This window comes from Humulus lupulus, chromosome 3 (genome assembly GCF_963169125.1).
Source record: "Humulus lupulus chromosome 3, drHumLupu1.1, whole genome shotgun sequence".
NCBI lineage: Eukaryota > Viridiplantae > Streptophyta > Magnoliopsida > Rosales > Cannabaceae > Humulus > Humulus lupulus.
This window is the reverse complement of record NC_084795.1, coordinates 45,423,887-45,495,975: the sequence shown is the minus strand read 5'-3', so window position 1 is coordinate 45,495,975 and position 72,089 is coordinate 45,423,887. Positions and strand designations below refer to the sequence as shown.

At 41.4% G+C, this 72,089-nt stretch overlaps 2 protein-coding genes and 2 non-coding genes across 4 annotated transcripts; 2 read left to right on the top strand and 2 right to left on the bottom strand.

Moving 5' to 3' along the window:
- Positions 1 to 6,263: 6,263 nt before the first annotated feature.
- Positions 6,264 to 6,370, bottom strand: LOC133828173 (small nucleolar RNA R71). Its single transcript, XR_009890809.1, has one exon. It is a non-coding gene; the product is annotated as a small nucleolar RNA R71 (small nucleolar RNA).
- A 22,477-nt stretch (positions 6,371 to 28,847) lies between these two features.
- Positions 28,848 to 30,519, top strand: LOC133821092 (uncharacterized). The gene is made up of 5 exons (XM_062253592.1): positions 28,848 to 29,491; positions 29,591 to 29,725; positions 29,836 to 29,918; positions 30,047 to 30,152; positions 30,285 to 30,519. Exons 1-5 carry the CDS (start codon positions 28,943 to 28,945, stop codon positions 30,375 to 30,377), a joined length of 966 nt encoding a protein of 321 aa, XP_062109576.1. The 5' UTR covers positions 28,848 to 28,942; the 3' UTR covers positions 30,378 to 30,519.
- A 5,894-nt stretch (positions 30,520 to 36,413) lies between these two features.
- LOC133824054 (uncharacterized) lies at positions 36,414 to 36,902 on the bottom strand. The gene has a single exon (XM_062256916.1). The coding sequence runs from the start codon at positions 36,900 to 36,902 to the stop codon at positions 36,414 to 36,416; it is 489 nt and encodes a 162-aa protein (XP_062112900.1).
- A 14,747-nt stretch (positions 36,903 to 51,649) lies between these two features.
- LOC133827674 (small nucleolar RNA R71) lies at positions 51,650 to 51,756 on the top strand. Its single transcript, XR_009890325.1, has one exon. It is a non-coding gene; the product is annotated as a small nucleolar RNA R71 (small nucleolar RNA).
- Positions 51,757 to 72,089: the final 20,333 nt, after the last annotated feature.

The following is a 72,089-nucleotide window of genomic DNA, read 5'->3' as shown; positions in this document are numbered from 1 at the left end:
ATTTTTAAAATGACCACACTGCCCAAAATAATAATAATGAATTATGAAGTGTCGTAATTAATCCGAGTATACTGTATGGATAATTAACAGTATGGGCTAAGCATAACTAGACTATATAGTGGAGGGTGAAATACTGCTGAGAGCAAAGGACTCCAAGTAAGTCAACTTCTATTGTGTGGTTACAACATGAAATGACTATTGTATTGTATGTTAGTATAGAGACACATGCACATATATACACTGTCGTAGAAAGTTTGCATAGGGATGTTGGTCTAGTGGGTGCTCATTCAGAAAATATGATCGTTAGATATTCGTCATATTCTAGACAGCTGATCCCCGTCACACTGCTTGATTTTATTATGTCTAATTCACTACCACGACGAGTGCCCAAGAGAGGATTGCTAGTTTAAACCTAGGGGCGCCAAAATGAATGGGACCTAGGGGCCATCATGCTTACTTAATCAGTGAACAGTTAGAACCCGAGCAAGTACTCTGATAAGTTATTCTTGGATAGTAACTGTGAATATTGGCCATCCAATGAGAGTGCCTAGATATACTAGGGGTTGCCAAGTTTGAGTGAGGCTCAACACCCTAGGGGCAACTGCTCACCAGCATTACTGATTAACATAGAAGTCTTTGTAAACTCGTGTTACTTCGATTACACTCTTGAATAGTAGCAATGCCCTAGGTAACTTGATGGTTACCCTTGTGAGGGATTTACTCTTGGATAAGTAGCGATGCCCTAGGTAACTTGATAGTTACCCTTGATGGGGATATTTATTGGCTAGATCTTAGTGTTGAGACTCGGTTCTCTCTTACAGATTAGCAATTGTGCTGGAGGCGTGATACGCCTGAATTGTTGGAAATTGTCGATCGTTGGTCTCGAATTATATTGTGATATATTATATATGCTTGCTCTGAGATTTTCTGAGTGTAGGGATTTATCTATTTATATGAAATAGTTTGCCATTGGTTATCAGGCATAACCATAAGTTTTCCAGGATGCTTTTGCGTTCTTGAATTGATTGCGTAGGGTTCGGATGGATCCGGAACCCTAATTTTTGGGAGCTATAGTTATCAATGGACAGTAACTTGGTCAGTCACCACCTGTCTTCTATGCATGCTTTTGTTTTAAAGTTTAACTTACTAAGTATTTTCGCTTACCTAGTTGTTTCCTATTGTAGGTAAGAACAAGGGCAAAGCAGAGCAGTGAACGCTGGAGTCTACTTTGTGGACGTACATGTGGACCAACCTTTTGGGAAGTCGTTTTGTTTTGTTTTTTTTTTTGAAATGTTGTATTATTTTCATAAGCTAGGCTTACTCTACTCTTCATAAACTATGTTTGTATTAAATGTTAAGTATGACCATACGACTTTTAAAAAGTTTTTTTTATACGGGTTTTTGAGACATTTTATTACTTGAAAACGTTTATATTTTTGCATTATCGAGTCTTGAAAATCCGGGACAATACAATCTATCTTTTTTATTTTTCAAAACAATAATCAAGCCTTATTCTGAAAGTCACGTACTATCAGACTTATAAAGATATTTAATCTAATTAAATAATCTCTATTTAGTTAAAATATAATTGAAATTAAAACTGATTAGATATTTTCACTAAATTATTTATTTAAATCATATTTAAAAAGGATAATTGAATAACTGATTAAACAAAATTATTTGAAATTCAAAATTCAAATCATAGGGATTAAATCCCTAATGCTAGGCGCCACACACTGTACAATACAGTGTGTGTCGCCCAAGCCTGTATCAGGTTTCCTTAATTTTCTCATTTGTTTGTTTAATTAATCTCAAGACAATATATTTATCCCAACATAAATATCAATTAATTCAAAATTAGCTTTATCTTAAAATATTAGTTTTAAATTAAATAAATAAATATCATATTATAAATAAGATTTTTATTATTCTCTCTCTTTATATTAATCCAAACAAGATTAATATTAATTTTAACCTATACTTTTTCAAAATAAAAACTATATAGTTAAATAATTAATTAATTAACAATTTATCAATTACCCATAATTATCACATAATTATTTCCTTGCTCTGCAAAATTAATTCCGTTGCAATTTAGTCATTTCTCTTTACAAATCTTTCTTTTTGACATCCTTACCCTTGACAGTGTAGGATAGAGGTGATCTGTGGACCATGGACCTATAATACGAAGCTCCAATAAACCAGATTATTAATTAAACTCTTTAATCTAATAATCTTATTTATTAATTCCATGATTACTCCACTATAAATATGAAATTGCACTCTAAGTATTTATATAATTATATTTACAGAGTTTTATCTAGTAGTCCATTGATATAATCAATATATGTAGTTTTGTCCTCCATTATTGGTTCGCTAATTAGAGCTGGTCAAAATTACTGTTTTACCATTCTAATTACATCTTGATCCTTAAGTACCATTAATTCACTAGCGAATAATTAATCTATAATCTAATTATAGATTTGAGCTTAATAACTATTCAGTTCCAGAATCAACCCTTGAGGGAACCAATATTCGATCTGTTATAAAAGCTTGGATTCCATTATTGTAATTCATGTTCTGAGCCATCCATGATATTGAATCTACAAACACAAAAGTCATCAACCTCATTATTCTAAGAGACCTTAACGAGTGAATCAAAAATCCAATAAACATAAACAGTAGTTCATGAATACTCAGGAATTAGACGGATCTACAAATGATCATCTATTACGACAAGAATTAAATCTTTACGTCAAACGACAAGTTTATAAAGATAATTAATTTTCATCGGTCCTGTCATATATAATCTCTATTATATACAACACATTTACTAAGATGTCTATCCACATCAATAATCCGAATCTAGATTACTTGCTTCCCGTATGCTTAGCAAACCGTACTAGTAATAATTCATTAAATATTCCTTACTTTAATATGTCACTACAAGAAAAACCACTTTCAGGGGCGACACATTGTCGCCCCGTCGCCTCTAATATTGGAAAACAATATTAGGGGGGCGACATGTATAATAATGTCACCCCCGATATTTGATGAATTTAACCAATGCTACGAGGGAAATATTCGCGGTCTTAGTTTGGGGAAAATTTTCAAAACACTGCATTTTGAGTATTAGGGGCGACGCGATGCCCCTAATAATTACACATGTCGCCCCTGAAAAGTTTATATACCCCATCCCTAATTTCCTTTCTCTTTCTCTCCCTTCTCAGTTTCTCTCTATCCCTCTCTCTCAAATCCTTTTTTTTTTCTCTCTCTCTCTCTCTATCCCCATTTCCCTCTTCTTCTCCATCTCTCTCACCATTTCTTCTTCTTCATCTCCCTCACCATTTCTTCTTCTCCTCTGCCAACACCGATGACCACGCCTCCACCATCACGCCGTCAATCCTGTGGCTCCACCACCACGCTGACGACCCTGCGGCTCCACCACCACGCAACGTCCGATCAGAGGTAAGTACATATGTATACATATATATATTTTAGTTTATATATATTTATTATTTATATATATATAATATCTATTATATATATTTGTGGTGGTGTGTAGAAATTGAAGGAGAGAAATATAACATTGAAGGACAATAGGAAAATTGCAGCAAGATATGTCTTTTATTTGATTATGTTGTTTTAATTAGTTTAATTAAGTTGATAAAAAAATATATTTATATTTGAAATGTTTGAAATATTAGAATTATTATTGTTAATATGTGTTTATGTTTAGGTAATATTAGTGTTATTAATATTCATTTAGAAAAAAATAAATTGTGAATGTTTATTAATATGTGTTTAGAAAAGTGTATTGTGAATGTATGTAAAAAATAATATGTGTTTACTGTTTTTAATATATTTGTAGAAAATTATATTGTGAATATGTGTAGAAAAATGTATAATATATTGTCAATGTTCTGGGAATTTTCTGAATGTCAATTGCAGGCTTTTAAAATTTTGGGTTAACTTAGAATATAGTCGTTATGTTGCTGAAATTTCGGTAGAGTTATGAGAATTAAATAATACACAAAACTTTGAATAATTTGAATTAGCCCTGGCTCTGAGTAACTAGTCCTAGACTAGTCAAGCGCTTATAATTTTCATCAACCTTAGGGTCGGTCCAGCATTAATGCTTCTAGAGTCATTCAACACTGATATCGATTAGATCTAATCTTTTATCGGCCCTGTGTTCATGACGCTTATGTCGTTTCTGACTCTCAGGTCAGTAATATGCGACTAATGCCGACCCTGACTAGTCAGTGCCATACAAAAATAAGCAGGAGTTGCTAAGAATTTAATATGCAATCAATGTCCACATTTATCAAACAACATGCCTCTGTAACAATCACACATGTCATATACACAGGGTGGAGTTTTCTTACCTCTGATTCAAGCGAGAGTTTATATAAGAACGACCCTTGAGAACGATCAACCTTTAAGTTCCTGAGCGGTCACCTAGTCATAACCAAATATGGGATACCATCAATACATTGAATAACAAGGGTTCCCAAACCAAGATCTAGCCTCCGGGACATCGAATCCCACTAATCCGTGTAGTAGGAGCGATCCTGAGGCCTAAAACTGAGTTCCCATGATCAAAACACCCAATTGGCCTCAAAACCACTCACGAGTCGCGGCCCTAGAACCTTGAGCCACGGCCCCCAGCCACACTAAGAGCAAGCGCTGCGACGCCCACTACTCAGTGCCATGGCGCCCAGCACACACAAAACCTCACCTCCTGCTTCTTCATGCTTGGGCCGCGGCGCCCAAGAACAGGGCCACGACCCCCACCTGGGAACCTGCCATAACCTCGTTTTTCTCCATTTTAAACCTTCCAAAAACATACCTAAACACTTCCAAATCCAAAAATCAAAGTTCCCAAACATCCCAATGATCCAAAATCATCAAATCCCGAGGCTCAAACAAATCAAAAACTCATCGATACACAAAATCCAATTAAGGGCTTAGAAACTCTAAAAGCTCAAAACTTAAAGCTTAGATTACCTTTGATTGGGTTGTTTCTCGTTAAATCCTTTGGTCAAGAAGCTTCTAATCTTTCCTAGGATCGCTATGCCTCGATCCTCGCTTGATTCCGACTCCTAGAACTCAAGATTTCTTCAAAATTGCCACAAACGTCACAAAGGTTACGGGAGAGAGAGAAAGTGTTTTTTTAATGTACGGTTCTATCTGACGAACTACTTCAGGCTTAAGTAACCTCAAATAAAACCTAATTCTCTGGGTCCCAAAAACACCCTCGGGGATATAATAGTCAAAACTCCCATAATTTCCTCTTGATCTCAATAACTCCCAATTTATCATCAAATAATCACTCTCATTATCCAATATCCCAATAATTGACACCGTTATGAAAAAACCGCTAATTTGCAATATAAGACCGTCTCATGCCAAATATTTCAAATATATCCCCATAATAATGGGATCTCATCCATAAATCACAATATGCACCAAAATACACAAATATGCCCTCAATAGGCCAAATTACCAAAATAACCTAACAATCATATGTGGACCCACATGCATGCATTTAACACCATATTATAATATAATTCACATAAACATGCATATAATCATTTAATGGCATAATTAAATAATTATGGCCCTCCCGACCTACTAATCCAGCTATTAAACCGCATTAGGGATTTCAGGGCATTACAATTTGGATCAAGGTTCTATTTTGTTTCAGGACTGGTTGGTATATGCGAAGCAATCGACAAAAGGAGATTATACCAATAGATCTGGAAATTGAAAGAACGTGCAGACAGAATCAGAAAACAAAGAGGAGATTGGATTTTACCATGGCTGATAATTTGGGTAACAGTGTTAATAACGGTCAAGGGGGTGCAGAAGTTCCAAGGGAACAAGGCCCAAGAACTTTGAGAGATTATGTACTTCCTACTATTACAGGAGTGCATTCATGCATTAGACCTCCAACCACTGCCGCAAACAATTTTGAGATTAAGCGTGCAATAATTCTTCAAATGGTTCAATCAACTGTTCAGTTTGGAGGTATGCCAACGGAGGATCCCAATTTACACTTAGCTAATTTTCTGGAGTTATGTGCAAAGTTTAAGATGAATGGGGTGAGTGATGATGCTATAAGACTGAGGTTATTCCCATTTTCACTAAGGGATAGGGCGAAGAGTTGGCTGATATCTTTACAGGTGAATTCTATCACTACATGGGAGGAGTTAGCTTAGAAGTTCCTTGCCAAGTTCTTTCCTCCAGCGAAGGCTACAAAATTGAGGGGAGAAATTAATAATTTTTATCAGATGGATGGAGAGTCATTGTATGATTCTTGGGAGCGCTTTAAGGAGTTGTTAAGGAAGTGTCCACACCATGGAATATAAAAGTGGATACTGGTGCATAATTTTTATAATGGGTTGAATGGAACAACTAGAATAATTATAGATGTTGCAGTGGGAGGTGCCTTTATGAGTAAGAGTGCTAAAGAGGCATATGAGCTATTATAGGAGATGGCGATGAATAATTATCAATGGCCAACTGAAAGGGGACAATCAAAGAAGGTGGCTGGAATGATGGAATTGGATGCCATATCAATGCTTACTGCATAAGTAGCAGCCTTGACAAAGGAATTACAAAAGACTACACTCCCATCTCAAGCTATGCAAGTTCAAAACCTTTGTGAAGTGTGTGGTACAACCCATTAACCAAACAAATGTCTTGCTTTAGATATGAATAACATGCCCATGGAAGAAGTACAAGCTATAGGAATTTACCAAAGACAACCCGATAACCCCAATTCCATGTCCTACAACCCAGGTTGGAAGAACAATCCTAATTTTTCCTAGTCCAATAATCAAAATTCTCTACAACCTTATCCTCAACCTCAGCTACAATATCAACTTGCCCAATATAAACCACCATATCCACAACAATATGCACCCTCCACCTGGATATTATCAACCACAAAATAGACCTCACCCAATGCCAATGAAACCAGCTGAACCCCAACCTGATGTACTTAACCAATTTATGACTGAAACTAAGGCGTCTATAAGGAGTTTAGAGACTCAAATAGGGCAGTTGGCTACTTTAATGTCTAATAGAGCTCAAGGAAATTTGCCTAGCACTACAAAATTTAATCCTAAAGAGCAGTGTAATGCTATATCCTTGAGGAGTGGGACTAAGTATGAGGGGCCTACAATAGACAACAAGGGCAAGGAGATAGAGGATCAACATGCCACTAGTCCAGCACAAGAGGAGGTTACTGAAGACCTTCCAAAGAAAGAGATGTCTAATGAAGATAAGGTTACTGAAGACCTTAACAAGAAAAAAGTGGTCCCACCAGTGAGCATTGACCATCATGTTAGAATCCCATATCCACAAAGGCTTTGCAAGCATAATTTGGACAAGCAGTTTGCAAAGTTTTTAGAGGTGTTCAAGAAGCTACATATCAATATACCATTCGCAGAAGCATTAGAGCAGATGCCCAGCTATGTGAAGTTTATGAAAGAAATTTTGTCAAAGAAAAAGAAGCTAGAGGATTATGAAATAGTTGCATTAACTAAATAGTGTAGCGCAATACTACAGAAGAAACTTCCTCCAAAGCTTAAGGATTCGGGTAGTTTCAATATCCCATGTTCTATAGGGGATTTAGTAGGAACAAAGGCATTATGTGATTTAGGGGCTAGTGTTAATTTGATGCCTCTATCAATCTTTCAGAAGTTGAATTTGGGAGAAGCTCGGCCGACTACGGTATCTTTGCAGATGGTAGATAGGTCAGTTAAGCATCCTCTTGGAGTGATTGAGGATGTATTGGTAAAAGTTGGTAAATTCATCTTTCCTGCGGACTTCATTATTTTAGATATGGAGGAAGATGAAAATATTCCAATAATACTTGGAAGGCCATTCTTAGCGACTGGTAGGGCGTTAATTGATGTACAAAAAGGTGAATTAAAGCTGCGAGTACAAAATGAGGAAGTTATATTTAAAGTTTTTGCAGCAATAGAAATTCCAACTTGTTATAGAGTTGAAGTGGTGAACCAAGGAGAGAACAAGATGGAAGCCTCTAAGAAAAGCTCCATAGTTAAAACTGGAATGAGAAAGGGGTGTAACCGGTTAAAAAATTACTTTAATGAAAGGAGTCGAAAGCTATATGAGCGAGGGAAAGTTCTGATAATTTCTAATCATAGGAAGCAAGGACCAACTCATGCTACTGTGGCTCTAAAGATGTGAGGGGAGGACTTGATCCGAGTTGAGTTTAGAAGAAGGAGGCACGCATCCGGTTAAATGACGTTAACGACAACGCATTTGAGAGGCATCTCAATATTTTTAATTTTCATTTGTTTTAAGTTTTAAAGTTTATGAACAATTTTAGTTTTGGTTTGGCATTTTATTTTCTTTTAGTTTTTATTTTTTTAGTATTTTTTAATGTAATGAACCGTGGAAATCGTGAAAACTATTGAAAAAATAAATATGTTGAAGAAGGAGGAGAGGGCTGCGGCGCATGGAGCAAGGGCCGCGACCTTGACAAAACCAGAAAGGTTGCAGTGGCTCGGTAAGGATCAAGCGTCATGGCGCATGGGTGAAGGGCCGCAGCGCTTCATCAGGTTCTTAGAAAAAAAATTAAAAAAAAATAATCATAAATTTTTAAAGACACGGGCCGCGACGCTTATGGGAACCGGGGGGTAAAAGGGGGCTACCTTCTTCTATTTTTGTCACTTCTACCATTTTGAAATTTTTTTCAAGATTTCTCTCTAACTTTTCTCTCCTTCAACTCAGAAATTATCTCTCCAATCCCCTATTACACCTTGAATCCTTATATATTATCCTCCAAACATATCTTTTTCACTCAAATTCCCTATTTTCCTATACAAATCCCTAATTCCCAAAACTTTCAAACCCTTGTTTTTCAAATTCTATCCATTGGAGTTCAAATTGAGATTTATTGGTTACTTGGTGCATTTGAAAGGTTCAAGAGGAGTCTATCACAGTCAAGTAAGTTTTTCTACAAGTATTTGAATTCTTTTTGGGTGATTTCCTTATATTGAAAACATTGTTGAAGGGATTATAGTTTTGAGATTATTGTATGGATTGAGAAGCATTGTGGTGTGATTTTGAACTGTTTGGGATTATTATTAGTATATTGTAAAGTTTGGGGAATATTGAAAATATAGGGGAGGTGCTGTCAAATTTTTAGTAGGATATTATGGGACCTAAAAGAAATCCTTCTAGAGCATCATCCTCTAGGAATTTCAATAGACCATCTTCTTCTAAGGAACTTGAAAAATCCCCAGAATATGATGCTACAAAATTTGTGAGTAAGGCAGCTTTTGATTGGTATAAAAGGATACGTAATTTAAAGGTGATAAGTGAGAGAGGTTTTGAGTATACTGAAGAACCATGTGAAATTGCTACTTATGAAGAGATTCGTGCAGAAATTCAATGAAGGGGTTGGGCTATGTTTGCTGCGGAGGATGTAAGTCACGCTAATTTTTCAGTGGTTTTATAATTTCATGCGAATTATGTTGAGATGAAAAATACGGAAGTGTTTGTGAGAGGTTTCCAAGTTCCTGTAGGTATAGATACTATTGTTGTTTTATACAACATGCCGACATATGAACAAGAGGATGATGAGTATCATCAATGGGCTCATGGGGATGACATTAATTGGATTGAGGTGGCTGAAACTTTGAGTATACCAGGGGCTCATTTTACTATTGTTGGTGGTGTTCCAAAGTATCTTTGGCATTATCAGTTGAATCATGTGGCTCGTGCTTGGATGCATTTTGTGAGCACACGATTGATGCCGACTACTCACATGTCGGATAGTAACAAGGAGAGGTTGTTATTGGTGTATGCAATTATGACTGGGATGACTATTGATGTGGGCCGAATTATTAGAAAAAATATGAAAGATATTAGTATGTTGACTACTACGGCAGGATTAGGACATGGCTCATTCATCACTGATTTATGTCGTACGTATGGAGTTGTTATGAGTGGAAGTGACGTAGTTAGGAAGCCTATGTCTGCAATTTCTAAAAATAGGGTGCTTAATTATGAACCACCTTCCTTAGAAGCACAACCGCTTCGACATCGTGCCATTGATAAGAGACAAATGATTAATGATGTAGAAGATGAGGATAATGAAGCTGAATTAGAGGGTGATCTTCCTGAGGAGCCTAGGCATGAGGTACCAGTTGCAAAGCCACATGTTCAGCCTGAAGCTAGTACTTTTGATCCATATATGAAGATGATGCAGAACCAATTCGACTATTTGGTTCAACAGAACAATTATTAGATTGCTCAAAATCAGCATATGCAGTAGTATCTGGCGCAACAAAGTGAGTACCAAATCGCTCACGTGAACCAACTCAATGTGTTGGTGAATCGGTGGTCTCTCCGAAACAATGAAGATGTAGCTCCGTTCCAACCACCATCTCAGTTTTTTCCTTATCAACCGTCGCCGCCTCCACCATTTTGAATGTTTATGGTAAGTTTCTTTTCCTTTACTTTTATTTTATTGTGTTTTTTTTAAACATTAGGGACAATGTTTAGATTAAGTTTGGGGGAAGAGATTTATTGTTGTTTGTTTTGTCTGTGTTGTCTTGTTTTGTGTTGATTATGTCTATTTTGTGTTAATTTGTGTTTTGTTTAGGGTGTCAGTTGAATCAAGCTGACAATGATTAGCTAATGATAATATGATTGAATGATGAGCTGTATAAATTGAATGGGAATAAAACTGTAAAAATCTGTGTGCTTGGTTGAATATTTTGTTCTATTTTTACTTAAACATTTAAATAATGGAGAGCTTAATCATGATTTTGATAAATTTTATGTGATTGAATAAAATTTATGCCTGCTGAATTTAAAATAAGAAGGGAAGATTGAAATTGATTTATCTTAGAACTTGTTTACTTGCTTTTTGAGGCGAAATCCTAGATGATACATGCTTAGAAAAATGATTTAGGCATTTCTTTGGACTATTTGAGCCTTTCAAGCTAACCTTTATTTGTTGGAATCCTTAGTTACCCATTTTTGAGCCTAAATTGATTCTTTTATTGATTGACATTTGCTTTGAGCTTATAACTTGGGAACCTAACTATTATTTTTCTTTCCCTTTAATGTACCATGAGCATAGGAACGATAATTGGGAGTAATTGGAATTGATTTGTAATAGGGGGGTTATGCATGACAATTTGTGTCAACAATGAAGAAAATATATTTTGAGAGAAAGAAGAGAAAAGTAGAAACAGAAAAAAAAATACAATGTTGAGAAATCATTACACTCCAAATTGTAATATCAAGGAATAAGTTTGGGGGAGTGTAATGTCATATAAAAAAAAATTCAATGATTATGCAATTTCTCTCAAAATGATAAGATATTGGGAACTTTGGGATTTGTTTTGTGATTTGTATTAAGGGTTGAAATGGTTGGTTGGTTAAAGTTCATGGTACATTTTGAGCTTAAATAATTTTCTTATCCACCTTTACCTAAGCCATTCAATTATAAGCTTGAAAAGACCTATTGATTTTTTAGCATGTTTTGTCTACATTAGTGGAGATTAGCAAGTGTAGCAAGTCTATATGGTATTGTTTGGTTGTTGGATTGAAGTGGAAATTTAGTGAGCATAAATTAATTCAATTACATGTTATTTGTTATTTATGATTTTGAGAGCTGTTATTTTTGTTGTTTAAGTGTGTTGACGCGGTTCTTCGCCAACAGGTAATTAAGAGAATGAGAGAAAAGGATTAGTGCTAAATGTGAACCGAAAATAGATATATGATCTTAGCAAATGAAAAGGTGACTCAAGACACGGTTTTTAAGTGGTTCAAAGGTTAAAATCCTTCTACTCCACTAGTCAGTATTATTGCTGTATACTGGATATAAAGTATTTCTTACAAGAGATTATTTTTCCAACCCCTATCAACTCCCAGGGTCTCCATATTTATAGGAGAAGGCACCTGGAAGTTGGTAGGGAGGTCATCCCGTGACCTTCTTACTTGTCGTATCAATTCTGTGACATTCATGATTAATTCCTAAACCTGACACATAAGTGTGGTCAAATCAATAGGTAAGGAAGTAATGGGCCGCACGGCCCAACCCCACCGTGGGTGTCTGAACACGCACGTTCCTGCTGCGTGTCCAAGAAGTCAGGGGGATATCAGACACGTGATGCCTGATATATGCACGTTTACCTTGCGTGTGTTTACTTCTCAAGGGGTCACACCCCCATATCCAGCTCGTACCACGAGCTTCATGCTGGACTTGACCTTCGGCCTTCAGGGGACCTGCTCCAGTCTTGGACAATGGAGGGGAGCCCTTTGGGCTTCCTCGAGCTAACGACAGAAGCTCCGGTCTTAGGGGAGTTCATGAGATAACTACGATTAGTCAGCAGCTCGGGCTTGCTAATCAGCCCGTGGGAAAACCAGGGCATACATCTGCCCCCCAAGCTCCTGCTCGTGGTATACCACATCGTATATAAGACCACAGTAGGGGCTTTTGGACTTCCCCATGAACTCTTTGCATTCCACCTTTTATGCAGGCGTCTGATACGTGGAACATCGTGGGTGGTGACGGTACGTCTTACGAGAACTGCATTTAATGGCCTAGCCCATGCCCAGCCGTCGTTTCGTATTTCGAGTGGAGGGCCTCGGATCCCCCATCAGGGCCTTCCAACGGCCCTCTATACGTGATCCTTTACGCATATAAAAAGGGGTGGCCACCCTACGCATGGGCCACCCTTTCATTTGAAAATTTTCAAGCTTCAAGCTCTTCTTCTTCTTCTCTCTATATCTCCAGAAGAACAAAACCCTCGATCCCGCTACTGCTACTTTCAGTGTTCAAGAAGCTTAGGCGCACGGACTTCTCCGAAGCTTTGGAAGCCATTACACCGATGAAGCTCTTACCAACGCAACACCTTCGTCTACCTCCCAGCCACACACTGTAAGTATCATGACCCTGTGTGTTTTGAAAATATGCTATTGTAGCTTAGGTAAAAAAATTTACTGTAGCCGCATGCAAGAGTTTGCTGGGTTTTGTGGATATGGAGGATGACAGCCCTTTTAGGTTAGGGCACATTTATTGTAGGAAATCGCTTTAGAGTATGGGTTTCAGGATGCTTTTTCTGGGGAAAATTTCTGGGTAGGAGTTTTGGGAATTTTGGGTGCAAAACCGGGTAGCTTAGGGAACACACCTCACAAGCAGTTTTTCAATTTCCTGCCTACTGAACCTTTCCCCCCAAGGCAAATTCTATCCTGACCCTCTTGACACACGAATCCCGAGTAATCGGGGATCGGTTGGGAGCACAGGCACGTGTTCATCGAACCGCATGGTCCCACTCTCCACAGGCTGAGCTTACCTCAGCTCGTGTAAATAATAATTGCTTTTTCCTCATGCTTGGGTCGCCTTTTCTGAAATGTTTTCTTTTGATCGTTAGGCGACCAGATGGCTCCAAAGAGAAATCTCCCTCAGAAGAACGCCAGCAGCTCGGCCTCCCAGCAGGACAAAGGGAAGGCGGCGATGCCTAGCTCCCCGATCCCCCGCTTCGGGCCGACAGTGGAGAAGGAGGTCGAGGTGGCCCCTGATGCCTTCTTTGAGGCGGAAATGATCGTCTCGAAGATAACCGACCAGGCGAAGATTAACAAAATCTTCCTTTCCCACAACATCGCCTTGGGGAAAGCGTCCGTAGTGGCTCAACCTGCTTCAGAGGGCGAGCGGAGCTGTGCGCCACTCGACGAGTCGTTCGCAGCCTGGAGTGGTGAACATTTTAAGGCAGGGGCCTTCCTTCCACTGGATCAGTACTTTGCTGATTTCCTTAACTATGTGTGGTTGGCCCCATTTCAGCTCCCCCCTAATTCCTACCGTCTGCTGGCAGGGCTGAGGTATTTGTTCTAGAAGCACGAGTGGGAGGTCCCCACTCCTGCAGACATTCTATATTTCTTCTGCCTCAAAGCCAGCCCAGACCAGCGGGGGCGAGGCGACGGGTTCTACTAATTAACCCGGTTTCCCAATACGGCGGCGGTCATCGAGCTGCCCAGCCACCCCAATGACTTTAAGGACCAGTTTTTCATGTCAACTAGTTTCCGGAACTGCGAGCATCATTATTTCAATCATCCTCGTAAGTTTCTCCCATCCTTAGCTCGCCTTTTAAGTGTTATTTTAGCTCCTCCCGTACCAGATTCTGACTTAAACTAACCTTGCAACCATCTTCGCGAGGACAAAGAAGTCTGTGACCCTCGGGGGCCAATATGAAACGCTGGCGGGCTTGCCCCCCAATGAGAAGGATTATCGCGTGCTCGTGACGGACGAGACGATGGTGTTCTGCAAGCTGATTTTTCCAAATCAGACCCTGAACCTAAAGAGGCCCCGGGGGCCGCCCCCAGCTCGGGACACCAGACCCATCATCGTGGAGGAGGTCGCGGGAGATGAAGACGAGGAGGACGAGGGAGACGAAGTTCCACTTATGAGGAGCAGGAAGAGGACCTTGGAGGTCGCCCAGAGGATGGGCGAGGAGAGGATCCAATCCGGAGCAGCTGCGGGTCCTTCTGGCCAAGGTAACCCTTACTTGCTTAGGAGTCTAGATAGGGCCACCGCAGACCCCCGGCTGGCTAGGTTCAATCCTAGGCAGCTCGTCCATCGTCACCGAAGCGATCCGGACCTGAACATACTCCTGCTCCATTGTGTCGACCGGCTCATGCTGGATCACCAAGAGAGCCGGCCTAGGGGTACAGTAGTAGTAGATAACACCCTAGCCTTTAGGTCAATCCTATTCGAGGAGTATGGGACCAACTTACGCACATGGCCATCACTCCAGAGGGGTATCTATGCTCCGGGGCTTAGGCAGTATGTAGAAGAATCTAGCCCTGAGTCAGAACCGGACCCAGAACTTGCGCCAGTTCGGGAAATAATCGTCTTAGGTTCTTCCAGCTCGGGGGGTAGGGCTCCCTTAGTATTCGCACCCTTTTTATATTTAACCCTTTGTCCTTGTCTGTAAGGTTGCTAACTTGTACTAACAATGTTTTTGTTTCGACAGAAGAGATGTCTCAGTCCGAGGACAACTTGCGAGGCGCAATCTTCGGGGGTAACCCCTCGGCCAGACCAAGACTAAAAAGGCTCCGGGGGTCCAGGAGCGCCGCTGGGACCTCCACCAAGTCTCCGGCAAAGGAGAAGGAGAAAACCCCGGCTACCTAGGACACGGGAGCAATTCTTCCTGCCGCAGGAGCAGGCCAAATGCCTCCCCCACCTCCGCGAGCTCCAGCCGCCACTCAGGACGGAGGAACGGAGCTCGGGACCCCGGTCATGGTGGTCTCCGATGTGCGCATCCCAGTCAACCCTCATGACCTGGAGAAGATCCCAGAGGCCTTCCGGGGGACGGTGTATGAGTCGGCGAACTACGTCGTCAGCCATACATAAAAGTTCATCGAGAAGGAGCTCCGGGCCATCGAGACCATGAGCCCAGTGGACGTGCTGGAATCTTCAATGAGCATGGCCATGACAGTAAGCCAACCTAGACTTGTGTTGTTTTTTTTTATTCTTTGCTCTGCTTGTTCCTAAGGAAATTGTCTCTTTGTCTTTGCAGAGCGTTGTTGCCCTACACCGGAGCATTATCAGGACCAAAACTCAGCTCGAGGATATGAGGACAGAGCACCAGGCCTCCCTTCGGGAGGCTAAGGCGACTAAAGATGCCTTGGCGACCTCGAAGGCCGAGTTGGGGAAAGCACTCTCGAAGGTCCAGGAGCTTGAAGCCTCCCTTGCCACCTCGCGGACTGACCTCGAGGCTGCGAAGGCTGAGATCCAGGCCGCCCAAGTCGCCCTAGAGGCCGAACGGGCCACTTCGGAGCAGTCTATGCAAGACTTGTTCTATCACTGTTGGGCTTACAATCCGGAGGCTGACTTCTCCTTCATGGAACTGAGCCTTTGGGCGCGCTTGCTGGTGAAGTTCCAAGCTCACCTTGAGAAAGAGGCGCCACCTTCGAAGACTGGAGAAGCCTCGGGCGCGGCGGAGCAGGGTGAGACAGCGACCTCCAAGGGGCCATCTGACGGAGCTTAGGGCGTTCCTTCCCTGTTGCCTTTGAACATTTTTAAGTATATATTTTTTTGTAACCTTTGCATAAGGTGTTTTCACCTCGAGACAATTTGCTTTAACGTTTTTAATTTACGCTCTTTCATGCTTTTAAGCCTTTCGGCTATAATTTATTGAAGAACCTAGTTCGCGTTAACTTTAACCCATATTTCGAGCTCTTTAAGAAGAACAACGATCAACACATTTAAATTAACTTCTAAGTTTTATGACCTGGTTAAAACCAGGAACTTAATTTGAAAACTTAGTTCGCGTTAACTTTTATCCATATCTCGAGCTCTTTAAGAAGAACAACGATCAGCAGATTTAAATCAACTTCTAAGTTTTATGACCTGGTTAAAACCAGGAACTTAATTTGAAAACTTAGTTCGCGTTAAATTTTATCCATATCTCGAGCTCTTTAAGAAGAACAACAATCAATAGATTTAAATCAACTTCTAAGTTTTATGACCTGGTTAAAACCAGGAACTTAATTTGAAAACTTAGTTCGTGTTAACTTTTATCCATATCTCGAGCTCTTTAAGAAGAACAACGATCAATAGATTTAAATCAACTTCTAAGTTTTATGACCTGGTTAAAACCAGGAACTTAATTTGAAAACTTAGTTCGTGTTAACTTTTATCTATGTCTCGAGCTCCTTAAGAAGAACAACGATCAATAGATTTAAATCAACTTCTAAGTTTTATGACCTGGTTAAAACCAGGAACTTAATTTGAAAACTTAGTTTGTGTAACTTTTATCCATATCTCGAGCTCTTTAAGAAGAACAACGATCAATAGATTTAAATCAACTTCTAAGTTTTACGACCCGGTTAAAACCAGGATAGGACTTAGTTAGTGTTAACCCTTATCGATATCTCACGTTTTTAAGAAAACAACGGTCAATCGATAAGAATCAACATCTAAGTCGTTAAGGAGACCTGGTTATATCCAGGTACCATATGCCCCCCAAGTAACTGGGAAAGGGTCTTTCGTGGTTACTTTAAGATTACACTTGCAAATATGCATAAAAATTTGATTTTCATTAATACATAAGAAGTGGCCTTCCAGGCCTTACAAGTGGATCATTGATAATATCTCTTTAAGTGGACGGCGTTCCAAGTTCGCGGGACTGCCCCTCCATCAAGTCGAGCTAGCTTATAAGTTCCCTCCTTGATGACTTCGATGACCTGGTATGGTCCTTCCCAGTTTGGTCCCAAAACTCCGTCTTTGGGATCTTTTCCGGTGAGGAAAACTCTCCTCAGAACCAGGTCGCCTACGCTAAAGGTGCATTTTTTAACCTTGGTGTTGAAGTAGCGGGCGATTCTCTGCTGATAATGGGCGAGCTAGAGTTGTGAATCCTCTCGCCTTTCCCCGACCAGATCGAGGGAATGGCACAGGAGCTCATGGTTTCGATCCTGGTCATAAGACTGGACTCTATGCGAAATAACCTTTATCTCCACGGGGAGGACTGCCTCACTCCCAAAGGTTAGGGAAAAGGGAGTATGACCCGTAGGAGTCCGATGCGAGGTCCGGTATGCCCATAGGACCTGGGGGAGCTGTTCTGGCCAGACCCCCTTCGCTTCATCTAATCTTTTCTTGAGGCTCGCCTTTAAAGTCTTGTTGACAGCCTCGACCTGGCCATTAGCCTGAGGATAGGCCACGGAGGAGAAACTTTTCACAATCCCATGTCTGTCACAGAACTCGGTGAACAGGTCACTGTCGAACTGAGTGTCGTTATCGGAGACGATCTTCTTGGGCAGGCTGAAGCGACAGATGATGCTTTTAACTACGAAGTCAAGCACCTTTTTAGACGTGATTGTTGCCAACGGCTCTGCCTCAGCCCACTTGGTAAAGTAGTCGATGGCTACCACAGCGTAACGGACCTCGCCCTTTCCAGTGGGCAGGGCGCCTACTAAGTCTATTCCCCAAACGGCAAACGGCCAAGGGGCCGAGATCATTTTCAGCTCGACTGGAGGAGCTCGGGCAACTGCAGCGAATCACTGGCACTTGTCGCACTTCTTCACGTATGAGATCGAGTCTTTGGACAGGGTCGGCCAGTAATATCCTTGCCTGAGAACCTTTAAGGCCAGGCTCTGCCCCCCAGTGTGGTCTCCGCAGAATCCTTCATGGACTTCCAGTAGGATCGCCTTTGCTTCACTTGGATGAACGCACCAGAGGAGAGGTAGGGAATGCCCACGTCGGTACAACACTCCATCGACCAGCGTATATCTCGGAGCTTGATACAAGATTCATCGTGCGTCGTTACGTCCTTCGGGCAGCTTGCCCTCGACGAGATACTCCAGAATGGGGGTCATCCAGGTTGGCCTAGCGTCAATCATTTCGACCTCGGCCCGTCCTTCTTCTATACTTGGTTGTTCCAAGAATTCTATCGGCACCAACCCCAAGGTCTCCGTCTCTCCCGAGGTGGCGAGCTTGGCAAGAGCATCTGCATTAGTGTTCTGCTCCCGAGGTATCTGTTCGATCGATCCTCGCTCAAATGCGGATAACTCAGCTTTTACCTTTGCCAGATAGGCGGCCATCTTGGGTCCCCGCGCCTGATATTCGCCCAGGACCTGGTTTACCACGAGCTAGGAGTCACTGAAGCACTGGACGGAGCTCGCCTTTAACTCCCTGGCTATCCTCAGGTCGGCTAGCAAAGCTTCGTACTCCGCCTCGTTGTTGGAGGCCTTGAACCCGAACCTTAGTGCCGAGTGGAATCTATGTCCCTCGAGGGATATCAGAATGATTCCGGCCCCGGAGCCGTTCTCGTTGGATGGACCGTCTACAAAGATCTTCCACAACGATTGGGGTGAGGTGAGCTGAGATGAGCCCTCTGCTGGATTCTCCTGGAATCCCGTGCATTCTGCCACGAAATCGGCGAGGGCCTGACTTTTTATAGCAGTTCGTGGAGTGTATAAAATCTCAAACTGGCTGAGTTCGACCGCCCATTTTAACAAACGTCCCGATGCTTCAGGTTTTTGCAAAACCTGCCTTAGAGGTTGATCGATCATGACGTGTACTGAGTGGGATTGGAAGTACGGCCTGAGCTTTCGCGAGGCCGTGATTAGGTAGAATGCCAATTTTTCCATCAGTGGGTACCGGGATTCTGCCCCGAGAAGTCTCTTGCTGATGTAGTAGACTGGCTTCTGAGCTTGGTCCTCTTCTCGTACCAGTACGGCACTAGCTGCATCCTCAGTGACAGCTAGGTAGAGAAAAAGAGGCTCGCCTGCCTTGGGCTTGGATAGCACGGGTGGTTCAGCCAGATGCGTCTTCAGGTCGAGGAATGCGCTTTCGCACTCTACTGTCCATTCAAACTTCTTGTTTCCTCGGAGCAGGTTGTAGAAGGGCAAACACTTATCGGTTGACTTGGAAATAAACCGATTTAGAGCCGCCACTCTTCCTGTTAAGCACTGGACTTCTTTCCGCGACCTAGGTGAAGGAATCTCGAGCAGTGACCTGATCTTGTCGGGGTTTGCCTCGATTCCCTGGGTATTGACTATGAACCCCAGGAATTTTCCTGACGCGACTCCAAAAGTGCATTTCTGGGTATTGAGCCTCATGTCTTATTCTCGTAATATTTTAAAACATTCTTCCCGGTCGGAAACATGGTTGTCGACAGTCTTTGACTTGACTAGCATGTCATCAACGTACACTTCCATGTTTTTCCGATCTGGTCCGCGAACATTCTGTTTACCAATCTTTGGTAGGTAGCTCCAGCGTTCTTCAGACCGAAAGGCATGACCTTGTAGCAATAGACATTAGTCGGGGTCATGAAGCTGGTGTGTTCCTGGTTCGCCGGATTCATCGCGATCTGATTGTAGCCTGAGTACGCGTCCATAAAAGACATGAGCTCGTGCCCCGCCGTGGCATCCACCAGCTGATCGATCCTTGGTAATGGAAAACAATCCTTGGGGCAGGCTTTATTCAGGTCGGAGAAGTCAATGCAGGTTCGCCACTTTTCGTTGGGCTTTGGAACTAGCACGGGGTTGGCGACCCAAATTGGAAATTTGGCTTCACGGATAAAACCACATTTTTTGAGCTGGGCTACTTCTTCTTCTAGGGCTTCAGCTCGAGTTGTTCCTAAGCGTCTTTGCTTCTGAGACTTGGCAGGAACGCTTTTATCCAGATGGAGCGTGTGCATGATGACACTCGGGCTAATTCCCACCATGTCCTCGTGGGACCAGGCAAATACATCTAAGTTAGCCCGCAGAAACGTAATCAGCTCCGTCTTCCTCTTGCTACAGAGGTTTTTCCCGAGCTTGACCATCCGTGATGGATTTTGTGGATCAAGGTTCACCTCCTCGAGCTCCTCAATAGCCTGGAGCTCGGATCTTTCTTCGCCTACTCGGGGGTCAATGTCCTCACTCAAGGCGACATTTTCCCCTTTGGCGTTTTGAGGTTTTTCAATCTCAGGAGTCGCCAAGGGTTCCTGGGATTCCTCTTCACTCAGAATGGCCATGGCCAGCTGCCCGGGTTTAGATTTTCCCTTCATGGAAATGCTGTAGCATTCCCTGGCAGCGAGCTGATCACCCTGGATCGTGCAGATTCCCGTCGAGGTGGGGAACTTCATGGTGAGGTGTCGGATGGAGGTGACAGCCTCGAAATTTATGAGAGTAGGTCGGCCCAAAATGGAGTTGTAAGCAGCGGAGTAGTCTATGACCACGAACTCGAGTAGTTTGGATACTATTCGAGATTCTTCTCCTAGGGTGATCACCAGCTTGATCGTCCCTATCGCTGCTGATCCTTCTCCCGAAAAACCATACAGCATCATGGAGGTTGCCTTTAGATCGGCGACAGTCAGACCCATCTTCTCTAAAGTGGATCGGAATAGAAGGTTTACCAAACTCCCGTTGTCTATTAGTACCCTTCTCACCCTCCTGTTGGCGAGCTGGACTGCTACAACCAGAGGATCATTGTGAGGGAACTGGACATGGCCTGCATCTTCCTCCGTAAATATGATTGGTTGTCTTTCCAATCGCTGCTGTTTTGACTGACGCTGCTCCGGGACGAACTCCACTCCGTTATGAGCCTTTAGTTCATTCACGTATCTCTTATGGGCGCCTCTGCTTGTGCCAGCCATGTGTGGACCTCCCGAGATGGTGGATATCTCTCCTCCGACAACGGGAGGAGGGACGTCCTGATCTACCCGGAACCCGGACTGACTGGCTGGGACCTCTGGAGTAGGTCGACTCGCTGGGACCCTGTTCTGCGAGTATTGAGCCAAGGGACCGGCTCGGATGAGAGTCTCGATCTCATCTTTTAGGTGCCTGCAATCGTCGGTATTGTGGCCGACGTCGTTATGAAAACGGCAAAACTTAGAAGTATCTCTTTTTCCCTTGTGGTGCTTCAATGGCTCCGGCCTCTTCCAGGGGACTCGAGTAGAGTTGGCTAGGAAGATATTTTCCCTGGACTGGGTGAGCTCGGTATATGTCGTGAAAAAGGGCTTAAACTTATGTACGGACTTATTCTTCTTTTGGTCGTGTTGACTGTTTTCGCCATTGCCCTTTCTCTTGCCTCCATCGGGCTGGTTGCTCTGCGCGACGTTCGGGATCGTCGCCACAACCTCCGCCCCTATTCCCGCAGGCTGATCGGGAACCTGGTTGGTTCCCGCATCTGAGGCCTCGGCTTCTTCCAAGTTTATCCACTCTTGGGCCCTGTTAAGGAATTCGTTGACCGAGCTGACTCCCTTCCTCTGTATATCCTTCCATAGGTCTCCTCCGACAAGGATTCTGGTTCTCATGGCCATGAGCTTGGAGCTATCATCCGCGTCTCTAGCCCGAGCAGCAACGTTCGTGAATCTGCTCAGGTAGGCCTTCAGAGTCTCATCGGGCTGCTGTCTCACGTTGGCCTGAACACGGGCGGCCTGAGAGGCTCGGAATGCCCTTTTGAAGTCGGCTGAGAAGGCCTTCCAGGAGCTGATTGACTGTCTTTTACTTTGCTTGAACCACTGTCTGGCGGGTCCAGTCAGCGTGGAGGGGAAGATCAAGCATCTCAGCTCCGGGCCAATGTTATGGGCCATCATTAGGGTGTTGAACATCCCTAAATGGTCTGAGGGGTCTCCGTCCCCGTTGAACTTTGACAGGTGAGGCATACGGAAACCAGACGGGTATGCCGTCGCTGCTATGTTGGGGGCGAAGAGTTCCATCTCGTCCCCTGAATCATATTCGTCTTTTCTTTTTCTGATAGAAGTTTCCTCATCAGCTCCTCCATCTGGGTCAGGCGATTGAGGGTTTGATCCTGATGTCCTTGGTTATTCCAGGGCTGTTCAACAGCTCCGGATCCATTGTACACATTTTGTGGGTTATTTCCCCTCCTATCTTGAGATAGGTTATTTGGGACATTCCCCCCGTTGCGTACTTCGGACAGGGCCCCCCCTGAGTGAACCTGGCCATCACCTCCTGCTCTGTCCCCTCTATGGGAGTTGAGGCGATCTCGCAGGTCACCTCCCTGGGTGGTCTGGTGACTCTGTGCCGAACTTAAACGCTGATGAAGGTCTCCCCCGGAGAGATCACTCCGGCGACTGCCGGTCCAGTGGCTCCTGCTGGATAGACTTGGAGTCCGCCTTTGGTGGTGACGACCTGAGTTTTCCCCTGGCGCCCTGCTACGCCGGGAAGGTCCAGCTGATGGCGGGTTTCTCCTACTTCCATAGGCTGGGATGTCTCGGACGGGCTGAGGAGGAGATGGATATCTGATCGGAGATGGAGGATGCCTGACTGGGGAGGCGATCCTAGTTCCGTCTGGATGGATCAAGTTTGGTAGGGCCCTTTCGGCCCTGCCAACCTGCTGGTCCCGCGCCGGGCGATCTGGACGAGGCGTAGGACGGTCGTCGGGGACGGGCTGACGTCGCGAGCCTTCCCCGGATCTCCTTCGGGAATTTCCTCGAGCTCCCCTGGGCGCTCTCGAGGATGGTTGGGAGCTAGGAGTTGACGTCCTGACCGAACAGCTGTATTGCTATTGTCCGGTCCTAGGCACTTCCTCGAAGTTTGCCTCTTGACGGTGTGATGAAGGGGTGGAGTTGGCTGCCGGAAACCTATCTGAACGGCAACGCCTGGACCGGTTATCCCGGCGAGACTTATGAGCCTCGCCTTGCCTCTCTCTGACGTTAACGCCGGTTGTGAGAGGGGGTAATCTGGCCAGGATATCCTTGATTTGCTGGCTGGCTGTTGCTAACTGGCTCCTCAGTTGAGCGTTCTCCATCTCCACCGCAGTATAATAACACGGGTTCGGATTAGGCGACCGAGGCGCCGAACTACCGGTATCATCTTGGCCCACCGGTTGTTTTCCTGGCCGCTGCTGGACTTCAGGAACTTGTTCATCAGGGATGGGAGTATGATGAGCCTCTTGCCCATCATGCTGTTCTGTCTCGTTATCATGCCTGGACCGAGTAGTCACCATAGTTGGATGTTTGCAGCAGCACTAATCGAAAAAAGCTCTCAATGAAAGCACCAAACTGTTGACGCGGTTCTTCGCCAACAGGTAATTAAGAGAATGAGAGAAAAGGATTAGTGCTAAATGTGAACCGAAAATAGATATATGCTCTTAGCAAATGAAAAGGTGACTCAAGACACGGTTTTTAAGTGGTTCAAAGGTTAAAATCCTTCTACTCCACTAGTCAGTATTATTGCTCTATACTGGATATAAAGTATTTCTTACAAGAGATTATTTTTCCAACCCCTATCAACTCCCAGGGCCTCCATATTTATAGGAGAAGGCACCTGGAAGTTGGTAGGGAGGTCATCCCGCGACCTTCTTACTTGTCGTATCAATTCTGTGACATTCATGATTAATTCCTAAACCTGACACATAAGTGTGGTCAAATCAATAGGTAAGGAAGTAATGGGCCGCACGGCCCAACCCCACCGTGGGTGTCTGAACACGCACGTTCCTGCTGCGTGTCCGAGAAGTCAGGGGGATATCAGACACGTGATGCCTGATATATGCACGTTTACCTTGCGTGTGTTTACTTCTCAAGGGGTCACACCCCCATATCCAGCTCGTACCGCGAGCTTCATGCTGGACTCGACCTTCGGCCTTCAGGGGACCTGCTCCAGTCTTGGACAATGGAGGGGAGCCCTTTGGGCTTCCTCGAGCTAACGACAGAAGCTCCGGTCTTAGGGGAGTTCATGAGATAACTACGATTAGTCAACAGCTCAGGCTTGCTAATCAGGCCGTGGGAAAACTGGGGCGTACAAAGTGAATGGAATAAATGTTTTAATTGAAATTCTGGATTAAAAGTTGAGTTCTTTGAAGATTATATAAGTGAGTTGTTTGTCATAGCTTGAGGCTTAGTATTGTTGTTGCCTTGATTCATCTGTGTGTGTGTGTGTATTTGTGTTTTGTCTTTAGTTGTGTGGTTTGTTTTGTTTTACTCGGGAACGAGTAAAAGTCAAGTTTGGGGGAATTTGATGAGTTGGTTTTTAGTATAGTTTTTAACCTGTGTTTAGGGTAAGTTTGAGCCAATTTGGTGGAATGTTGTGCGGTATTACGCTTGTTTTGGTATGTTTGCAAGAAATAGAATGAGAAAGCATGGAATTGAGGAAATGAACGAAAAAACCATAGCAATTGGGAAATTTATGCTAAAAGTTGACAAGAAGACAGTTGAGGATTCATATTCGGAGAGACTTGTTCATTTTGAAGCCTTGGAAGTAAGTTTTGAGGTCAATGTGAAGAGTTGTGGCACTTAAATGAAGAGTTGCGGCATAAGGGAAAAAAAAAGAGAGAGCCATTTCTAGAAATTTCAAGGGCCGCGACGCATGTATGGAGCGCTACGGCGCGTGCTGGAATTCGAGACTGGGATTACGCAAATTCAAAGAGGCGGGTCGTAGCGCTTAAACCCTAGGGCCGCGGCGCGTGTAACTTTTTCGTGGCCATCAGAAGGGCAAAGTTTTCATTTATGTTGAAAAATAGATTTTAGGGTTTCTATTTAAATGTTTTGTTAAGAGTTAATTAAGGGGTCATTGATGAATTGCAGAGATTACTGGAGACCTTGGAGATAACATTGAAGATTTGAGAGTTTTATTTCTTGATCTCTTTATTTTCTTTATTCTCTTTAGTCTTGAGTTTACGTTTATATTTAGTTTGATGGATTCCATTATGTTTGTCATGAACTAATCTTGTTTTTAGGGTGATTCTTCTTGAAGCTTTTGATTTCTTAATGCAGTTTTTCTGAGTTTCTTTCTACTATTGTGAATTATTTATCTTATGCTTAATGCTTGTGAATGTTTGATCACCATTTACATGTGTTTAGATGATTTTAACCTAGGCTTTGAGAAGAGAAGACTAATTATGCTATAGGTAGATAATCACAAATTTATATTGGACGAGAGTATCTCTATAATCTGTGTAGTTTAGGGATTACGTGTTTAATGCCTGCAATATGTTGATTTACCACAGAGATGTAGGAAATAATATGTTGTAGAGAATTATAGATCCTAGCAAGACTATAATATATCATTGTAATCTGTTATCACACTAGAATTAAGAAATATTGAAAACTGGTTAGGAATCATAAGTGGATGGTTGATGAAACTAAAACCCTAGCTTTTACATCCATTGAATTAATCATATTTTTATCTCTGAATTGCTCTAGTGATTAATTACTTTCTTTAATTTTAGTAGTAATTATTTAATTCATAATTATGAAATTATCATTTAAATCAATTAGAGTCAAGAGTTAAATATTGGTAATTAATATCAGTCTTCATGGGATCGACACTTTACTCATCATATATTACTTGATTCGATCACATAAACTTGCGTGTTAAATTTTCACAGATCAACACTTCAATGGACTAGAGGATTGGGAAAAAGTTCTAAACAACCCAACCAAGGATGTTAACAAGGACGAGTGGAAGCAGATATATCAGTTATTTACAAGTCCGAAATTTATTGTGCTCTCCGTAAAGAATAAGGAAAATTGAAAGAAACACAAGTATTCTACAACGCAGGGTACAAAATCGCTAGCGGCTATCCGCCACGAAAAAGTAAGTGAAAGTTAAAATATTATCAAAATTATATTATTTTAAATTATATGTTCTCTAACATTTGGGTTATATTTTTTAGGCAAACCCGGACCTTATTGAGTCATGAAAGGAATACCACTGGAAGAAAACAACATATGATTTCGTGAACGACGATGCTCGCCAAGATTATGTAAGTTTGAATTATATTTTTTAATATTCATAGAGTTATATTTATTGTTACTGTCTAACATTTTCTGAAAACAGGAAAAATTGAAGGCTGATTTTGAGTTACAAACTCAGTAAACATCCATTGCCGCTTCCAATAATGATGGTTTGACAACAGTTGATCAGGTGGAGGTACTACAAAAAATATTGGGCCAAAGGTGTGGACACGAGCGAGGAGTGGGGTGCAAATTGAAGGGGTCGGGGTCATCATCTACCCAACACTCTCACTTCAGCGAGTCTCAAGCTCCTCCTCAACGTTCATCATAACATATAGAAAAATTGGAGAATAATCTACAGAAATTGATTGACCAAGTTAATTTCTTGTCTCAATTTTTACCACCTTCATTTCGTCCACCAAACGTTCAAATGCCGCCTATGCCTGATATCGACAATATTTCTGGAGCTTCGTCTTCTCAACCTCCAGCTCCAGTCCATCCTTCCATGTATGGGGTAGCGCCGTCTCAACCTATGGTACCTCCATACATGTACGAAGCAACACCATCACCTTATCCGTGCCTGATTCCACCGTCATCATAGTCGTCATATCCCTACATGTATGGAGTAGGATCGTCTACATCACCTCCCCAATATCCCTAGCCGATGCCACCGCCGCAGCCACCACAGCCACCGCATCAACCACAACCGCAACAAGAAGATAATAGGGAGGACGAGGTAACTGATTTATGAGACTAGGTTTATTTTATTGTTAGTTATTGTTACATTATATGAACAATATGAATATTTTTTATCTTAATGTATTAACAATATGGATAATTGTTATCTTAATGAACTAATTTGAATATTTAATATATTTGTTTTCAATGATTTAAATTTTAATAATTAAATAAAATTTTAATTAATTATTTAATTTTATTATTTTTTATAAATAAAATAATAAAGTATCAGGGGCGACACATCGACTAACTTTTATGCCACGTGAAAATATTTAGGGCGAAATCTTATGGTATTAGTAATCAAGTGTCATGGGTGACTATTGGAATATCAGGGGCGACATATCGACTAAAGTTATGCCAAATGTGCAAATATTTGGGGCGACATTCCAACTGTTAGAGGCGACTGCTTTGCCCCTGATATTGGAATATTAGGGGTGACCTATTGAGTCGTCCCTAATGTACAATATTAGGCGCATTTTATTAGGGGAGACATATCAGGGGCGGCTTTTATGGTTATTAGGGGCGACAAGCGTTGCCCCTAAAATCGATTTTTGTTGTAGTGTGTTATTGACTATTTTATTCATTATATATGATCTTAATTCTCTCATACTAATACAAGATCATATTCCCATGAATGAATATGAAATTTTCTTGATATTAATATATAATTAATTAAAATAATAACTATAACATTCAAATATAATAAAATTGTACTTTTATTTAAAACCAATAAAATGTCTTTTCATGCGTTTATGACATTAATCCTAACACGAGGTCTGTCCTCATGGCTAGGGTACCTCCAAATGAGGCCACGTCTCAAGCCAGTTGATAAGTCGTGGATGTCTCCGAGTGAGGTCACGCCTCGAGGTCTGTCCTCGGGGCAGGGATCTCTCTTCACTCGTCCCTAGGTCTATGATTCCGGTCCTCGGACCTGGGGGAGCTGCCAGGTGTCAGTCACTACAATTGTGGGCCACCAGATGATTGTCTGACAACTTTTGGTGAGCCTCGATTGGTGGTGTCAAGTTCGTAAACTCGATAATTGATATTTCCCACAACGCCGCCTAACATGGACAAATGTGCGCCGCACACTGATAAGTCAGATATACATTCCCCATAAAGTTGGTATGCAACTTTCTGCAATGGGCCCTGTGCAATTCGCTTGAGTCGTAGTATCTATTTAGTGCAGAACTTTATGTATTAATTCGACATTAACACCCCAAGGTGGGTGGATTTTGTATTAATGATAGATGATTAACATTAATGTCCCCAACCCCTATAAAATACGGTGTGTTATCTACTTGTAAATGAGTCGGTTTTTTTAGAGAGGGAAACTCTGTAACTCAGTGCAATATACACGTTGCCTGAGAACTACCATTGAAAAGTTTACTAAATAATAGAGACTCGTGGATTATGGCTCTTTTATAGCCCGAACCACGTAAAATCTTTGTGTTCTTCCCTAGTATTTCTTTTAATCTTTCAGATTATGTTGATAGAGAAAAAGACCGCCAACAAGTTATATAAATGTTAATTAAAAAAATATTTTAAGTTACTAAATGTAAATATTAGTTACAAAAAGTGTAGTTTTAATTACGAAATTGATTGAATAAATGTTATTTCATTGTTTTAGTGAATTCAAAATTTCATTTACAAACTTTAGAAGATTGTTAACATGTTTAAACAATGAAGGTAAATTTAGAGTCAAGTTACAATAGCGTACACTTTTATATACACATATGTATAATTTATGATTCTAATTTTTTTATAAATCACAACAAACATTTGAAACGTTTTAAAAAAAATATCTGAATAATTTAGATACCAAAAGAGTTAAAAAAAAAGTAGGCCATGGATTACCAACACGTGTAAACATATACTATCTTGGTGGATTATGCCAAATGTAACATTACTGTTTGCCAAATTTAAACGAGTAAAATCTCGTACTAAAAAAATAATCTCGTATCCATGCTCCGACGGCGTTTTCGAGTTGAAGGGACTAGACTAGAGAGAGTGAACGGAAAGTGAAAGACATGGCCGCCATAATGAAAGCCGCAGTTCTATACCACTATCCCTGCCCCGACGGCGCTCTCGCCGCACTCGCCGCCCACCTCTACTTCTCTGCTGCTTCAATCCCAACCCTCTTTTTCCCCAACACCGTCTACAACCCCATTACCTCTCACAACCTCCCTATCCACGAAATCACCCATCTTTACCTTCTCGACTTCGTTGGCCCTTCCGGCTTTGTTCCCGATGTCGCTTCTAAGGTGCCCAATGTCGTAATTTTGGACCACCACAAGACCGCTCTCGAGACCCTCGGCGCCGGCGCCAGAGAGAACAACGTGACCAAAATCATCGACATGCAGAGGAGTGGCGCCACCATCGCTTTTGATTATTTCAAGGAAAGGGTTAGCAATGCGACGGTGCTTGCCCAGTTCGATCGTGCTCGGCCGTTGTTTGAGTACATTGAAGATGGAGATCTCTGGCGGTGGAGGCTGCCTAATAGTAAAGCTTTCAGTAGTGGCTTTAAAGATTTGAATATCGAATTCAATGTTGAGTTGAACCCTTCTTTGTTTGACCAGGTACATATTTATTGTCTCTAGTCTATTCAGTACAGTTTTAATAACACTAAGAGATTTTTGTGTGTATATATATATGTGTGTGTGTGTGGTTTTGGGCAGTTACTTAGTTTGGACTTAGAGGATGTGATTAGTAAAGGCATGAAAAGCTTATCAGAGAAGCAGAGATTGATAGATGAAGCTTTGAATGAGTCCTTTGAAATTGCACTTGGTGGTGGACGGTTTGGACATTGTTTGGTATTTACTCTTTACACAAGTTTTTTTTCAACAAAATTTCTTATCTCATCTTCTTAATTATACGTTATTTATGACTATATATATATATGTATATATATTTATATATATAGGCTGTCTGTGCTGATTCTATTGCCGAGTTAAGGAGTGAACTTGGGCACCAGTTAGCTACTAAGAGCCACAATCTTAATTTAAGGTACATTACATTCTAAACTAACACTAGTTGTAAAAAAGAAATAATTGACCACATTTGTGGTTAATGGTATTGGCTTCAACCCTCTTTTCCCATTTGTGATGTCTCATGTGGCTTTCTACTCTCTTTAGAGGCATTGGGGCCATCGTATACAGAGTCCCTGAGCTCGAAAATGATCAGTTTCTAAAAGTAAGCTTAAGGAGTGTGGAATCTGAAGACACAACACTCATTTCCCAGGTGAGTTTTTTCTTTTGTAATTTATCTGAACATGTAGGTCATAGTGATCATAACACACATATTATAGCTAGAAAGAACTAAATTACTAAATTACAGCTTTCTTCTTTTTCTTTTCCCGGAAAAATGAATCAGGAGTTTGGAGGTGGTGGACATCGAAATGCCAGCTCCTTCATGTTGAGCTCTGAAGAATTTAATGGATGGAAGGTTGGTACTAAGGCTGCTTAGTAAAGTGTAAATCTTGGTTGTTTAATCATAATCAGTAGTATGATGAGTTAATTGTACAGGCATGGAACAATGATTCCTTTTCTCTGTTAAATTACACTTTTTTGTTTTGTTTTGTTTATTAAGACCTTTATATCTCATACAATTTAATGTGTCACGAATAAGTTTCATTGTTCCACATGATAAAGTACAGTCAGAGCCTACGGTATTTGACACTAAACTTTTAGCCTATTTATGTAATTGGTAAGTACAGACCTTTACATAATTTCCTATATGTGAATATGGAGAAGGCAATTCAGTACTGACTATGATTTGGACTATTTAGTTTAATGATATAATCTCTCTGATTCTCTTTGATTGATAAATTACAGAGATAAACAATTAATACATTCCTTGATAATCTCAAGTTTCACCTTAAGAGCAAGATGTGTATGTGTTTTGGTTGTAGAATTGATTCGGTCCAACCAGTAACTTTCTACTCCTCGGAGCACTATGTTGAAAATGGCATATTTATAGGTGAGTTTTTGATGGTTTGACATACAAAGATGCGTATCATGATATGGGGATTTATCCGCCAATCTCAAGTTACACCTTAAGAGCAAGATGTGTATGCATATTTATTAGGATTAACCTATGTATTACTAGGCAAATTTGCTTGAGGCCCAGTATTCAACATATTCGCCAACTGACCCACTTGCATCTCCAAATTTCTAATGGAGGATCTCGTCTTTGTCATAAACTGAGTCTGAGTGTTGGCGAGGGTCAATAAAGCTGCTTGCAATTCATTAGGCTTTTTTTGAGGAGCTGGTGGCTTAGGCTGCTGAGAAGATGAAGCTTGAGGCGGCGCTTAAGACATAGGTTGAACTCAAGAAGTCTGCAGAAGACTTGTATGTTATAGTCCAGTAGCGTGGGGAGCCTCTCCGTGACTACGTAAGTCGTTTCAACAAGAAGAAGATATCCATTACCAACTGCAATCTAGACACAACCATCTCAGCCATCTGGAAAGGTCTCCGCTACGACTCATATCAGTACAAAGAGCTTACCAAGTACCCTTGCAAGACAATGGAATACGTCATCGCCAAGGCCTGGACACAGATCAAGTGGGAGGAAGACAAAGCTAACTATTATCACTCCTCCCCACAAAGAAGGATACCCGAAGAGACTCAAGGGTGGACATACGACATAGGGACAGACGATCCGAGTCATACCCATATCCTACTAGGCTTGAGAAAAGAAGAAGGGAGTACAACTGGTCATTCGAGACACGCCACAAGATGGACGAAAAATACCAGAGTACGACCTATCAATCTCGCTTACTGAAGCTGTAGCGGCGCTAAAAGGGCTAGGAGACAGAGTGAGGTGCCCTAAAAGATGATAACACTAGTCGACTAGAGGGACAGAACCAAGTGGTGTGACTTCCATGTTGATTATGGCCAACGAACAGACGAATTCATTACCCTAAAGCTCGAAGTGTCAAACTTATCAAAATGCGAACACCTGACCAATCTCTTAATATAAAAAGGCAAAAGAGTCTTCCAAAGCAGGGAAGACAAGTCAGCCAACTAGAGAAAGCTGACTCCACCCAGACCCCCCACCCATGAGTGGACCGTCAACGTGATAACATGTGGCTCTGAAGTAAGCGGAGTCACCCATTCAGCAGCTAAAAGACATACCAGACAGACCAACTGGACTAACGGGGAGTCAAGTGGAACAGAGAAGACTACGACTAACTCACCATCTCAAACCATCAACTTTTCTACATCAGAGTCAACCAGTCTCCTCAACCCACATCATGATGCTCTTGTTATTGCACTTTATATTGTTAACTGTTTAACTAAACACATTATCATTGATAACGACGGTTCAGCTAATGTTTTGTTTATGAATGCTCTCAGGGAAATGGGGATAGATGAGTCTAAGATTGTAAAAAAACTACCGTCTTCATTGACTTCTGTGGAGAACAAAAGAACACAGTAGGGGAGGTTGAGCTACCTGTATATGCAGAAGGAGTCAATTTGTACACAAGGTTCCTGGTGGACTCACCCTTAACATACAATGTCATACTAGGCCGACTATGGATACACGAGATGGAGGCTGTGCCATCAACCTACCACCAAATACTGAGGTTCCCAACCAAATGGGGGGTAAAAAAGATCAGATGACAGCAGAATGACTTGAGGGCATGCTATCAAACCACCATGAAAGCCAAACTTGCCCAGTTATAACAGTTACAATAGGAAGGAACGACTAACTCGCTGCCAGACCTACCAAACATAGAGGAGTTAGACGAAGTCTAGATCCATCCAAACATCCTAGACCACAAAGTCCAGATCAGAACGAGACTAGACCCCGACATCAGAATAAAGATTTTCGAATTCTTTTCTAATAATTATAACGGTTTTGCTTGGTCCCATCCAAACATAACTGGAATCATAAATTGCAGGTTGACCCAGATTACTTACCAAGAAAGCAAAAGAGAAGGAAGTTTTCCCCTGAAAGAAACAAGGAAATCAACGAAGAATTCCAGAAGCTCACTGAGAACAAATTTGTGAGGGAGGTGCATTACCCTGAGTGGCAGAACAACGTGGTCATTGTGAAGAAGAAGAATGATAAATGGTGAGTATGCATCGACTTCACAGACCTCAACAAGGCGTGCTCTAAAGACTCGTTCCCATTATCACACATAGACATGCTGGAAGACGCCACAACCGGTCATGAACTACTTAGCTTCATGGACACGTACTCAGGATGGAACTAGATCCTAATGCACTCAGACGACCAAGAGAAGACAACCTTCATGACCAACCTGGGCATATTATGCTACAAAGTTATGTCGTTCGGATTGAAGAACGCAGGGGCGACTTACCAATGATTGGTGAACAAGATGGCTACTGACTTGCTGGGGAAGATGATGGAAGTCTACATCGACAACATGCTCGTCAAATCCCTCGTTGCTGAGGACCATATTAGTCATTTAAAACAATCATTTGAAATTCTTAGAAAATATAACATGAAATTGATTCCGACTAAATGCTATTTTCGTGTCACTACAGGAAAATTCCTTGGCTACCTGGTTACTCAGATATGAATTGAAGCCAACTTAGCACAAACAAATTCAATCCAAAGAATCCCCCTCCAAAATGCATTAATGAGGTGCATAAGTTAACTGGATGTATCATTGCACTCAATCGATTCATTTCAAAATAATTTGAACGATGCTATCCATTCTTCCACACGTTAAGGAAGTCAAAGACATTTGAGTGTACGACAGAGTGTGAGGTAGCATTGGCTGAACTCAAGTGCTACCTGACCAGCCCCCCTTTGTTGTCAAAGCCAAAGGATAGTGAGACATTATTTGTCTACCTGGCCATATCCGAGACAGTCGTCAGTGCAGTCCTAATGTGAGAGGCGAAGATAGAAAGTCCTCCACTGAGGCGGATATTGATAGAAAGTCCGGTCCACCTCATTGTTGGTCGTGCTATACAGAACTTCATTATCCTGGTCCACCCTCCCCCTCGTGTAGTCATGGAAAACACTCAAGTACTGGTGAATGTAGGGGTGTACACAGGTCGAGTTTTCAGGTGCATTGTGTTCGGGTTTTCCGGGTTTCTGGTGGAGGAAAGTGGTACCGAATCTGGTCCGAAATTTTTGGGTTTGGTTGAGTTTTGGGTGGGATTGGTCCAAAAATGGGCATTGGTAAAAAAATTTAAAAAATACCATTTTTTGACACCTTTTTTATTATTTTTTTTGTTTTCACATGTTTTTTTTTTAAACTTTGTTATTAGTTTGATAATGTTGATTTTTTTTTTACAAATTGGGCCTTAGTAATTATTTTTAAAAAAATATTAATTTTTTTGAATTTTTTTTTTAGTTATGTTCGGGTTCGGGTGCGTCCTTAATTTTAAAACCCAAACTCGACCCGAACCATGTCAGATTCGGACCGGATTTCACCCGAAGTCGACGGGTTTTGCAAAAAAATTAGGTTTTCGGGTTGCGGATCAAGCGGGTTTGCAGGTTTTTCAGGTCAAATGTTCACCCCTAGGTGAATGTGTTGTCCTTGTCTAATAAAGTAATCAAGGCAGGCGGTGTTCAAGTTCCTCGGTGGTTGTAAAGCCAATTATGTTTGTTGCTCTCTTCCGTCTGCCTCCTCTTCTGGCTACGAAGCATTCACATTAGCCTGGGCATTTACTTGTTCTCCTTCCCCCTTAGCTTGTGCCCCACGAGGTCGTGGTACTGGAGGCTCTACAGAAGGTGGCTGAAAATTGTGCATGGTGGATCAAGAAATAGGCCCCATACCTTTCATATAATAGTCACTCGAGGACACCAGCACCTCCCATACCTGACACAGGCCCATGATCATAAACCCATGTCCTAATCCAGTAGTAGTATGGAGGTGGCACAAATCACAGATACTAGGCCGTATCACTCTCCCAATATAAACCGAGAGCCCCTTCATAATGGCATATATCAATAAGTACTGGTCAATCCCAACATCAAATATGTGAGTATTAGGCATAAGCTTAGCACTCACGAATAACATCCAAGTGCGGGCTACCCTATTCATTTGGTATCTCCTAATAGTATTTGGCTGCCCCTCTTGCATCACAAATTGGGATATAGGAATACACAAACTTTCATTCACATCGTCCCAATCAATATTCCAAGAAGTGACCAAATGATGGTATTCATCCTCTTCCCTCGGTATCACCAGTAAGCCATACAAAGCATCCATATTGTCCACATCACACTCCACCTCAATCCCCCAACAAAATACCTTCTTATTCATCGAATCCGGAAAGTTGGCATAGAATTCATATACCATTGGACAGTTGACCTTGGCCATTTTCTTGTCCATAAAAGTCTTCCAATTTCTCCCTTGAATTTCTTGTCTAATAGTCTCATAAATGTCATCTTTGAAGGGAGAATCCTCATATTCCATACCTCTCTCCTTAATGAGTCCCCGTAGACAACACTTTTGATAATGCTCAAAAGCGTCCTTATTAATGAACCTTGAAGAATCATACTCAACCGGAAGGGGTGGTTGTGGAATGGGCTTGGGTAATGGTAGTGGTTGGTGGGATGTGGATGCACTGTTGTGTTTCTTGGTAGTGGCTGCCCTAGATAGGTTCTTCCTAGTGACCATATCTCAAAATTTTGGTATTAGGGTTTAAGAAAATTGGGCAACACCTCCCCTTAAAAATTCATGTCCCAAAATTACCCAAGATAGAATTTCCAATGAAAGTGTATGATAATAAAACTTACTCACCCTTGGAAGACTAGAACCCTTGATGTAGACAAATCTTAACCCAATGTATGTCTTCCCCCAAACTTCCTCCTTCTTTCTTCAAATGTAGAGATTTGATGAATCCTAGGGTTAGGTTGATGGATTGAAGGTTAGGATTGGTGAGAAATTCGTAATTGATGGTTGAGTTGAAGAACTTTTGGAGTGGGTGTTGGATTTTTAGAGTGATTGGGGAGAAATTAGGATGAAAGAATGGGTTAGAGGAGTGAGAATGAGAGAAAAATTCGTAGAGAGAGAAAGTAGTTTTGAATTATGTGGGGAAAAATGAGGGAAATGTTGGTTTATAGGCTGATATGGGGGCGCGTCACGGACCATGCTTTTCCATGTTGCGACCTGCCTCAAAAAATTTCCTAGAAGCCGCGGCCCTTAAAACTCCATGTTGCGGCCCGTATCACCCCTCGAAAATCCACCACTCTCTGACTTTGGCAAGCGCCGTAGCCTTAATGAGCATGCCGCTGCACTAATTCCCACTTTCATTTTCTTCGATCCTGACATTCCCAGAAGTCGCGACTTAGCTAAAGTAAGTCACGACTTGGCCTCCACACGATTTTTTTCCAGTATATTTTGTTTCACGATTTTCACGGATCCTAAGTACAACCTAATTGAAACTTAAGAAAAATAAACATTACAACTAAAAATTAAAACTTAAAACCAAAATTGTACCAACAAAACATAAAGCATAAAAATAAAAACAACGTTGTCTTTTACGTCTTTTAGCCGGACAGTGCCTTCCCTTCTCAAAGGGGTCTTAATATCACAACAGGTTTTGCCTTCTCTACTTGGCCCTCAATATAGTGCTTTAATCGCTGACCATTCACCTTAAAATGCCTTGTCTTCTCACTATGTATCTGTACTGCACCATATGGAAGTGATACCACCACTGTGAAAGGTCCCGACCACCTCGATTTCAACTTGCCCGGAAATAATTTCAACCTTGAATTGTATAAGAGCACTTTATCCCTTGGTTGAAAGTCTTTACACAAGATACGCTTGTCATGGAAGGCCTTCGTCTTCTCCTTATAGATTTTAGCATTTTCATAAGCCTCGTTGCAGAACTCTTCTAGCTCATTCAGGTCCATGAGCCCAAAATGCTCTATGTTCAAGCTCCACAGGAAGATGACAAGCCTTCCCAAATACCAAGCGACATGGTGACACTTTTGGTTGAGTATACCCAAGCCCATTCCACAACCACCCCTTCCGGTTGAGTATGATTCTTCAAGGTTCATTAATAAGGACGCTTTTGAGCATTATCAAAAGTGTTGTCTACGGGGACTCATTAAGGAGAGAGGTATGGAATATGATGATTCTCCCTTCCAAGACGACATTTATGAGACTATTAGACAAGAAATTCAAGGGAGAAATTGGAAGACTTTTGTGGACAAGCAAATGACCAAGGTCAATTGTCCAATGGTCTATGAATTCTATGCCAACTTTCCGGGTTCTATGAATAGGAAGGTATTTTGTAGGGGGATTGAGGTGGAGTGTGATGTGGACAATATTGATGCTTTGTATGGCTTACTGGTGATACCGAGGGAAGAGGATGAATACCATAGGTTGGTCACTTCCTGGAATATAGATTGGGATGATGTGAATGAAACTTTGGGTATTCCTGGATCCCAATTTGTGATGCAAGAGGGGCAACCAAAGACTTTTAAGAGATACCAAATGAATAGGGTAACCCGCGCTTGGATGCTATTCGTGAGTGCTAGGCTTATGCCTAATACTCACCTATCTGATGGTGGGATTGACTGGTGCTTATTGATATATGCCATTATGAAGGGGCTCTCGATGGATATTGAGAGAGTGATACGGTCCAATATTTGTGATTTGTGTCACCTCCATACTACTGTTGGATTGGAACATGGGTCTATGATCATGGGCCTGTGCGAGGTATGGGAGGTGCCGGTGTACCCGAGTGACTATTATATGAAAGGCATGAGTCCTATTTATCGATCCGCCATGCATAGTTTTCAGCCATTTTCTGTGGAGCCTCTAGCACCATGACCTCATGGGGCACAAGCTGAGGAGGAAAGAGAACAAGCAAATGCCTAGGCTAATGTGAATGCTCCACAGCCAGAAGGGGAGGCAGTCGGAAGAGAGCAACCACCATATTTGGCTTTATAGCCACCGAGCGACTTGAACACCGCCCACCTTGATTACATCATTAGACAAGGACAGCACACTCACCAATACTTGAGTGCTTTCTATGACTACACGAGGGGACGGGTGGACCGGGATAATGAAGTTCTGTATCGCACGACCAATAATGAGGTAGACCAAACTTTTTATTAATATCCGCCTTAGTGGAGGCTGTTTGATGAGCCACCACCATTTTGAGATGATTCATAGCAGGTAAGTCTTCTTTCCTTAACTTTTATAAACATTGGGGACAATGTTTAGTTTAAGTTTGGGGGAGGGACTTAAAAATTTGTGTATGTTCTTAGAGTATTTATTTGTGTATATTTGTGTTTGTGAATATGTTGTGCTTCATTTTTTGTTTTATGTCATTTTGAGTTTTAAGTTTTGAGTTTGAGTCTAACGTGATTTTATTGTGAACCATGATTGCCAATGAAGATAAAGTGAATGATAGATGGTATAATTCAAAGAAAATGAATTCATGAAAACTTGTGTAATTGGTTAACTGCTTTTGTATTTCACTTTAGTGTGCTAACATATTTAGAAAACCTTTTCATGCTCAGTGAGTTGTACAGTTGAATTTCTTGATGCATATTGAATGGATTTGTGGATTGTATAGTGGGAAATTATAAATTCTAGAACTTGCTTATTTGTTATATGAGGCAAAATAATACATCATGCTTGTTTCGAAAAATGATTTAGGTCATTTTTGGATCGTTTGAGCCTTTCTTGCCAATGCTGGAATTTATTTTCCATTGATCACCATTGTTGAGCTTAATATTGTACCCTTTTGTTCTGAGCAACTAATAAAGCCTAAAAATTGAAACCTTGATATAAATCATTCCCTAAAGATACTATGATACACATGATGACAATATGGTGTGGATTCGCATTGGGGTCATTTGTGAAAGTTAATGAGATTCTAAAAAAATAAATAAAGAGAGTATATGTACAAAAATTGAAAAAGATTGTTTTTTTTTTTTTTTATATATGAACTACACTTCCAGCCTATACAAAGAAATAAGTTTAAGGGAGTGTAGTTAGTATTTTTTTTTTTAAAAGTTTTTTTTAAAAAAAAAAGAGAATAAAAACATATATCTCTCTCTAGATCAAGAAAAAAAAAGGGGAAATAGTATGGAGGCAGCTCTACGGAGCCAGAACTACATTTGGGATTGATCCCTGCAAATAGTATGGAGGCAGCTCTACGGAGCGCGACCACAATCATAACCAATTTTATTTTTCCTCCTTATAGACGATCCAGGGAGATTGCCTAGACTATAAGTCTAGACTACACCTGCATTTTAATAAAAAATAGTTCAAACAACACCAACAAAATGATAATTATTGCCTTCATCATTACAAACGGAACAAGTAACAAATCTAAGTCTAATTTCAATAATGACAATATATTACTCTTAGATTGGGGGAAAATGGGGTGCTAACAGAACCAGACAAGTCAAGCAGCCAGCCTGTACCCGATAAATACAACCAGACAACTAAGTTTCTCAGAATTTAAGTTATAGGAATGGAAAATACAACTAGATAACTTACAACAAAACATAAGATAAGTCAAGAGTTCATACAACTAGAAACATAAATGAAGAACCAAAATAACCATCCCTTTAAAGAAGCAAACAAATGCGATGTCAACCATCCATAGAAGGATCATTAGTAGTCATGTCGCCAAAGGAAATAGCCAACCCATCCGCTTGGGCTGCCTCCTTAGTCCTTATCTTCTCCAACTCTTCAAGGTCCACAATATACTTAGCAATATCCCAATTATCAGGCTTACCATCTCGGTACTCAATAGTCAACTGACCATGATACTGAATCTCAGCTTCTAGCTCGATCATCAACAACCACTGCTCTAACTGACTACCTTAGCTTGAATTTAATCACGCTTCGCGAGAGTCGACTTTAACTTGTTGTCTTCAACCTCATTGGTATTAAGCTGAGTCCCCAAATCATAAATAATCTTATCAAATTCCTTGTTCGACTCTTCTAGCTGGCCAACTTCACCACGAAGATCATTCCTTTGACCTCTTACTTCCTTCAAGGATACCTGTGGAGACTTGATCCTTTCCTTCAGCCAGATAACCCATTGCAGACCCTACAACAATGCAATACAAAAACGTTAGAAATGAGACAATAATAATATTACTTAGAAACATCAATTCTCCTTCTACTAGCCCCACCAAAAGAATGATCACCAGATCATACCACTGTAACCCGGTTGTAAACAACCTCCTAGCAAGAATTTCAAATTGAGAACTACAATCTTCTTCTCTATACTAACAAGATACTTGACTTGAATAGCCTAGACAACTATCACAGTTACTGACAGACATAATGAAGTGACCACCTAAGAGAACATATTTTTCAGTTAGACATACTGCTGGGCAACAAACATATTCACCAACCAACTAGACATCCTATTAAGTAACAAAATATTTACAAATCACTCAAACGTACTACTTAGCTAGACTTGTTACTAAATAAATAAATGTTCACCAGTCAAATAGAAAAAGGATATTTTGAGCAATCACCAAGTAAATTGCTATCTTACAAGACAAACAGTAAAAATACATTTTTTTACCAGTTGAGTGTGCGAGGCCGAGTGTGCAAGGCTGGGTGGATTGAGAGGCCGAGTGGGCCGAATGTTGTTTGAATGAGAGCTTGAGGTTTTTTTTAGAAAACCAAGTACTTTTTAATAGGCCCCATTTTTGGTTAACAATCGACATCCATCTAAGGTGTTTTATGCCTATAAAAATGGGAGGTTGCTTTCAACTTTGCTAACATTTTGGGGGCCTTGGTGGAGTGGTGTAAAGATTGGAGTAAAAATTCTCTCAAGAGGTAAGTTTGTGTTCTCCTTTCTTATCCTTTAAATGTTCTTATCTTGTTCTTCGTGTTAGTTTGTGTAAGTTCAATTTGTATTTTTCGTTTGATTCTGTAGATTTTGCATTATGTTTGATCTTCTCAACAATTTTTTACTGTTTGTCTTGTAAGATATTAATTTACTTGGTGATTGCTCTAAATAGTGTGTTAGTTTGACTGGTGAATATTTGTTTGCTTTGTAATATGTCTATCTAACTAGTACGCCGACTGATTTGTGAATATTTTGTTACTTAATAAAATGTCTAGTTGATTGGTGAATATGTTTGTTGCCTAGTGATATGTCTAACTAAAAAATATATTCACTTAGGTGGTCACTTCATTATGTATGCCAGCAACTGTGGCAGTTGTCCAGACTATTTGAGTCGACTGTCTTGTTAGTCTAGGGAGGAAAATTTTAGTTCTCAATTTGAAATTCTTGATGGGAAGGTTGATTGCAACTGGGTTACAGTGGTAGAATTAGGTGATCATTCTTTTGGTGGGGCTAGTAGAAGAGGAATTGATACCGACAAAACTATTGTTAATGGTACGCCTGGCTGCATGCTTTCATATCATAACCCTAATGACCGACGCGTTTTGACGACCCTTGAAGTTTTTTGTAAAAGACATAGTATAACGTTTGGAGTAGCTGAGTTGTTATTTGCCTATTATTTGAATAAATATTTAAATGAAAAGGGTAGATATCAACTTACGGGTAGGGGAAAAAAGCCACATTTGATTCCTTAAATGAAATTTGGAGATAAAAGGTGGAAGGCTCGTTACTTTATTGTTTCCTTTGACTCGCTGCAGTTTCCAGCTGATTGTAAGATTCCTTATGCATAGTTTTCTGCATGTGATTTTTTTTCTTGGTGTAGTTGTATATTTTGTGAGATTTGTTTTACTTGTCTTTACTAATGTTTTGATTGATTTTGTAGGTAAGCTCAACGTTAAGTATCTATGAGATTCAAGGTAGTTAGCTAGTTGGCTTTCACACATCCGTAGCTTTCCAAAGTCGATTCGTGATTGGAAGAATCTACTATTCGAGTTGAGTCTTCGCCAAAACTATTTGTGGCGTTTAGTCCTTCCGCCTCCTGAAGGTATTCTTATTCTTTAGAGTTGTGATAATCCTCATATTGTGTTTATCAAAAGATGTCTTCAAGTTTTAGGATATAAGCCCACTTTTTTGACTGAGTTGACGATGGCTGAGCAATTATTTGCAGACATAGTCATGTCTTAGCCATACACTCTTCCTCTTTCCGGTTTGAATTCTCTGGAATATGTGCATCAAGCGAAAAAGTCATTTGGTGGTAGCATCAGTGCGGACAAAGAGATTATGTGTATTGTTGAACCTCTCGTCCTACCATGAGTTCAAAAGAAGAAGAAAAAAGCTGCTCAAGTTGAGCCGTTTGATCCATTTAGCAACACGATTGATCTCTCATTTCGATCTTATGCTGCTGTTTTACAGTGAGTTGGGCCACACTTGTGGGAGATTAATAAACTACTGTGGCCCGAGGATAGGGACATGATGGATAAAATTGGTGTGGATGGGATGGTTGATACTAATGTCTCCCATTTATTTCAGGTATGTTAGTTTCTTTCCTCAGATGTATCTGAATATGATTGCTAATGTCTCATTTCTGACATTTTTGTATTGCATTGTTGTAGGGTCTGCAAGGGGTTATCTGGCTGAAGGAAAGTATCAAGTCTCTATAGGTGTCCTTAAAGGAAGTAAGAGGTCAAATGAATGGTCTTCATAGTGAAGTTGGCCAATTGAAAGAGTCAAAAAAGGAGTCTAACTAGATTATTGCTGATTTGAGGACTTAACTTGAGGCTAATGAGGTTGAAGCCAACAAATTGAAGTTGACTCTCGCGAAGCTTAAGGAAATTCAAACTAAAGTATCCATGCTAGAGCAGCGAATGTTGGTGATCAGGCTGGAAGTTGAAATCCAGTATCGTGGTTAGATGGTTATTGCGTATCAAAATGGTAAGGCTATTGAGTAATGAGATCCCTTATCGTTATGACTGCTAATGATCCTCATCTGGATGGCTGACTTTGCATTTGTCTGCTTCTTTAAAAGGATCACTATTTTGGTCCTTCATTTATATTTCTAGTTGTTGTATGAACTCTCGACTTATCTTATGTTTTTTTGTAAGTTGTCTAGTTGTATTTTCTATTCATGGACCTTTAATTCTAAGACACTTAGTTGTTGTATTGGGTGTTGCTGACTATGTCCATTCCCCATTTCATGGAAGGCCATTGGGACGTGGTTGTAACTTGACATTCTAGAGGTTGGTGAGGTGTTTAAGCGAATCGTTGACACTTATCACATCATTTAACATAGTCGGATGAGTTAGATTTTATGCTAGGCCAATTTTATCCTTGTGTCAGGGCTCGGTGTGCCAAGCTCCTTCCTTCCGAGTGGTTTCCACATTCTCCTTCGTGTAGCTCAGCTAGTATATACTTTGCTTCTGCATTGTTAACAGACCAAATATCGATCAGAAAATGATCGTCTATAGAGTTTACCTTGTATGATTGAGAAGTGGAGTGACTGAGCATTTAATTGTCAAGACTCATTATTATTCTCAAGCAATATGTCGCTTTCCAGATATTCTTGTGTAATGACCTAACTACTCTAGACTTTTGGACCATTAACGAAAACTATACATATTAATCCTTAATAAAACTTACAAGTGAAAATACCATAACTTTATTAAGAAACTTAAAAAATAAGAGTTAAACTTCCATAAAATTTAGGTTAGGATATAGGATCCCATTGTTTTAAAAACAAAACAAAACATAATTTAAAATAAAAAGGGATTACATAACAAGTGCGGAAAAATACATGTAAAAACCATAAAAACAAAACTACATCCTCGAATCGTAACGCTCGGCTCTTGAATCCATTCGACCTCAATACACATTCTCCAAGCTTCCAAGAACCTTTCCCGCCACTAAGACTATTTTCCTGTACATATAAACAAAAAGGAATGAGCCTAATGCCCAGCAAGGAAAATCTAACACATAGTTCATATACATAAATTTCATAAGAAACATAAAAACATAACATAACACTTATATCATACACATACTATAATGGCCATTATTACTTGGGGTCCCATAGACTAAACAAGTCATATGCCCATTAGATTAGTGGGGTCCTACTAGCTAAGCAGGTCATATGCCCATAATCCATTTGGGGCTTGTTAGTCATATGGGTCATATGCCCAAGCCTACAAACATACATAACATAACATATTTCATAACATAAAAACATAAGATAACATATAAAAAACATATAACATATAAATTCTATCATATTTTCCTTACCAAAATTACCGGGATATGAGGACAGAGTTGGGACTTTGGAACACTCCTAAAATCCATTTATGAAAGGGTGAGTCTATTGAAGAAAAAGAGATGAAAGAGATGAAGGAACTATACTTTTAAAATATACTTACCAAAACCTTTTGCTCAAGAACTTAGATTTCCTAACCAAAATAAGAATAAGGTTAGAATGAGTAGAAGACTATGAGAACTTTTAAAGAAAAAGTACAGAAACGAACTAGAGTTTGGGATACCTTGAAGACTTATAAGAACGATCTAAACCTTGAACCGAAATGCTATAAAATCTTACTTCCCAAGTGTTTGATAAGCTTATGATGATCAAACTTATGATTCCCAACCCAAGTGTTTACACTCTCACACTCACCTAGCAACTTGCAGCCTCTGAACTTAGAGTAAATGATGAATAATGGCTGGGTACTAGGTCCTATTTATAGAGTTTAGGAATGAAGAGATCTTCATTTAACTTGAATAAAAATAATGGCTTTTTAAGTGAAAATAATTTGAATTATCGTTCAACAGAGGCTGAAGACTCGTTCAAAAAGATGCTGGACTTATCAAGAGATTGAAGGTTTGAATGGGAAACGATTTCAAAAAGTTTCAAAATATGCTGAGAGGGGCGATATATCGCCCCCTGTAGGCGATATATCGCCTGGGCCAGTATGCCCGAGGCAAACGTGCATCGTTTCGGGTTTTTCGTATCCTCGTACTGCGATATATCGCCCCCTATAGCTGCGATATATCGACATACGCTGATTATTTAAACACGAAATTACACATTTTTAGCTTAATTTGAATTGAGTAAACAACCTTCACTATGCCCTTAAACGTTTTCAAAGCTGCTGACTGACCTTAGAGCATTCAAACTTTACCCTTAATAAATTTAATCCTCAAAATACTTAATCATTAATAACCCATACATAACATGTGCTTAAAATCCTATTGGTTCTTATCTAAACCTTGTAGTATAATAAATATTATCCTTAATATCAGTCATATTAATCAAACCTTAGGTTAAAATTAATATATTTAAACTATAGGTTAAACTTAGAAAATCTACAAGTACTACTATGAGTGTCCAAATAAATCCCGGTCTGAACCAAAAATCCACAGTCATAAAGATAATACTACTATTACTATGATACTACTATCTAACTTAGCTAAGTAAAGTTCTTGGACTCTACATCTTGTATCAGAGTTAGCCATGTTCGTTTAATAGAGATTGTTTACTTGTTTTTCTTTATCCTTCCAGACAACCGACCATTGAAGTTATAGTACTGGAATTGTTTTGGGAACGGTTGTCTAGATGGATGAGCCTAGGTTTGCTAATGCACTCGCATGATTGTTTTCTCCTCGGAGTACTTGATTGATAGTGAATTCACCGAATGTTGATTGCAACTTTTTCGTCTTGCTAATGTAGGTGGTCATCTTGTTGTCTCGAGCTTAGTAGTTTCCTTCCATTTCATTATTACGAATTACGAGTCACTGAATATGTTGATCCATCTGACTCCAAGTTTCTTAGCTAGTCTTAGTTCTACAATCATGTCTTTATATTCCGCTTCATTATTTATTTGCTTTGTTTTGTAAAAATTATATACTACGCAAGTGCACGTAAAGTGATAAATACAGTATCGTTCCCACACGTATTTTTTATTAATTACCAAATTTTCTTAATTCAATTCTATTTGAAAATTAATAAAATAAACTAAAGAAATAAAAACGCAAATCAAGAAACAAATAAATAATTCAATGGAGTAAAAACCTAGGGTATTTCATTTTATCAACTATCCACTATATTATTATGATTAATCAAATTTCATGACTCTTTTTTCTACAATGATAGTGTAATATTTGCCTTTTCGTTTCATAGGTTTTTTGGTAATTTTGGCATGTGAGGAAAATTTTGTAATTTAATAATCTTGAGAAGTATTTTGTAATTTTGTAAAATTTCATGTTATGTGATTAAATGAGTATGTTTCTGTAATATTAATATCTATGTAAGATATTTTATGTTGGAATATATCAAGGGTGTTCAGATTATGTACTAAAGTGATGAATCATGGTTCCTTCAAGTGATAGGGCTTTATTGTCAATAATTATTGAAGGGTCATAATGGAATAAAGAGAACTTATAGGGAATAAGTTAATTTGAATTATGAAAACTAACAATTTAGTGGAGAATTACTAAAAGGGGTTTTGTGAAATTGTTGGAATAGCTTAGATCAATGGTATGATGTTAATTTGGTGATAGTGAGTCATTATAAATAGAAAGTGAGAGATTAGGATTATGGTTTAGACTCAAAATTTTAATTTGGTGGCTGCTCTACACATGAAACAAAAGAGACAACTCTCTCTCTCTCTCCCTTTCTCTCTCACTCTTTCTAGACTAGGGTTCAAGAATTAAGAAGAAGAAGAAGAAGAATGAGGATTTCTTCAATACATATGGATCATCAGACACTTGTGCGACATCTTAATTATGATGCATTGGGAGAATAATTTCGTAGTTTGGGTTACTATACATGATCTTGGTAAGACCTTTTTATACTTTTAAGTTTATTTGATTTTTCTTGAAGCATTTGGTTATGTTAATGGTGGTTTTGATTAGAAAGCATGGTAGGTTGGGATGGTTGGTTTTATATGCAAGTTAGAGACTAGGTTGTTAATCTATAATGGTTAGAAACATGATAGAGTTAATTTTGTAAGTTATGATTGCTGGTTTTGAAGATTGGAAAGATAGCTTGGGGAAGAAGAAGTTTTTTTTGCATAAGGTTTGTTAGGGTTATGGAGTTAGGGGTTTCTCATGAATTTTTGGCATTTTACTTATCTTTAAGAACTGTATGATGATGTAGATGGATTTAAGACGAGAAAAACTCAAAAAGAATCGTTCAAAACATATTCAAATTGAGAAAGTTATGGCTGTTCGAGTTGAGTCGACGGACATGTTTCAAATCACTGCCCCAACGCCATTTAGGAGAACTGTCGAATAGTAGCACTACAGTGCTATGCAGCGAAAGATATATTTTTTTGGGGATTTTTAAGGTCGTGTTGAGGTTGTTTCAAGTGGAGTTCGTTGGGGAATTTCCTTCCTAACTTCTTGGGGACATTTTTAGGACTTTCCTAAGGATAATATAAGATTGATTGGATCTTAGGAAGGGTAAGATTTCCTTCATGACCTTTGGTTTAAGTTATGAGTCTCTAAATGATATATGTTGTATGTTTTGGATTTATGACTCGACAATGCACTTGAAGGGAAGTGATTGTGTCGCTGTTGGACTTGAGGTAAGAAGAGTGGACACCTGCACACAGGGTGTATACTCGACGTACTTAAGTATGATTGTATCATTTATATGATATAATGTTACGTGTTATGAATGTTTTGCGTGATTATGCTATATCAAGTTATGTATGACTATGATATGTGTGAATATGCTGTATATTTACGTATCATGCTTACAATATGAAAATGCATGCTCATGTTATGATAAATTTCATGCTTACGATGTGAAAATACATGCTTACGTTACGAAAAAAAATGCATGCTTATGTTAATTCGTGCTCGGTTGCACAACTGACAAGATCAACATTGGTTTATGACTGGAACGACATCGATAATACGTGTTATGATTGTGTTGTGATATGCTATGATATGTTAAGTTGTGCTATGATTATGTTATGATGCGACATAATTTTTTTTGGAACTATATATTTTAAGATATAGATTATGAGTAGTATATGATTTAGATTGTGATCATTTAAACTATTGTATGTTTTATGTTTATGTTTGGGTTTTGGGAATTGTGTCCTACATAACTCTTCTTGTTGTGTGTTAGCTCACGGGTACTCTGTGTTGCAGGTAAGGGAAAAAGTGTAGTTTGTTGAGGCGATGAGTTGGAGTAGGCTCGATCAGATATATGCATGTCGTGATTGGTTGACCTGAGGGTCAAGGGGTTGCTACCTATAAGTTGTTTTAAAAGTTTTTAACCTATGGTTTTTATGTTGAGTCTTAAAATAAACATTTTTACTTATGTTATGCATAAAAAAAAGATGATTTAGTTTGTTGAGTTGCATATTTGTAAAATATGTTTAATTCATGTTTATTTTTTAAAAGAGTTTCGAGAAAAGTTTTATTTTTTTAAAGAGATTTATGTATGTATTAATTTACTTAAATACCAAGTATTTAATAAATTAATTAGTTTTAAGTTTGGTCGTCATAGATATTAAGTTCATTAAATCAATCATATTCTTTCTCAAGTTATAAGATCTTAATTTACATGTGAATTCTTCTACATCTATTTGATTATTCTAACATGTAAAGGCATTAAGAGTTAGAACTTAAATGCTACACAAATCATAGATGTATTCTCATCTAGTATGTATTTATAGCATATTCAATTCTCTTTTTTTAGGTCTTGAATCAAAATCATAAGTCATGTAAATTGTGATCAAGCATTCACAATCATTAAGTATAAATTAAACAATTCAATATAGATATGAAGAAGAAATCATAAAACTATCATAATTAATAATAGAGATTCAAATGACTGTATTAAAAATACTAAAAAAGAAATTTAATTCATTATAATAACAAAAACAACTATTGAAATAAAATAAAAATGCATAGAGAAAAAGAAAAAAAGAAAAACTCTAAAAATTCTCTCCAATAGCCTCCAAGTTGTTTTTCTATGATTCTTTCCTCCTCTATGTCTCTAGGATTCCCCAAGATTTATTTATAACCCCCCAACAAATAGCCCTTAAAAATACCTAAAAATTAAAGGGAAACTTTCGTCCTTACGTCAGCACCGCGACCCTCAGAGACTTGCATGCGCCTAGACTCTACAACACCAACTAATCGTATTTTGGCCATAACTCTCTTGAGATAACTTGAAATTGGACAATTCAAAAAGTTGTGGAAAGCTAAGAGAAAGATCTACAATATCTATTTCTAGAAGGTTAGAGAGAGAAAGAGAGTGGAAAGTGATCAATTCACTAAAATCTCAAATAAACTCCTTAAAAGTGTAGGAACTGTCATTAGTGTCAACCAATGAGATTAGAGAATTTAAAAATAAATTTTGGAGCCAAAACACATAACTATAAGGGTCCGTACAGATGACCCATGCGTCACCTGTCTGGGCTGCTAAAAGATAGGAGATGCAGTGTTTATTGCACTGACTTTTGACCCCGTACATCGACCTAAAACACCTCCAAATGTTACTATTGCGATTTTTCTTTTATGATATGCAAGCATACATAATCTTCAATCAAGTAATATATTGATAAGTATTTAAATCGTCTCCACAATGATCGATTTAAGCTAAATATTATAAAAATCAACTCTAACAATTTTGTTTGTAAACACTTTGAATTGATGTGATTAATTAAGAATTTGCAAACTACTTAAAAAAAAAATAATGAAAAAGAGCAATTTAAACTAAATCAAGGAATAATTTCTTTGTCAAATGAATAATGGAAATAGCAAGTGTTGACTGCCTTTTTCACTATCAACTTTAAATAAAGAGAACTTACAAGAAAATGAAAATGACGCCGAGTTTTACGTGGTTCAGGTTATCAAACAACCTTGCTCCACAAGTCTATTATCTTGAGATGCTTGAAGTTTGAGAGGTCAAGCTTCAATGGAGGTTTTTGGCAGTGTATATGCTGCTCAAATTACACAATTGTCGAACTCCTTACAATGGGGTATCCCCACCATAATTATAGTGGCTAGGGACAATTAAGTGGGACTTTAGTAGTTATTATCCCTCGTAATGATGGGATCTTAGTCCCAAATACTACAATTCTTGTGATAAAAAATTGGAAGGTCTGTACAGATCGCACGAGGCCCATTTACGAGGTATCAACCCACCACTTTTTGGGAGGACATGTCGCTGACAATGTCATAGAGTGGCTGCACATCTTCCCCTATTAGGCACCACATTGGGACATGCTATTTGTCTTGATTAAGGAAACGATACCACTACATGCGGGGCGTGTCACGTGTCAGGAAGCTGTTGGTGGTCCCAAGATGCAGTGCTTGACAACTGCCATCATTCTCTGGGGTGAAGAACCATCATACTATAACTCTTCCTCTAAGAGGCTAAAGAATACCTAGTAGGATCTAAGGAAGCCTTCTCCGAGGCCGAGGCATGCTAAATAACCTCCTGAGTTCTATGAACACTCAACGAGTGCCACATGTCAACTTGACGAAAACACAGACAACATTTGCCCCCCAAGTCATTACTCGTCCTCGGACAGTGGAGACTTAACTAGATGATTGTCTCAGGGGAGTGCTCGGGGGGAAACGATTGGGCTGGACCTTTCCCTCTTTACTAATAAGGCAACGCCACACGTCAATTCCCCATTGCTAGGCCTGTATATTGGGACAAATTAATAAGGGGTCTTGTCCATGCCCAAAAAGTATATTCCGTACCTGACATGTCCATCCAAACTATATCGGAAGCATCCTTTCACATTGTACCCAGAACACCTTTTCTCCTACCTTTTTTATCGTGATCCATGCCTCGACAAACTACGATCGTAGGATTACTCTCGAGTACCTAGTGATCGACTACTTCCCTTGCACATTTTGTGAGTATAAAATCTGAATTTTAGGCTCCTCAAAATCATTTGCATTCATTAGGAACACTGAGAGCCCAAGCTTCTTTGTGCCCAAACGCCTTTCTTCCCTAAATTCCTCTACGTAACTCTTCCCTTCAAGGGTTTGTTTTCCTGGACGGTTGCAGACAAGCACAGTACTTCTGGGCAAATGACACAAAGTATCTTTGCATTTCCACGTGTTGCAAAATTTCTTAAGTGTGCAAGTGTACACAATCGCTAGCAAATAATATAATGAAAGTAATTTTTATTGTCTCCTCAAGGATTCTCGGTATCATTTGGTAACGTACCATGGGGTTTATTTCTAAGCTCATTAGATAGTTGCCCAACTTGGTTTTATAAGTTTCTCAATGATGTTTCTTGGCTTTGGATCATGGCTTCATTCTTCACTATATACTCCTTCAACATGTTCTCAAGAGAGCTAGATTGCATTGCTTGTTGTTATGGCCTTTGCTGTGGTGCTTGTGGGGGATAACCCAGTGGGAAATTTGGTCTTGGAGGCATAGAAGAATTGCTAGGGCCAGCTCCTTGATTACTCCATGAAAAATTTGGATGTTGCCTCCATGATGGGTTGTAGGAATTAGAATACGGACCATTCCTATTTTGATTCCCCATGTAACACACATCTGCTGGATTGGAAGGACAGCTATCAAAAGTATGATCCTCACCACAATACATACAAGAAATGCTCTCCATTTGCCCCATTTGTGTCCCCATAGGCTGCCCCATTGATTGATTCATCCCCATGTTCATTGTCTTGAGCATATTAGAAATAGAAGAAACTTGGGCTGTCAAAGAAGTGATGGCATCTACATCATGAATACCAGCCACCTTTCTACCTGTAGATGATCTAGAAGTGGGCCACTGATAGTTGTTGTTGGATATTCTCTCAAGGATTTCATATGCCTCGTTATAAGACTTAGCAAGAAGCACCTCGTTCGCTGAAGCATCAACCACCATTCAAGTATGAGCGTTGAGACCATTATAGAAGGTCTCCATCTTGATGCAATGTGGAATGCCATGGTGAGGGCATTTGCGCAACAACTCCTTAAACTGCTCCCATGCCTCATATAAAAATTCTTCATCAAGCAGCTGAAATGAAGTAATCTCATTGCAGAGCTTGGCATATTTAGTGGATGAAAATACTTCATCAAAAACCGCTCAGCCAACTCTTGCCAAGTAGTCACAGAATCAGATGGCAAAGAGTTCAACCAAGCTCTCACTCTGTCTCTCAAGGAGTATGGGAACAACTTCAGTCTCAGGGAATCCTCTATTACTCCTGGCAACTTGAAAGAGTCACTTACTTCAATGAACAAGCAAAGATGAAGGTGAGGATCCTCTATTGGCATCCCACTGAACTGGCCAACAGTTTGAAGCATCTGGAACATGACTGGCTTTAATTCAAATTGTGCAGCTTGAATTTTTGGTCTAAAAATGCTCAGATTGAGCTCATTGAAGAGGGGGAGAGCATATTTCCTGATAGCACGATCTCCGTCATCAGCCACAATAACTGCATTTTTCCCATTATTGGCAGCTACTCCCCCTTGAGCTACTCCTTCTTGAGCAGCTCCTGCTAGATTTGCCGCCCTTTGAACGGCTCCCTGTTGATCTCCTTGCTCAGCATCCATCACTAATACTCCTCTTTTTGATTTTTGTACTTTTCTCCTTCTTCTAAATGTACACTCAATTTATGGATCAATGGGAAGTAGTTCAGGGTCTTGATTCTCGTTCATAAACTATGTGCACCTGAATTGGCACGAGAATCATCCAAGTTAGCACAAAAGAAAATTTAAACCAAATTGAAAGATAATTAACTTTACAATAATTGACTTTAAGCAATCCCCGACAACGACGCCAAAAACTTGTTGCGAAATTTCTTAAGTGTGCAAGTGTACACAATCACTAGCAAGTAATATAATGAAAGTAATTTTTATCATCTCCTCAAGGATAGTTCAAACAAATATTGTAAAAATCAACACCAAACAATTTGGGGTACAAATAATTTTTTATGATTTAATTAATTGAAACTAAAAGAATTAAAACAAGCCTTTAAAACTAAAGCTAGTTGTTATCCCCGTTTCTTCCCAACATTCACGGCTCCGCATATTGAGTTCATGGACCACCTTGAAGGGATTTAAGGCCCAGATCAGGCCCAATAAATGGGTCAGGAGTAAGTCTAAGCGATCAAAGTGCCAGTAAAGCCCACACATTGTCCTGGGAAAAAAGCCGGGACCATGAAGCCGGCGTGTTTCATCTTCCCGGACCCCTTGTCCGATGTTAATCGCGGTGCGATGAAGAAACTATTTCCTCAAGTCTACGAATGGACCGGGATGATAGTATATAAACCCGGATCCTGGTAAGCAAACCAGGGTCCTGGTAAATCAAGAGGGATGTTAGTAAATGAACCCGGACCAGGCACCCAGGTTGGGCGTGATAGTCCCCGATACTGACTTCACTCCAAGAAACACAGAGTTGTGTCTCCATAACTAACCTATAGAAGAGGTTACATACGGAATGTATGCCGTCATTGCAGAATTGTACTGGCACTACTCTGATGGATCCTGTGCCCCGGATCTCCTTCAAAGCCCACTCGAACCAGACTAAAGCTGCGTATTGTTGTCAGTCTTGTAGCGTGGTTACGCTCAAGTAGGCCCAGTAGGCCCTATTTAGTGCATCTTATTTATTAAAATCCTTTGTATTAAGCCTCCATCAACGAGCAAATAGTATTTATACTCTTATTGGGCCCGAATTAATCCGACCCAAACCCAGAGCACTCAACTGCCTATAAATATGAACAATTGTGCGCAAGGAAAAGGGATCCAATTTCTCTCTTCTAAACATACACTCTGCTCAAATTCAGAGAGATCTCATTACTTAAGCTCCTAAAAGCTCTAATACAAACGACTCGTGGACTAAGGCTCTTTAAGACCCCAACCACATAAAATTCCTAGTGTGATAATCTACGTTCGTCGCTTTCTAAGCTCTCTTAACTCTTATAATTCTAGTTTCCAAAAAACTCGGTAAACATTTTGGTGCTTTCATTGAGAGACGAGGAAAGATTTTTAAAAAAAGATATCGGATATCTATAACAATGGTGAACACAAGACATACCACATTTGACCTTGCTCACCAAGAACAAGGCAATGGACAGCCACTGCCTAATCAGCCTCTCCCTCAAAATCAACCTTAGGATACACCTTATCAAATGCCCCAGCCTGACAAGTCCTAGAACTTCGAAGACGAGGTGGGTTATGAGGAAGATTACTACAAGAAAGATGAGGGGAACGAGGGGGAATATCACAATCACGAAGCTGAGGATCCGGCGATCCCAGAAGAAATAGACCCCGACCAAGAGGACCCAAAGGTGATAAAACTTAGGCAACAAGTCCTGGACCAAGAGGCCAGGATAACTAAACAAATAGAAGCCATTCGCCAGATGCAAGAATCCCTCCTGGCCCTGGAAGCTTTCATTGCTGCCCAAGGGTTGGCGGCCAACCCTCCAGTTGTTCCACCTCTAGAGCACGACCATCTGCCTCGCCGGTTAGTGTAATGCCCCAAATTTTCTAATGAGGTTTAGGACCTTGATTAGGAGGCCGGGAGGGCCATAATTGATTTATTATAGTATTTAATGATTATATGCATGTTTACGTGAATTATATTATTATATGATGGTGGATGCATGCATATGGGAGAATTTATTATTGTGAGGGTATTTTGGTAATTTGGCCAGTGTGGGCGTAATTGTATATTTTGGGTGCATGATTGTGATTAATTAATATAGCCACATTATAAGGTGGATTGGTTCGAGCTAATCGACATGAGACGATCATGAGATGTAAGTGTTCGGTCTAGTCATAACGAGTTTAAGTTCGGGGCTCGGGGTGAGTCTCGGGGTGAATTTAATGATTAGAGCGTTACCGGGGATTTTACGGTAACGGGTTATGAAATATTGGTGTTCGAGGATATTGAGATTAGCGGGAATTGAGAAGCGTTAATTATAATTAACGGGTTAAGCTAGAAGTACCAATTTTGCCCTTGGGTTGGTTTAAGAGGCTTGAAATGGTATAAGGGCATTTTGGTCATTTTAGTAAGGATTTATATAAGGTTTAGTGGCTGAAGGCTGTAGAACAAATAGAGTAAAAAAAAGAGTTTTCCTCTTCCATTCCCGTACATCCTCCTTGCTCCATCTCCTTCATTGCTTCTTTGGGAGTTTTGTGTTCTTGGTGATAATTCAAGCTAGAGAAACTCAAGGCTGGGTTGGAGCACTTGTGTTAGCCTGTGTGGGAGGTTTAAGCTAGTCTCAAGGTGAGTTTTGGCCATTAATTTCAGTTAGTACTCTGTTTTCGTTTTGGTTTTTAACTCATGGATTTTGATGTGGGGAGTGAGGATTAAAGGGAGTTTTTGGTGTTAGTTGATTGGGTTTTGGTGAGGAGGTGTTATAGGTAAGGTTTGGGGGTTTAATTACAAGTTTGGAGGAGGTTTTGTGATGGTTTGAAGGTCTGGTTTGAGAGGGAAAACGCAGGGTTGAAAACTGGTTCGTGTTGGGCATTCTTGCTTTTCTGGGCTGGGTGCCGCGGCACGGCTTTTGTGTGCCGCGGCACGGCTTTTTGGGGCCGCGGCCCAAGAGGCCAAATTTGCTAGAAAATAGTTTTTAGCTTAGGGATTCAAACCATAGGCCTCGGGGTTGGACCTAGTACCCGGTTGGGTAGTACTTGAGGTCTCGGGGGCTGGGATTTGGTTTGGGAACCCTCAGTTATCATTTTTATTGACGAATCCTATATTTTGGTTATGACTAGGTGACCGCTAAAGGACTAAAAGTTGATCGTTCTCAAGGGTCGTTCTTTTAATCGTTCTAGCTCGGCTTTGAGGTAAGAAAACTGCACCCTGTGTATATGTATGACATGCATGGTTATTATGATGCATGTTGGATGATTATTAAATGTGACATGCATGGCTGTTATTAGCGCATGTTGGATTGCTGGATATGTTGCGTATGATGCATGAGAAACATGTGTTTGGGATGTGCTTTATATACTGAGTATGATACTGTTCAGAGCTTGAGCCTCTGTGTTTATGCATGGCCCTAATAACACTAATACCTGTTTAGTAAGAATGCTAAATGCCTCGTTTATGGATATGGAACATGAAATATGTGATTGGTGGCATGTCTTACTTGTGATTGACACTGACTAGTCAGGGACCGACTCTAAAGTCGAGAATTTTGCATTGAATGGCTCTATAGCATTAATGCCAGACCGACCCTAAGGTCGAGAAACTTATAAGCGCTTGCCTGGTCTACGACCAGATGATTATAGCCAAGGTATATGACCCCGGTGACCGTTTGTCACATGGCTAAGGGACGTTGTCCATAGTTTCGACTCTAGAGTCGTGAGGAAGGTTATGTTGGTGACTAAACACCTCGCACTTGTCCTAATCAAGCTTAAGTCGAGAATTATGCATTGAATGGCTCTATGGCATTAATGCCAGACCGACCCTAAGGTCGAAGAACTATTAAGCGCTTGCCTGGTCTACGACCAGATGTTTATGGCCAAGGTATATGACCCCGGTGACTGTTTGTCACATGGCCAAGGGACGCTGTCCATTGCACGACTCTAGGGTCGGGAGGAAGGTTATGTTGGTGACCATTCACCATGCACCTGTCCTAATCAAACTTATGAAAGGATCACTTGTCAGTTAAGCCCTGGTGACCCTATCGTCACATGGCTAGAAGGAGAGATGCTCATTATTGTGACTTTTGGCTATTGTCACCTATTTGCTTGGACTGATAGTCCTGAATGGTTATTATGATCGTTGTTGATATTATATCATGCTTTATTGGGTTTTCTTGCTGGGCTTCGGCTCACGGGTGCTACGTGGTGCAGGTAAAGGCAAAAGGAAGCTGGACCATCCTTGAGTTGGAGAGCTTAGGTGATGATGTGTACATATGCAGCTGCTCGTCCGCCACGGCCGAGGTTTAAAGTGGAACTAGGGTTGAACCCTGTTTTGCCGCTTAGAACGGCCTGTTGTAAATATTTTCTGTAATAGACTCAGAAATTATATTTTCGGGATCCCAATGTATAAATTAAACGTTCTAGTGAAACGTTACATCCTAACCAAAGTTTTTAATCCCTAAACCGCTAATCATACTTAGTTCACGATTTTGGCCAAATGACTCGATTAGCGAGTTTAGCACTGTTTACAAGGCACACCGTAACGGTCCCTGGAGTTTGGGGCGTTACAGTTAGGGCCAACACACCCGAAACGCGAGGCCGATCCCTCCTTCGGGAAAAGATCTCAAACACGCCCCTAACCCGGCTCAAGAAAAAGGGAAGGCGAAAACGACCGACCTCGAACGAAAAGAAAACCCTTGGAGGAAAACTCCTCCCATTTAGAAAACGGGGGTTAACCCAGGGCCCCTAGGAGAGAGAAGGTGTGTCCCATCCCAGGACAGGATCACCCAATCAATCCGCAAGGGATGCGCACGTAGTGTATCAGGCCCCGGGCTGACAGACTGGACTGGAACAACATTTCCACCCCATCGCCTCCATGAATAAAAATCACCGAGGATGCCAGCATGTTGACGAGCCAGACGCCATTAGTTATGGGGACGATACGTCCCAAGTAGACCTGCGCGATGAGATGAACGCTTGAAAGGAGCGGGTCTGCAAAGAAAAGATTTGCCCCTGAGGGGGAGATCTGAGAAACAACCTCAACGACTGGAGGAACGAGAGGGTTCCCCTGGATGATGGTATGGCCAGACAGTTCATGGAACAACTGGCCACATTAAAGAAGGTCACAAATCTCCTGGTCCATAAGCAGGAGGGAGGAGGTTCTGATTATGAAGAAGAGGAAAATGAACCCTGAGCCAAAAAAATCCTGGATGTGGTGCTCCCCAAGGGGTTCAAAATGCCGAATTTACCCGCTTATATCAGGACCACAGATCCCAGAGACCATCTATCGCGCTACAATCAGCTAATGACCGTGGCCCACGTTTGCGACAACAGTAAATGCATTTGCTTTTCAATTACTTTAGATGGACCCGCAGAGGAATGGTGGAAGAGGCTCAAGCCAAGATCCATCCAATCCTGGTCCGGACTACAGTTGGCATTCCGCAAACAATTTGTGGCTGCCATGAGGTGGATATGAAGATTAGCGCCCCCGCTAACATTAAACAGCTCCCCACGGAGACTCTAAGGGCCTACATCCAGTACTTCACGGAGGAAGACTCAAAAACCAAGGTGGACGATGGACAGCGCCTGGTGGCCCTGCAGTTCGGGATCCGAGCTGAGTCCCCCCTCTGGGACGACATACAGCACAGTAAGGCGGCCACCCTCGAAGAATTAATAAGGAGGGCACAAGGCTTTATCAACTGGAAGGACGCCTGAATCTAGGCATTCGGATGGCAGCCAACTCCCCAGCCAAGTGCCCAAACCTTTCCGAGGTTGGGATACAATATCCGTCCCCTCAATATCTAACACCCCCGATAGTGCCAGGATCGACGGGTACTCCCAAAATGACTTTTGCAACCCTAACAGTCTACGGTCCTACGTTCTCCGGGTACACGCCGACCCAATCCACCCCATTGTCTGGATATGGGATGGCACCAGTATGGTATAGCGCTGCTCCCAACGGGGCCCAGCCGTCCCAGATGGAAGGGACAGAGGCAAGCGTAAACCCCTCCCGGGGGAAGAGATCAGGGAAAGCACAAAACTGATCCGAGCCCTCTAAGAAGGGCAAGAAGGGGTATGAGCCCCAGTATTCAGAGTACACCAATTTAGTGGATACCAGAGAAAATATATACCTGGCCACGAAAAGGACAGTTCACTATCAGAAACCCACCCCCATGTTCAAAGGGGGAAAAAACTCGAGGGACACCAGCAAGAGGTGTGTGTACCATAAAGATGTGAGTCACTCGACCGAAGAATGTCGTTAGCTAAAGAACAAAATTGAGACTTTGATCAAGCTGGGACATCTCCACCATTGGGTTGGATGCCCGTGTGTAATGCCCCAAAATCCCTAATAAGGTTTAGGACCTTGATTAGGAGGCCGAGAGGGCCATAATTGATTTATTACATTATTAAGTGATCATATGCATGTTTATGTGAATTATATTATAATATGATGTTAAATGCATGCATGTGGGTCCACATTTTGTTACAGGGGTGTTTTGGTAATTTGGCCCATTGAGGGCGTAATTGTATATTTGTATGCATGTCGAGCTATTCGGCATGAGATGATCATGAAATATTAATTAGCGGTTTAGTCATAACAGGTTCAGGTTCGGGGCTCGGGATGAGTCTCGGGGTGTTTTTAATGATTAGAGCATTGTCGGGAATAAAAGGGTAACAGGATATGAATTGTTGGTGTTTGAGAATATCAAGAGTAGTGGGAATTGGAGAGCGTTAATTATGATTAACGAGATAGGTGGAAAATACCAATTTTGCCCTTGGGAGCCTTTATAAACCCTTAATTGACCTAGGGGTATTTTGGTCTTTTCACCCCTATGATAGATATCAGCCATTAAGGCTGTAGAAGCTTGTTAAAAATAGAGCATCTCTTCCTCTTCTCCCGTACCTCTTTTTCCTTCTTTTTCTCTTTGAATTTTCAAGCTCTTCTTGAGGAACGAAGCCAAGGAACCAAGCTGGGATAAGCTAGGGTTATGCTCCACCATTGAAGAGGGTGTGTTGTTGAGATTGAGTTTTCTTAGTTAAGTTTCAGCTGGTTTTTGAGTTAGAAAGTTGGGAATTTATTGGAGTTTTGGCTAGGGTTCTTGTGGTTGTGATGCTTGGGGCATGTGAGGATGATTTTTTAGTTCATTTGGCATCAAAATTGGGGTTTGGAAGCATTGGAATCGAGTTAGAATTGAAGGAGTTGAACAAGGAGGTTTCAGGGGAGCATCAGTCTGGGGGTAACGCTACAGCGCCCATCAGAGGGCGCTATAGCGCTACACATGATTTTTTTGGGCGGTTTGGGGTTCTGAGTATAGCATTGGGGCGCTATTGAGCAACGTTGTAGCGCTACTCTATTCCTCCATAATCCTGTTTTGAGTGTTTTTAAGGATTTTTGGCTCGGGATTTCAATCCTTAAGGTCCGGGATCGAATTTACTCACCGTGTGGGTACATTTCGGGGTCCTAAGAGTGAGGTTTAGATCAAGACCCTATTATTGTTGATTTTCATTAATCGGAGCTAGTATTTGGTTGTGACTAGGTGATCGCTAAAGGATTAAAGGAACGATCGTTCTCAAGAGTCATTCTTGTTCTAATTCTCGCTCGAACCAAAGGTAAGAAAACTGCACCCCATATGTGATATGCATGGTTATTCATGAGGCATGTTGAGTGCTCAATATGTGGACATCAATTGCATTGAAAATGCATAAGATACATGAGATTAGGGCATGGCATGAATGTTGATTATGAGATTGATCAGAGCTTGAGTCTTTGTAATTGTGCATGATTATAATTATGCTTTTGATTACTGAAAGAGCATGCTAAACGCCTTATATCTAAATATTTGACATATGATATATGTCTATTTGTATTACCTAAATGAGGAAGCACTGACTTATTAGTCAGGGATTGGCAATGGTGTCAGTATCAACTGTGAAGCTGTGACTCATTAGTCAAGTTCGGCAGTGGTACTGGGTACTGGTCACACAGTGCTGACTTATAAGTCAGGAACGGTTTTGCGTGCTCAACGCAAGCCAACAAATATTAGATCTAATCGACATCTGCATTGAATGACTCAAATGAGCATTAATGCTGGACCGACCGCAAGTTCGATGAAAATTAAAAGCGCTTGTCTAGTCTAAGGGCTAGTCAATTAGAGCTAGAGCCAGAAAGGCTAAGGTGACCTACATGTCACATGGCTAGGAGGGTATGGGACCTCCAAAGTGTGACTTATTAGTCACCAATACAGAGTGTGACTCATTAGTCACCTATACAGGGTATGACTCATTAGTCATCCACATAGAGATAGACTTATTAGTCATCTATACAGAGTGTGGTTTATAAGTCACCTATACAGAGTGTGACTCATTAGTCACCTAGACAGAGATGGACTCATTAGTCATCCACAAAGAGATATACTTATTAGTCATCTATACAGAGTGTGGCTTATAAGTCACCTATACAGAGTGTGACTCATTAGTCACCTAGACAGAGATGGACTCATTAGTCATCCACACAGGGTATGACTTATTAGTCATCTATATAGAGTGTGACTCATAAGTCACCTATGCAGGGTGTGACTCATTAGTCACCCACTCTGAGATTGACTTACTAGTCATCTATTCAAGAAGCAAGTCCTCAGAGAATGACTCATTAGTCTTCTATTCAGATGCAGGATCCCATAATCATTTATTTGAACTTATTTGCATGCATGATGAAAGCTATTATTGCTAGGCATGCGTATTATGATTCGATGACATGTTATTACTGTTCATAAGCATGTTGAGTTTTCTTGCTGGGCTTTGGCTCACGGGTGCGATGTGGTGCAGGTAAAGGCAAAAGAAAGCTGGACCATCCTTGAGTTGGAGAGCTTAGGTGATGACGTGTACATATGCGGCTGCTCGACCGCCCAGGCTGAGGGTTTGAAGAGGAACTAGGGTTAAACCCTATTTTACCGCTTAGATCAGCCTGTTGTAAATATTTTCTTGTAATAGACCTTTAAATTATATTTTTGGGATCCCAATGTATACAGTAAACGTTATAATGAAATGTTACATCTTAACCAAAATTTTTAATCCCTAAACCACTAATCATACTTAGTTACACTATTTTGGCCAAATGACTCGATTAGCGAGTTTAACACTGTTTACAAGGCACACTGTAACGGTCCTTGGAGTTTAGGGCGTTACACCGTGGGTGTTCCGGGAGTGCTAACAATTCCTGGACAATCCGCGACCTCGGGTGCACCTGGAGCGTACCAGCCGCCCCAAGGAGGATATGCGACAGGCCTGGGAGCACAGGCCCCTCAAGGGGTCCCAATTGTGCAGGCACCTAAACCCGGGATGCCCTACCCCTCTGGAACCGCGCCCCCACAAGTAGATGGTCATGTGGCCACCATCTTGAGCCGGCTACACCTGGGGGGACCATACCAAAATGATCAAAAGCACTACCTCAGCGAGCTTGACCACGACCAAGAGGTATGCGCCTTGGTCCAAACACTGGCCCAACACCCAAAGTTGATGAACCTCCCCATCACCTTCACAGAAGAAAACGCCCGGAACGTCCACTTCCCGCATCATGATCCTCTGGTTATTGATGCCCAAATAGCTAACAAGATGGTGTCCCAAATATTGGTAGACGACGGAAGCTCCATCAACATTTTGTTTAAGCCAGCCTTCGTTGCGATTGGCTTGACTGAGGCAGATCTGGCCTCATGTCGAACTTAGATCTACGGGTTCAACGAAGATTCGGTACTCCCAATGGGGAAGATCTAGCTGTCCGTAATGCTAGGGAACAAGATCCAAGGCTCTTTAAAATTTTGTACGTTCGTAGTGGTGGACTGCCCCACTACATACAACATCATCTTTGGTTGGCCCGCATTAGTCGATTTTGGTGCTATCACTTCCATCCACCACCTTTGTATGAAGTTCCCCTGCGATAACGGAGGGGTAGGAATGATCCAGGGTGATCATACCTATTTATATGGTACGCGAGGAGCCTCTTGAGGAGGAAAATGTCGATCTAGCTCCATCCCCTCCCCCAGCACAAACGATGGTCTGGGAGGAGGACGAACTGGACCTGCGAATAGGGGTGGACCGGGCGCTGGTGCCAATGGATGAAATTGAAGAAGTGTGTATCAACGACATCGACCCAACTAAGGTAATCCAAGTCAGGAAGAACTTGAACACGGAGGTCCAGGCCGCCATCGTCGCCCGAGTGACCGGGATCGACCACAACATCATCTTCCACGCCTTGAACATCGACAAGGGCGCAACTCTAGTTCGGCAGAAACGGAGACCTCTGGGGGCGGAAAGGGCAGAGGCCCTCAAACTAGAAGTTGAGAAGTTATACTCGATCAACTTCATCCTGGAAGCTTTGTATCCCATATGGCTAGCCAATTCGGTGTTGGTGCCTAAGCCAAACGAGACATAGAGAACTTGCATCGACTTCACAGACCTCAACAAAGTTTGCCCCAAAGATTGTTTCCCTCTACCTCGGATCTACCAAATGGTAGATGCGACATTCGTATATGAGATTTTAAGCTTGATGGATGCCTATTCAGGCTACAACCAGATCTCAATGCATGTAGCAGATCAGGAACACACCAGCTTCCAAACCGACAAGGGGGTGTGCTACTACATCGTCATGCCTTTCAGGCTTAAAATTGCTGGAGCCACGTATCAAAGGCTCGTCAATAGAATGTTCCAAGCCCAGCTAGGAAGGAATATGGATGTCTATATTGACAACATGCTAGTCAAGTCCAAGACCTCCAGAGGACACGCCGATGATCTGGTAGAAGCATTCGCAATCATTCGGAAGTATGGGATGAAGTTCAACCCCAAGAAGTGCACCTTTGGTGTGGCGTCCGGGAAGTTCCTGGGATTCATAGTAAGCTACTGAGGATAGAGGCCAACCCGAACAAGATCAAAGCATTGATCAATATGCCCTCGCCACGAATGCACAAAGACGTTCAGAGCTTGACAGGGCGAATAGCCACTATGAGCCATTTTGTCTTGAAAGCCACGGACAAATGCATCTCGTTCTTCATCCTTTGAGGAAGCCAAAGGTTCGACTGGTCGGCTGAATGCAAAGATGCTTTCCAAAGACATAAAGAGCATTTGGACCGAGTGCCAATCTTAGCAAAGCCGGTGGATGGAGAGCCGTTGTACCTCTATTTGGTCGTGACGGAACAGGCCATTAATGCCGCGCTAGTACGGGAAGAAGAGAAGGCCCAGCTCCCAGTCTATTACGTAAGCAAGAGGTTGTTAGGAGCGGAGTCGCGATACCCACTAATCGAAAAATTGACGTTTTGCCTACTAATTGAATCCCGGAAGCTTAGGCCTTACTTTCAAGCCCATGCCATAAGAGTGCTGACCAACCATCCCATACGAAAAGTGTTACAAAAACCCAAATCATCAGGAAGACTCCTGAAGTGGGCCATGGAATTGAGTCAGTTCGACATTACGTATGTGCCCAGAATATCAATCAATGGGCAGGCCCTGGATGACTTCATTGTGTAATGCACCGAGATCACTGAAGATGACGATCCCATCAATCCCACGGCACCCTTGTGGAAGGTTTTCGTAGACGGAGCCTCGAACGAAAACGGAGCAAGAGCTGGGATCATGCTAGTGTCACCACATGGACACCAGTTTCAAAGTGCCCTGCGATTCCAGTTCAAGGCATGGAAAAACAAGGCCGAGCACGAGGCCATGTTGGCTGGATTGCGCTTGGCCCAGGAAGTAGGGGTCGCGAGTCTGGAGGTCTATAGCAACTCCCAATTCATTGTTAGAAAAATATTGGGGGAATACCAAACAAAAGGGGAAAAGATGGCAGGTTATGTGCACGGATGTGAGAGCTGCTTCAATCTTTTAAGAAACACTCCATCCGCCAGATCCCTAGGGAACAAAACGTGTTTGGAGACACGTTGGCAAAACTGGCCACGGATGTTGAGACTGAGGTCTTCGAGCTTGTCCCAATCAACCACCTCCTCGCACCAAGTATTCCAGCCCCCATGATCAATGCTATAGACCACTCCACGTCCTGGATGAGACCCATCATCCATTACCTAACAACCGGGGGTTGCCCACGGACAGGGCAGCAGCCAGGAAGCTTCAGTACCAGGCCCCCAGATACGTCATGATGGAAGGAAAACTCCATCGCAGAGGGCTATCCATGCCATACCTTTGATGCGTATCCTAGATTGAAATGAGTGCAATAATGCACGAGGTGTACGAAGGTTTTTGCGGAGATCATACAGCCGGACTCAGCTTGTCCAAGAAAATCCTAAGGCAAGGATATTTCTGGCCAACCATGAAGAAAGAATGTGTCGATTATGTCCGCAAGTGCTAACAATGCCAAAGGTACGGAAAGCTCCCGCAAGCCTCTCCAACAGAAATAACTCTAATGACGAGTCCCTGGCCCTTCGCAGTGTGGGGCATCGACCTAGTAGGGTCGCTCCCGACCGGGAAGGGTGGTGTGAAATACACTATTGTGCCCATCGACTATTACACCAAGTGGGTCGAGGCGGAACCCATGAACACCATCACCTCAAAAAAGGCACTGGACTTCGTCATCAACAACATTGTGTGCCGATATGGCCTCCCCTACAAGATCGTGTCCAACAACGGGAAGCAATTTGACAGCGTCCATTTCACTAACTTCTGTGAAAGGCATGACATCATCAAAAGCTTCTCCGCGGTCGACAGACCTCAAGCAAATGGGAAAACAGAGGTCGTGAACAAGATCTTGAAGGGAACATTGAAGAAAAAGAATCAAGCCTGCAAAAGCAAGTGGCCGGAGGAGCTGCCCCGCGTATTATGGGCATAGCGGACCACCAAAAGAATGTCTACCAGACACATTCCCTACTCCATGGTATACGGATATGAAGCAGTCATCCCAGTGGAAACAGCTGTCCCATCCCACAGAAGGGACACGTATGATCCCGCCCAGAACCACGCCTTACTCCAGGAATCTTTAGACCTCATTGAAGAGATGCGGGAAGAATCCCAGGTTCAGTTGAAGATGTCCAAGGCAAGATTGCTCGGCATTTTAACTCTAAAGTTAGGAGTTGAAGGTTTGAAACAGGTGATCTAGTCCTGAGAAGAGTCTTCCCTGCAACTCAAGATCCGAGAGTGGGGATTCTGGGCCCAAACTAGGAAGGACCATATGAAATCCAACATGAAGTATGTTCGGGAACATATCGCTTAAGGCAACTTGACGAAATAGAGGTCCCAAGGGCCTGGAACATGGAACATCTCTGTAAATACTATCAATAGTCAGGAGGGCATGTTCTTGCTTTTAATTTTTCTTGTAAATAATGTACGCCCCAGGGCGGTTTCTTAGTTAATGAAAATGATGTGTACAAAAAATCATAAAGAAATATTGTAAAGAAATGGAAATTCGCGTCTGTCTTCATAAACAAGTGTCCCAAGACTACAGTCTTCGCTCACTTGGGGGGGGGGGGGGGGGGGTATATCCATTTGTTCGAACAAGTCCGAGAAAAAAACAAACAGGATGCAAAATGAAAATTTTAGTCCTAGTTCGGACCGTACAAACTGGGGGTAGCAGAAACCCAACTCCTAACAAAAGGACGCATGGCTCAGGTCTAGTCCCTAACCCGGACATACATGGTCCAGGAGGTGCGGACCCGATATGATGCAAGGCTCAGGCCTGGTCCCTAACCCAGACATACATGGCCCGGAGGGTACAAACCAAATAGGATGTAAGGCTCAGGCCTAGTCCCAACTCGGACATACATGGTCCAGAAGAATAAAAAACCTAAAAATTGGTCGATCGAATGTGGTCCCAAATAACCAAATACCTTCCCTATAATGGACCAGGCTGTTGGATCCTAAACACCAGAATCAGGACAAACAAATTTGGTGACAATTGTTAACACTTTAGTGGCCCAGGGTGTTGGAACTTGAACAATAGAATTAAAATGAGTTAATAAGTTAAAATCTAAAGAGATCTCCAATGGTCCAGGCCGTTGGAGCCTGTATTATGAAATTGGGACAAGCATGGTTCCCCAGACGTGAAAAATGTTTTCTATTTTTCCCAAATGGTCCCGGCCATTGGAACCAGGACCAAACATTTGACTCTTTCATGCAAGGTGGTAAAACACTTAGTGAGATTCTAACGAATTAAACGGGAAAAAATTGTGCAAAAGGAAAAATTAGATACACATAAAAATTATCTTGGACGCACCCACGTCCATAAAAGTGTTACAAAAAAAGAGAAAGAAAAATAAGTAAAATACCCGAGCTTAGGCTTCTCCGTGTCCTGATGCCTCCAGGTTGGCCCCATCTGTCTCCTCCTCGGCCAAGGGCTCCACACCAACTTTCTCCTTAGCCTCGAACTTGACTCTCTTCGCGGCAAGATCGGGGTAAAGCAGGAGGTTTATGTTCTTATCCTGGAACCAAGCCATGTAGATAGCCTCGTTGAAGGTGGCCTCCAACAAGGCATCCCCCTGCTCTTTCCCTTGACGGGTCTCCCTATGCATTTTCACCACTAGCTGAAGCAACTTGTCCAAGGCCTGGGCTTTGGCTGCCTCCAAGAGAGCCTTAGACGATGCCTCAGAGCCCCGAACACGAAGAAGCTCTGCCTCCAGACTAGCCACCAGCTTTTTGTGTTCAACTTCTTTCTGGGACAAAGTTTCTTCAAGCTGGAACTGAGCCCAAGCGGCCTTTTCGTGATCTTCTTTGGCTTGGGCCACCTCCTTGTCTAGGGCTTCCTTAGCGGCTTCCCGCTGGTTCACAGCGCCCTCCAATTCCAACGGCCCCATCTCCAATTTCATCACCTTCTCGGGCACCAAGGTTGCATTCCAGTGGGCCAATAAAGCATCCTGGAACAAATAAAAGTTAGAAAAAATACAGATTAAAAATACGAAAAGCAAAGGGAGATATGGGCAGATGACTTACAGCGGTGGCCTGGTGACAGATAGCCTGGGAGATGAACAGAGCATCCTGGTTAGCCAAGGTGGTGTACCGTTTATGCTGAAGATTAGACATGGTAGTCCCAACCTATTTCAGCAGGTCCGCAACGAATGGGGTTGTGTCCTGCCCCAATTTGGGGTAAAACCGAGTCTCGGCAACGAGCCGATCCACGATCATCTGAGAAGCACTGAAAGCAACTGGACGCTCAGAGAACTCAACTTTACGACGAATCGTCAAAGCCCGGTACACCTCCTCCCTCTTTCCTCGGCCGTCTTCCCATGTCCGGGACACCATCTTCGACCGCTCCTTCTGCAGGATCATCTCCCCCTCTTCAGGAAGAGCCAGATTGATGGGGAGCATAGGAGCCTCCGGAATATCCTGAGTGGCAAACTAACTTTCCCCGTAAGAATTCTTAGCCAAGGAGAGGTCTTTAGTCTTGGCCATCTTCACCCGATTTGCGGACTCACCAGCAGCCGAGTCCGCAGCCCTCTTCTCAGACCCCCGACTCACCAGAGGTTCCTGCTCCAAGTCAATGATCAGACGTCGAGCAAGTTGGGGTAGGACAGCTTTAGTATGAACTGTGGTAGTAGGGGTCACAGCTGAGGCCTCACCAGCCGTATTCGGCTTCGACACTGAGCCCACAAGAATCGCGTCCAACACCTTGTTCTTGGACGCGCCTCTGACGACTTTCTTGGCTGATGCCCTGGCCTTGGCCGCTCGAGCCTCAAGGGCCTGCTTCATCTTGACCACAGGGTTAGACATATCGGATCCTTCTGAAATAGACAAACATAAAGAAAGTCAGCAAAGTATACAAGTAAGGATAAGAAGTGATCCAAAATAAAAACTAGGCTAAGGTCCTCCGAGACAAACCCTTATCTAGAACTCGGGCTTGACTCAATTCCCCTAAAGTGAAGGAATGAATTCAGTCTCCCATGTCGTCCAGGTCCATGAAATTTCCATATTGAAGGAACCCGAACGAGTACATGAGTCTCCAGATCTACAACGATGGGGGACGAAGGTCTCATTTCTCTAACGACCCCGAACAGGTGACCCCAACAAACTAGTCTATCTCTAATTAAGTCCCCAAAATGGGGAGCATAAGTCAAAAGCAAAGGTGAATTACCTTGCCCTGATACACTAGCCCCGGGAGCCCCCGTGTTTGGTTGAGCCTCTTCGAAGAGAGCTTCCAGCTCCTTGGAGGCTGCCCTCTCTGATCGTTGGGCCTGTTCTCTCTTTCTTTTCGCCGCATCTGCCCAGCTTGCGTCTTCCATGTAATGCCCTGGATAGCCAGGACCGCTACACTGTGTGTTTATAAAAGTGCCAGACTTGCTAATCAAGTCATTTAATTAAAAACGTGTTACTGAAACTATAATGGAACTAGGGTTAAAAGATTTTGGTCTCAAACGCTGCATTTCTTATAAATAAACATTTTCTGTTTACACGGGATCCCAAAATTAATAGAATTAAAACCATTCACAAAAGATTCGATATTTAATTACAGTATTAGCCATACTAAGGCAAAATAGACAGTTAAGCAATCCCTGTCCTGATCCACTCCTCGGCCATGGCGACCGAAAAACTGACTATGTACATTCTGCCCCGCAGCCCTCCACCTCAGGGTTGGTCCAACTTGCCGTTGCCTTTACCTGCACCACGTAGCACCCGTGAGCCATGGCCCAGCAAGAAAACCAAATAATAGAGCATAAGCAGTCAACAAACAATACAATATCTCATAACACATAGGCATGTTCTCAATCATATAAGCATTCATGATAATCAAGTATTCAGCATACTAAACCCATCAACTCATATCAATCACCAATTTACAAATGATAACTAGGGTTAGCGCCCTCAGGCCGCACCCTCTGTTTATCCCACTGACTCCGGCCCGCTTAAACCGAGCTCAGTGAATATTAAGCTGTCCTCAGCTATCAGTGGCCAAGTCGCGCCCTGTGCGCAAATATTGTATACGACACCCTTAGGCCGTCTATCACATGTCTCATGGCATAATACCATCATTGACATTATACAGATATCGGGAGCACTTAGTCCCATCACAAACAAAATACCGGGTGCAGTTTTCTTACCTTTAAATTTGCTAGCTTTGTTCACTTGATCCGTGAGCACGATCCCTCTTGAACCCTAGCGCGCACCTAGTCACAACCACAGGTCAGAACCATCACCAAACCTCAAGTCCAAAACCTAACCTCGGGACCAATCCCGAGCCCTCGGTAAGCTTTAATTCCACCAATCGGGGTGGTGGAATCGAACCCCGAACCCCCGGGCAAAAACCCTTGAAAATAACTCAAAAACCCTATTCTGGAAGCAGGATAGCGCTACAACGCTCTTTGGATGGCGCTACAACACTACAAGCAGAACCAAAATCCCCCAGACAACCAAGCCTAGCGCTATAGCGCCCAAAGGCTAGCGCTGTAGCGCTAGTCACAGAACCTGCACCCCTGCATTTTTCCTTCCTGCGATTTCCTCGAGCCAACCCTTACCAAAACCTTTCCAATCTTCCTGCGAGTTGTGTCTCCATAACTAACCTGCAGAAGAGTTACATAGGAAATGTATGCCGTCATTGCAGAAATGTACTACTACTACTCTGACGGATCCTATCCCCTGGATCTCCTTCGAAGCCCACGCGAAGCAAACTGAAGCTGTGTACTGTTGTCAGTCTTGTAGCGTGGTTACGCTAAGGCCGACCTAGTGGGCCTTAATTAGTGCATCTTATTTATTAAAATCATTTTTATTAAGCCTTCATCAGTGAGCAAATAGTGTTTATACTCTTATTGGGCCCAATTAATCCGGCCCAAACCAAGAGCACTCAACTGCCTATAAATATGAACAGTTGTGCGCTGGGAAAAGGGATCCAATTTCTCTCTTGTAAACATACACTCTGCTCAAATTTAGAGAGATCTCATTACTTAAGCTTCGAAAAGCTCTAATACAATCGACTCGTGGACTAGTTCTCTTTAACTCCTGAACCATGCAAAATTCCTAGTGTGATAATCTACGCTCTTCGCTTTCTAAGCTCTCTTAACTCTTATAACTCTAGTTTTCAAAAAACTCGGTAAACACTAGTAAATGAAAATTTGTGAGTAATATTATGATAAAAGTTAGGCATAACGAATCCCCCTAATTTGCATTTCAAGCCCTATTGTTGTAAGAAAATTCAAAGCAACAATTTACTCTTGTAACTAAGAATTGAACAATTGTTCATGCCATTTTTCCAAATGCACATGTTAGAGTTCACATAATTAAATCCACCTATTATTATGTTAATCCAATTTCAAGAACACCGATTCAAGTATAAATCTTACAAGTTTGCAAGGTGAATAAATTATTCCTAAATTATCCACTAATTAATAACAAAATTATCAAACATGCATCAATCAAGCATTTTCACCAATTTTAATCCTTCCAGAATTAAAACTAGCTTGTTTATCACCTAAGTTGATCATTCTCAAGCAAGAGTTTGCACAATAAATATAGCTTAAATGAACAAGAGAAAAATTTCATAAAACATTCAACACTTTGGGGTTGAATACAAATTAGGGTTCATCAATATCCCTAACACAAATAAATTAGCGCATAATCAAAATGCTTAAATCACCACAATATATATTCAAAATTATCTCAAGAGTTCAATATGAGAAAAATAAAATTATAGGAAAAGAGAGTTTATAAAGACAAGCCAAAATGATAGAAATCTTCTCTTCTTTGTCCTCTAATTATTCTTCTTCTTCTAGCTTCCTTCCTCCTAGGTTTTTCCTCTTCTTTTCTTGATGCTTTTAGCTCAAAAAGTTCAGAAAAGAATATCCTCTAATGGTCATGGGCGGCTAGGTATTTGTTGAAGATGATCCCCTCTCTTTCTAGGGTTCCAAAAATGGGTATAAACCCTTTTCTTTTTCTTCGACACGTGGGGACCACTCTCTTCCCAAAAATGTCAACTCTTTTCAACCTCATCCTCCCACTGTTCAAGTTACTCCACCTCATTTAATCACTTGCTGTAGAGTCCAAGAACTTTACTTAGCTAGTTAGATAGTAGTAATAATAGTAATAGTAGTAGTATTTTTATGACTGTGGATTTTGGTTCAGACCGGGATTAATTGGACACTCGTAGTAATACTTGTAGATTTTCTAAGTTTAACCTATAGTTTAAGAATATTAATTTTAACCTAAGGTTAGATTAATCTGACTAATATTGATGGTGATATTTATTATATTATAAGGTTTAGATAGACCCAATAAGATAGTAACATTTTTCATATGTATGTTTAATGAAAATTAAGTATTTTTGAGGAATAAGTTTATTAAGATAAATATTTGAATATCCTAGGGTCTATCAACAGCTTTGAAATCGTTAGAGGACTTAGTCAAGGCTGTTTACTCAATTCAAATTAGGCTGAAAATGTGCAATTTCATGTTTAAATATTCAGCGTATGCCGATATATCGCAGCTATAGGGGGCGATATATTGCAGTACGGGGATACGAAAAACACGTAACTTCGCACAATCACCTCGACGAGCCTCGGGCATGCTGGCCCAGGCAATATATCGCCTACTAGGGGCGATATATTGGCTCCTTTGGTATATTTTTGAATGTTTTTGAAAACGTTCTCATTTAAATCTTCAACTTCTTGATAAGTCCAGCATCTTTCTGACCGAGTCTTCAACATCTGCTGAACAATAATTCAAATATTTTTCACGTAAAAAGCCATTATTTTATTCAAGTTAAATGAAGATCTTTTCATTCTTGAACTCTATAAATAAGACCTAGTACCCAGCCATATATTCATTCATCAAGCTAAGTTCAGAGGCTGCAATCTGCTAGGTTATTTTTGAGAG

Bases quoted from the DNA above. Each gene is read 5' to 3' on its own strand.
- LOC133821092 (XM_062253592.1), top strand. From the start codon at position 28,943: ATGGCCGCCATAATGAAAGCCGCAGTTCTATACCACTATCCCTGCCCC. The intron at 29,492-29,590 runs GTACATATTTAT...GGTTTTGGGCAG, and splicing joins ACCCTTCTTTGTTTGACCAG to TTACTTAGTTTGGACTTAGA. The intron at 30,153-30,284 runs GTGAGTTTTTTC...AAAATGAATCAG, and splicing joins ACACAACACTCATTTCCCAG to GAGTTTGGAGGTGGTGGACA.
- LOC133824054 (XM_062256916.1), bottom strand. From the start codon at position 36,902: ATGAACCTTGAAGAATCATACTCAACCGGAAGGGGTGGTTGTGGAATG.